Source organism: Cenococcum geophilum (genome assembly GCF_001692895.1).
Source record: "Cenococcum geophilum 1.58 unplaced genomic scaffold K441scaffold_25, whole genome shotgun sequence".
Lineage (NCBI taxonomy): Eukaryota > Fungi > Ascomycota > Dothideomycetes > Gloniales > Gloniaceae > Cenococcum > Cenococcum geophilum.
Genome location: NW_027137583.1, coordinates 1,472,686 through 1,543,682, shown reverse-complemented (window position 1 = coordinate 1,543,682; position 70,997 = coordinate 1,472,686). Strand labels below are relative to the sequence as shown.

The 70,997-nt window shown below is 41.5% G+C and overlaps 8 protein-coding genes across 8 annotated transcripts; 3 read left to right on the top strand and 5 right to left on the bottom strand.

The window, feature by feature from the left end:
• Positions 1–1,048: 1,048 nt before the first annotated feature.
• On the bottom strand, positions 1,049–4,886 carry K441DRAFT_661217 (uncharacterized protein). The gene is made up of 2 exons (XM_067648845.1): positions 3,177–4,886; positions 1,049–3,121 (listed from the first exon to the last, which is right to left on the bottom strand). Exons 1-2 carry the CDS (start codon positions 4,816–4,818, stop codon positions 1,266–1,268), a joined length of 3,498 nt encoding a protein of 1,165 aa, XP_067503302.1. The 5' UTR covers positions 4,819–4,886; the 3' UTR covers positions 1,049–1,265.
• A 3,441-nt stretch (positions 4,887–8,327) lies between these two features.
• Positions 8,328–9,415, top strand: K441DRAFT_661215 (glycosyltransferase family 2 protein). Its single transcript, XM_067648844.1, has 4 exons — positions 8,328–8,475; positions 8,519–8,670; positions 8,727–8,919; positions 8,983–9,415. The coding sequence occupies exons 1-4, from the start codon at positions 8,375–8,377 to the stop codon at positions 9,254–9,256; spliced, it is 720 nt and encodes a 239-aa protein (XP_067503301.1). The 5' UTR covers positions 8,328–8,374; the 3' UTR covers positions 9,257–9,415.
• A 361-nt stretch (positions 9,416–9,776) lies between these two features.
• On the top strand, positions 9,777–10,848 carry K441DRAFT_136670 (uncharacterized protein). The gene has a single exon (XM_067640103.1). It carries the CDS (start codon positions 10,113–10,115, stop codon positions 10,806–10,808), a length of 696 nt encoding a protein of 231 aa, XP_067503300.1. The 5' UTR covers positions 9,777–10,112; the 3' UTR covers positions 10,809–10,848.
• Positions 10,849–11,676: 828 nt separating this feature from the next.
• On the bottom strand, positions 11,677–15,927 carry K441DRAFT_678069 (heavy metal translocatin; the record flags this gene model as incomplete). The annotated part of the gene is made up of 3 exons (XM_067651132.1): positions 11,677–11,855; positions 11,977–12,040; positions 12,274–15,927. 3 exons carry the CDS (start codon positions 15,925–15,927, stop codon positions 11,677–11,679), a joined length of 3,897 nt encoding a protein of 1,298 aa, XP_067503299.1.
• Positions 15,928–17,205: 1,278 nt separating this feature from the next.
• K441DRAFT_687667 (uncharacterized protein) lies at positions 17,206–18,440 on the bottom strand (the record flags this gene model as incomplete). The annotated part of the gene is made up of 4 exons (XM_067652111.1): positions 17,206–17,362; positions 17,417–18,173; positions 18,223–18,294; positions 18,344–18,440. 4 exons carry the CDS (start codon positions 18,438–18,440, stop codon positions 17,206–17,208), a joined length of 1,083 nt encoding a protein of 360 aa, XP_067503298.1.
• Positions 18,441–19,845: 1,405 nt separating this feature from the next.
• K441DRAFT_661213 (kinase-like protein) lies at positions 19,846–21,510 on the top strand. The gene has a single exon (XM_067648843.1). It carries the CDS (start codon positions 19,853–19,855, stop codon positions 21,209–21,211), a length of 1,359 nt encoding a protein of 452 aa, XP_067503297.1. The 5' UTR covers positions 19,846–19,852; the 3' UTR covers positions 21,212–21,510.
• Positions 21,511–36,089: 14,579 nt separating this feature from the next.
• K441DRAFT_564119 (uncharacterized protein) lies at positions 36,090–36,323 on the bottom strand (the record flags this gene model as incomplete). The annotated part of the gene is given in 2 exon segments (XM_067643635.1): positions 36,090–36,227; positions 36,246–36,323. Coding segments are annotated over 2 exon segments (216 nt in total), but the record flags the coding sequence as incomplete, so codon positions are not given.
• Positions 36,324–48,084: 11,761 nt separating this feature from the next.
• Positions 48,085–48,924, bottom strand: K441DRAFT_661202 (uncharacterized protein). The gene is made up of 2 exons (XM_067648842.1): positions 48,840–48,924; positions 48,085–48,496 (listed from the first exon to the last, which is right to left on the bottom strand). The coding sequence occupies exons 1-2, from the start codon at positions 48,882–48,884 to the stop codon at positions 48,308–48,310; spliced, it is 234 nt and encodes a 77-aa protein (XP_067503295.1). The 5' UTR covers positions 48,885–48,924; the 3' UTR covers positions 48,085–48,307.
• Positions 48,925–70,997: the final 22,073 nt, after the last annotated feature.

Genomic DNA, 70,997 nt, shown 5'->3' with positions numbered 1-70,997 from the left:
TCGCAACTTAAGGGCGCCTATTCTAGATTAAAAGCCTTTCTTTAGGTATCTACCGGTGACTTATTTAACGTAGTTAGGAATATTAAAAACCTTATTAAGAACGAGATAAATAACTATATAATAACCCTAGTAAAGCACTAAGACCGCCCACTATATAACGTTTGCGAGCCAGAGTTTGATAATATCCTATATAAAGTAACGCCTTAGTGCCTCCGCTACCTTAAGGCCCAACTAAAGCTTATAAAGTCTCCTAATTACTAGCTAATCTATAGCGGCGCCTGGACTGCAGTATACGGCCTCCTATACTGCTCTATACTCTACTAGCAGCTACATAAAAGCGCCACCTCTATACTTAAGATTTAGCTTACTAAAATTAATAAATACTAGTAGTTTAATCGCCCTTAATTAGATCCTCCTCCTAGCCTACCTATTAATCCTCTACTCCGTATTTAAGAGCCTATAATTATTAAACGCCGCTATAGCTGCCTAGCTAGCTCTATAAATATAAATCCCGTTAATACCTTAACTCATTATAAGCTATTAGTATTTAAATAAAATACCGGATACACTAGGCGCGGGCGTGGGTAAGGACGCGGGCGTGCCCGCGGAGGCAGTTTGTAGGCGTTAAGCAGAGGTAGTAGTACCCAAATTAGCTTACACGGTGCCTTATAGGCTACTACGCAATTTAATTAATTAACTTAGGAGCAGCTGGGTAGTATTATAGGTCGTAAGAATGGTGGTAAGGATAGTAGTAGAAGTTAAGATACTACTATAAATAATTTATCTTATGTTAGTGGTAGTATCTAATAGGCTTTTAGGGGTCTTAGGGCTTTAGCCTTTTAGGAGAATCTTACTAAGGGGTCCTTTAGTATATTCTAAATTTAACTTAAAGTTTACTAGTTGTATTATAGTTCAAATTAAGACTTAATTGTGGTGTTGCAGTTACAAAAGTTACATTTTAACACTTTAATTTTCGTAATACAGATATAAACAAGTCAAATTCACGTGATGTTCTAACCTAAACAGGCAGGATCTAAGCCTGTTTAGACGGGGGTGTATGTATATTGGTTAGGGGGTGTATACGTATCATTTGGGGGGTGTACGATTATTGTTGACCTTTTCTAAAAGCCTTCCTCTAAGTTCCCTTTATAAATTAACTGGCTTTAAGCACGTACCATAATGCCGGGTAATTATCGATAATTATCGATTATGACCAATGATTGCGATTATCAACCGAAGCCTTATCGATAGCATCAAAAACCACCCTAATCGAGCTCATCCTCGAATCCATTCTCGGAGCCATCCTCGAACCCGTCCTCGAACCCATCCTCGAACCCATCCTCGAATCCATCCTCGAACCCATCCTCAAGCTCATCATCAGTATCATCAACGTCCATCCCGACGTTTCCTGGAAGGGTTCTTGCTATTTCGTCGGCTTCCTGGTTTACTTCCTCCATAACCGAGTAGAAGTCGGTGATTTTGCTCTGTGTCATTTGCGGGAGCTTAGTACGTAGCAGTCTTCGAGTCACATGAAACTTTTTCCTCAGCCTGCGATTATCAAGCTTTGTTTCAACGATTGGTGTAAGTCCCTCAAAGAACTCAGTGAGGTTTCGAAGAAAGCTTCCAGGGTAAATTCTTCGCTCTGCAGATTTTCGGAGCTGAATCAGTACAGAAGCTATGAGACACAACTTAGTGGTGTCTATATATGCTTCGTGATGGTAGGTCGTAAGTGGGTGCTGAGGAAATAAATATCCAAAGACCACCTCTAGGGCCCAAGAACTGAAGTGTACAATCTGCGCAAGGTACTTCTTCGAGATACTAAGCAGGTTAATAAAGTTCTCACCTTGCGGAACAATGGCCATGACCTCAGATGGGGAAAGTCCGCCTTGAAGGAGTGTTGCCTTTAGTCCCCTTTCGTCGCAATTGCTTTTACTCCACTCAACTAAAATGTCAGTAGACCTCAAACCGTCGCATTCTTTCAGAGCCAATGCAAATTGTGCCGGCGAGAGTCGTTTGACAAGACCAACAAACGTATTGTGCTCAATGTGCTGCACTATTCTTTGATGAGATTCGTCACCGTTGTCAATGATTGCGACCAGAATTGGTTCCATATCCGAATCGAGGATTGCGATTTGCCACACACGTTGAGTTCGAGGATTGAATTCTGTATCGATGAAACGTACCCGAGCCACCTCCTCTTGGCTGTTGCACTCAGCGACGTTCTCCATAGCATCGCGCAATTTATCCAATGCTGTAGCAGGTCCATCAATATGGAGGGTCTCGAAGGCAGTTCGGATTTTTGTAACGGATTCTAAGGGCGTTCCTATCATATGGCCTATTCCCCTTCCAAAGCTCCAGAGGCGCCATTGTCTTACGTGCTCAAAACAGAATCTCGCTAACGGATGGAACTTTATGCTTCTACATCGCTCTGTTCGTTCGTGTGGCGCTTCAAACCATTCACACTGGTTGGTCTCCGGCTCTAGAGGTGTGAGGTCCAGTTCTAGATGGGTCGAAAGAAATTCGCAAACATAGCATTGCGGCTTAAGCGAGAGGACCTCGCAGAAACCGTTAATCTTCTGAGATCTCCGAAGACGAATGGCCAGCCGAGCGGTGTCAAAAGCAATCCAATTCGTACAAGGCGGACGCTGAAGTTGAACCTTGTTTCTGGGTCCCCTGCAGAGAACGTTTTCGGGAAATTTGTCATAAAATATATTTGTCTTGCTACTTGCTGTTTTACGTTCATATTCTTTCTGTGTAGATAACTGGTGCAACGTACCGATATGAATCAAATTTGCCCATAGACAGACCCCAACAGAAGTTGGATCAATCTTACCCTCCGAGCCTTGGAGAATAGAAATGCCAGCAATAAACTCTGCAAAGAGGGGTGTGTATTCCGGTTTATCACTATTGTTCAAATCTAACGCGCTTGACACAGATTGAGCGCCGTCACTTTCAGAGTGCGCAGTAAGGGTCGTGGGAGGCGTATCAGATTCATGCTCAGCAAGCCGGATTGGTGCATATCGGTACGGCGGATTGCGACGCTGTTCGGTGTGGCGCTTTCTGATGTGCTCCGTCATTCCTCCGTATCCTGAGTTTACTAGTTGTTCACAATCAGGGCAATCTGTATGTAATTGTCAATCCGTTGTCAAAATTTAAATACGGAAGTGTATGCTTACTTATTCCAATAACCGACCTTAATCTGTTACGGACTGAACTGATCGGGATATGCTGAAGACCGGGTATCAGGGAGAGTACGCCCGGTAAACTTTGATGGGACGTACGTATTCTAGTTTTTTGTTCCTCGGATAGTGCGGTGAGAGTAGATATCTCGCGGAAAGTCCATGTATGTTCGTGACGCCAATAGCTGATTTGTAGCGTATCTATAGACTTTCCCCATACGCCAGCTGCCTTTTCGATCGCTTGGAGCCGGACTTCGACAGCTCGCCTCGTTCTGCGTTCAAGCCCAGGGAATCTTGACCTTTCATTGCGTGCGGCGACTTTATAGCTCAACAAGGTAGTTCGCTGACGTTTTGTAAGTTTTAGGAGAATACCGTCTTCCTCGGGTGTCCATGGCCTAGCCCGATAAACGCTTGATCGGAAGTCTTTCGCCGGAGATGTCTTTTGCTCATCCTGTAATTGATCCTGCTTCCTACAAATCTCTGGTGGCGATTCCTTCGCCGGAATCGTCTCTCGGTCATTTTCCAATCGGCCTTGCTTCAACTCCCTTTGGACGTGATATATAACTGAGCCGAAATTTTGGCGATGAAGGCCGTCAATATCGCACATTTCCATAGCATGAGCGGCGCCATGCTTTTTTTCCATCTCTTCAAGCTTATCGAGCTGTTTCTCAGTGAGATGGCGCACGACATTGACCTCTTCATCCGTCCACTTCTTAACCGAATGTATTTTATACCACTTGTTCAACACACTGTGGACTGTTCGGCTTTGGAGACCGGGGAACGAACAGAGCGTACTTCTCTCGCTATTTCTGAGGGCAATCAATTCTTTGCGCTGTCCCGTCGTAAGCTTATAGACATTTCCCAGCTCTTGGTCGGTAAAATCGTTTTTTGGGCCGGCCGGCGGAAGCAGTTCATAAAACCTGTTGTAAACTGCGCCGACCCTACGATGTTCAAGGCCATCAATGAAACAGAGTTGTTGGGGCTTTTCACCTTTGGTCGAGCGTTTTAGATAACCTAACGCCTTCCGCTCTTCCTCTGTAAGTTTGCGGACAATGTCGTCCTCTTTGTCGGTCCACGAATTGATCGCTTGTCTGGACCGAGAAAGCGTGATTTCTTGGCTGGATGGAGAGAGATTGATTTCTTGGCTGAACGGAGGGATATTGCTTTCCTGGGCGGACGTGTTGAGATTACGAAGCTTAAGATAATTAACATAAACTGCGTTGACCGTACGATGCTGAAGGCCTTTGATATTGCAGAGTTGTGTTGAGGCCGATTTTCCATTGGTTCTCTTATTTAATAGAAATAGGAGTGCCTCTTGCTGCTCCTTCGTGATTCTGCGGATAATATCGTCCTCTGGCTCAGTCCAACGTTTGGTTTTCTGGCTGACTGGGCGTAATTTACAAACTTGTGAGTAGACTGCGCTGAATGTACGACGTTGAAAGCCATCAATAGTGCAGAGTTGTTTGCATGTTGTTCGGTCTCTGGAATTTTTGCTCAACAAACGGTGTTGCTCCATAGTGAGATTACGAAGAATATTGATCTCCGGATTCGTCCAAGCAGAGTTTGGCCCAACTCTATAACTGGCACGGGGTTTCTTCTGCTCGCCTGAGACGTCACTGGTACGATGCTTTCTACCCATGCTACTAGTAGTGCTGAGATGAAGGTTGATATCAGTGATTGTAGTGCACGATCGTCGGTTTTGAGTTCCCAAAAGGCTAGAGGAAGGAACTTTGTAACGTGCCTCGAGCACATGTGATGTGGTAACGTAGATGATAGGGTTATGACGGTCGGCTACTGCCGCTTCCTGATGTAGATGGAACACCAAAATACTGCCAAATATCTTAGAAACAGCCGTTGGGTCGTGCGCCGTTATGTCATCATATCGTGCACGACCCAACTGCTTACCTCAGAAGCTCAGACTAAGAAATCGATTGCGGATATAGGAATATCCGCACCGTCCGCTAAGCTGATTTAGGACGGTAATCGTTTTTCTTAGTCTGAGGGGCTTTGGCGAGATTTGTAGAAAACCTAAACACGGTTTATATGAGAAGACCTCATTAACTTTAACAAAATTGATCTACCCTCCCACAATACCTGTTAACATAAAAATTACACCAAATTATAGAGAAAATCCTACTCTATAAGTTATGAGATATTCAGCTCCTTATACGCCCGCGACGTTAAGAAGAATTCGTTACTGTAGAGGCCCCAATTCTACCTCTTGCACCGCCAAGCCGCGCAGTAAACACCAATGCTGAACATTTACGCCTACGTCGCCAGCCCTCTTTGTAGCCAGTAGGTATTCCATCTAGTATATATCTATTTAATTTATTTACTTTGCAGCCCTTTATAGGTTATAGTGTAGGCCCTAATAGAGTTGCAAGCTCTGCGTCTGCGTAGAGCTGTAGAGCTTTGCGAGAGCTCTGCGGAACGAAGCTCAGGGGGAGACCTGCACAGAGCTCTGCACGGAGCTCTACCAAAGCTCTGCACGAAGCTCTGCACGAAGCTCTGCACGAAGCTCTGCACGAAGCTCTGCATGAAGCTCTGCACGAAGCTCTGCACGAAGCTCTGCATGAAGCTCTGCACGAAGCTCTGCACGAAGCTCTGCATGAAGCTCTGCACGAAGCTCTGCACGAAGCTCTGCACGAAGCTCTGCACGAAGCTCTGCATGAAGCTCTGCACGAAGCTCTGTATGAAGCTCTACACGAAGCTCTGCATGAGGCTTTGCAAGGAGCTCTGCACGAAGCTCTGCGGAGGCTCTGCGGAGGCTCAGCACGAGGCTCTGCACGAAGCTTTGCACGAAGCTCTGCACGAAGCTCTGCCCGAAGCCCTATATAGAGCTCCAAAGCTCTACTAACACGCAGCACTAATATACTAGGAAGGTTCTACAATAGCCTGTACAAACGCCCGTACAAACGTCTGCACATTTACACGTCTACACGCCTGCACGTGGCTCTGCACGAAGCTCTACTAAGGCTCTGCATAAGGCTCTGCCCCCTAGCAGTAGTAGAGGCACTCCGGGCCAAGGGAGGATATTTTCAAGGAAGGACCCAACTATAGCACCTCCTAGGTGTTGTAATAGCCTTAAGTAGTAGATATCTATATATCTGTAGAGTTTTATCTATATTAGCAGACTATTCAATAAGATATAATATGTGGTCATAATTTTAATAACACGTTTTTTAACTTTAACGAAATTAATATTAGGACTAGGCAATAGCCGTATTATAAAATTCATACCATTTAGAAGCCCTAAGTCTTAAAAATATTGTATTAACTTTTAGTAATAATAATGCGTTATATAAATAAATGAATTAGATATCCGCAATCTCCGCTTGGCGGATTTTGGTCATAATTTTAACAAAACGCGCCAAAGGTTCTCAGACGTGATTTTGCAATTCGGAAGACGGCATAGGTTATTCCGATGCTAGCTAAAAAATCGCGTCTGAGCTCGCTGAGGTAACCCAACTGCTACTTCTGTGGTATTTGGCAGTATTTTGGTGTTCCATCTACATTAGGAAGCGGTAGTAGCCTACCGTCATAACCCTATCGCCGTCATAACCCTATCATCTACGTTACTCAGGTTATCTCAGTAAGCGACTCAGGAGGTGCGTCTTTGCCGGCCCTGCCTAGGTTGAGCCTGAAGAGCCCGCATGTAGCCGAAAATTGGGCGCATTCTAAGCCCGTTCTGGGGGACCCTGGGCGCCATTAGGCGGCTTCTAGCCCGTTGCCCTACCAACCTTAAGGCAGCCACCGCCCATAAGACCGCCTAATAAGGGGCGGCGAAGACTTTTGCAACGCACCTCCGTACTAAAGAGCAATATATCTCCACCAGTTGATTAGTTAACCACTATAAAAGGTAATCGATTATATTTCAAAGGCCGCTTTATTTATCTATGTACTTATTATGCATTTTAGCTAATATAAAGTTCTAAAATTACGGGTCGAAATTTCTCGACGCGTCTTTTTGGGTCGACTCTGCGAATCCCCCCCTCCCCCCAAAAGACCTAGTTAACGTATATGATGGGGTTTTGACCGACACCCTAGTTTTGACCGAAAGGAACATCAAAATTTTACCTAAGTTGTATCTATCACGCCTAGGTAAGCGTTAGCACGATACACCGCCTTTTAAATATATGTGTTACTCTAATTTTGGCAGAACAATAAAACTTTACTTAAAATAGCAGGCGGTACGCTAGCTCGGTCAAAACTAGGGTGTCGGTCAAAACCCCATCACATACGTTATATACTGCCCGAATAAAACGCATACCGACCCTAACCACCCCACAGCTCCGGAGCCATATTAGATGGTCCCGAACCCCAAATTGTCAAGCGCTAGACGGTTTAATAGAGCTTCGAGCATAGCTTCGATAGAGCTTCGATAGAGCTTCGATAGAACTCAAGCAGAGCCTCGTGTAGAGCCTTGAGTAGAGCTTTAGGCAGAGCCTCGTGCAGAGCTTTATACAGAGCTTCTATATAGAGCGCCTGTTTTTAAAGGCCTTGTAAACAACTTTGTACAGAGCTTTGTGTAAGCATTTGTGCAGACGTTCGTGCAGACGTTTATAGAGACGATGGTGGAGACATTCGTCAGACGATTATATAGGCGGTTGTAGAGCCGTTCGTAGAGATATTCGTAGAGACGTTTGTAGAGACGATTATAAGACTTCCTAGTACATATTAGTGCTGCGTTAACTAGGGACGCGTCGGTGTCTACCCAAATACTAGAAGCGCGTAACTCGTAAGAAAATGGTATTCCTATCGTAAAAAAGTAATCGATTATAGAGGAGACTAGTCTAACTTAACTCGTTAGCTTATTAGGTTAAATAGGTGTTATTAGGGAGTTAAATATATAGGAGAGATTGTCTTGCATACAAAATTGCGAAAATTGAAGTTGAGCGCCAAAGGCCCTTAGACGGCAGGGCAAACTTAAGGTCGGTAGATAGCTGATTGGTTAAAAAGAGTGGCGTCCCCCAGGACGGAAACCAGTGATACTTTAATATTAGTGAGTGCGCCTTCAGTTTGCCCTTGCCGTCTGAGTCGCTTACTGAGATAATACCGAACTCAAGGCATGCACCGGAGTTAGATTAGATAAGATCCGAGATATAGCAAGCGCAGTTTTAGCGTGCCTCCATCCAAGTTCAACAGACAATTTTACTTCAAGTTCCACCTTTCGCTCTCTTTCCCAACCCTCAATAATGGATGCCAAAAACAAATACTCTGTCATTCTGCCAACCTACAATGAGCGAAGGAACTTGCCAGTCGCCGTCTTCCTCATCAATGACAGTTTCACGAAGAAGTAAGCAAAACGATTCATCCACCTCCTCTCTAACAATTCATAGCAACCTCAATTACGAGATTATCATCGTCGACGATGCGAGCCCAGACGGCACCGCTAATGTCGCCAAACAGCTACAGAAAGCTTTCCCTGGCCGAATCATCCTCAAGGAACGCACTGGTAAACTGGGCTTAGGAACAGCATACACTCACGCACGTACGTCACATCAATCCAGAAAATATAGCAATATGCCTAACATAATGATCCTTTAGTCCGCTTCGCTACTGGCAACTTTGTTATTATTATGGACGCTGACTTCAGCCATCACCCCAAGTTCATACCTGAGATGATCCGCATACAAGCGACCAACAACTACGATATCGTAACGGGTACTCGATATGCTGGTGATGGCGGGGTATACGGCTGGGATTTGAAGAGGAAGCTTATATCAAAAGGCGCTAACATGTGAGCGATTAATCTGGCCTGCTTTATATAATTAAACAAGCAGACTAATTTCATTTTATCTAGTTTCGCCGATATGCTTCTTCGGCCCGGAGTTTCAGATCTTACAGGCAGCTTCCGCCTCTATAAGAAGAATATGCTACAGGATGTTATTACGAAGGTTCAGAGCAAGGGATATGTCTTTCAGATGGAGTTAATTGTTCTAGCTCAGGCAATGGGTTATACGATTGCAGAGGTACCTATCAGCTTCGTCGACCGGCTTTACGGGGATAGTAAGCTGAATGGGGATGAGATCACTCAGTATATTACCGGAGTCCTGAGCCTGTGGACAAGAGTCTGAATTTGGCATGCACCAATGACGAATTTAGAGAGAGAATCAATTCTTTACCATCATTTTACTTGTTGTGGGCTTAGACAACATGGCAGGAGACAGGGAAACCAATTGTACTTCGCATAAAACCGCTTAGACTTTACAACAACAATCAATCAACTTTATCCACATAAATCATTGTCCTCACATTACTGATAAAGAATAAACTATTGAGTTTTCCGGGCTTCTAAAGCAGGAGCAGGGGCCGCGCTAAACCTACAAGAGTAGCGCACCAAGACAGAGATTACCAAGATTTACTATATTAGGTTTAGTAGGTAGACTAGAGCTCTATGGGGCTCCTAGATCCAAACCTGGTTTCTATAAGACTTAATCCTTAAATCCAGTCCAGTCCAGTTCAGTCCAGGAAGATTACTGATAAGACATGATACATATGGAATGTATATAAAACTAGCACATAGATCTGAACATCTCGTAACGAAACAATAGATTTTGTATCCGCACTTCACTAATTGAGTCTGTTAAAAATATAGGACGGCTGTATTCTAGATTGATAGATAGGGGAGCTTAAGCTTGGTTCCCCCCCCCTCGGGGGTGCTCTGTTTATCTAATCCGGCCTTGGACCAATCAAAGAAACTTCTGAAGAACTTCAAGCCTAGCTGAAAAGTTGCTCCACGCTTAGAAGAGACAAAATTCAGAGCTCTTTCTGTAATGACAAGAAATTACAAAGCTGCCGTTAGACGTAACTCATGACTTCCCTTTAAATCCCCTTTCCACAATAAAATTGAAAATCTTACTCCAGTCGGTTCAACAGTAGCCCAACAGCCTTGGAAGCAGTATCAAACAGCCAGACCAACACCCGCGCTGTATGAGAATCCCTATTCAGCCCTTCCTCATGAGCGGACTCGCCATCACCCTCTCCCAATCATGCAAAAAGACCGAATTCTCCGTCGACAGCCTAACCTCCTCGCCGCCCCCTCCTAACTATTTCCTCCTCAAACTGCCTCAACACCTCCCCCCTCATCCTCGGCCCCTCCCCTCCATAGCCTCAATCGCTTCAATCGCCTCAACCAGCCTCCACACATCCGTCACTGAGCGGTTCAGCGCCTGCGCCCGCTGGTACGTCATTGGATGCACCGCATCGCCGGCCATCGTGACCCTTGCGCTCCTACCATCCTACCGGCGCCCGGCGGCGCCCAGATCCCACTCCGCCAGCCCTACGCGCCAGACCGGATGCCCGTCGCGCAACCACGCCACCGCGCTGCGCCACGGCTCCGCAAATGTGCGCGCCATGTCCTTCAGCTGGCGCAAGCCGCCGCGCCTCCGTCTACTCGCCCGCCACATCGTCTGCGCTGTACCGCTGCGAGACGTAGAAGAAGACCCGGATCTCCGGCGCGTGCTGCATCCCGAAGATAGCGAAGCGGCCGGCCGGGTGCACGGCGTCGAGGTAGAGCGGATGGAAGCTGTGGAGGAAGAGCGCCTGGTCGCTGGCCGAGGACGCGTGGACCTAGGTCTGGCCGAAGGGGACGGTGTCGATAGTGCCGAGTTTAGGCCCGGGGAGTAGGCTGCGCGTGGTGGGGCGCGCGCTGTCGGCGCCGACGAGGAGGGTGCCGGTTGCGGTAGAGGTGTCGACGAAGTGCGCGGTTACGGCGGTGCCATCGGTGGGGTAGGTGATGCTGACCAGTTTCTTGCTGTAGCAGGTGTCGAGGTTGGGGAGATGAAGGCCCGCAGGGCGTTGCGGCGGAGTCGGTAGAAGTGGTTGAAGGTGAAGCTGGTGAGCGGCTCGCCTGTCGCGTCGTTGAGCATGCTGAGCGTGCACTGCTCTGCGGGTGGGTCCGTTTGCACGGATTGGATCTTGCCCCAGAGGTCTGAGGGGATTTAGGCTCTTGAGGACTGGTGCGCCCCAGTGTAGGCCCATCTTCTAGTCGCGCTCGCGAGAGAGGCTGGGTGTTTTCTTGAAGACGGCGCATTTGATGCCGGCCTAAGAAGTTGATTTAGAGATTTGTGGCACAGCCGTTCGAGTTTCCATTCACCTTAGCTGCCATGCTTGATTCTCAAGGCCAACATATCATGAACAGGATCTGGAGAAGGTATATTGCGGAGATCAATGATGCAGATAAGGCATCCCCGAGGCCGCGCACCCTTAATACAACTAACTTCCCACAACGGTAAGAAGGCCGCTCAGGGCCACACTACTTAGCCGTACCATCACCATGGCGCGGCCTGTGGCCGTTTTTGGCGCAGATTGGCTCAAATCCTGTAATTCTCGCTCCATATTATCTCAGGCGGTGGGTATAATAGGACCTGCCCGCTGGAGACACATTCGCGGTACGCGGTTGAAGAAGAAAAGTCACCAGCTTATCTCTATTCTTTTCGGGGGGTGGGATCATCAAGCCCTGGATTTTCGACAAGTGTAGCTCCATAATAGATTCCTAGGCTCTTTTGGTTCGGTTCCATTCAGAAAATACCATCTCTTTCGCAAAGTAAGACCTCAGGAAGCGTCCGTCGGCTGTCAACATGCCGTCGGGTCGGCACAGATTTAGGCCGGCACGTTGAGGATATTGGGATTCAGCATTCGACGGCGATCCATTCCTGAGGAACAACACTAATACTTAAAATAATTAAAAAGAGCACATCAATATGCATAGGGAGATGTTTCTTGGTGGTTTGGATTAAGTTACCGAGTTGCTAACAAGTTCAGTCGCAAGCGGTACTATAATCTGACGATCTACCATGGCCTGGCTTTCTCACAACGAATGACATCCAATAACCTGACAAATCATTCTCTACATACTTCTAATAGCATTATGCACAGTCAACATTTTCTAATTCTCAGAATGATCTCCCATAATCGTTGATAGCGCCTATAAACTCCTAAGCCGTGCTGATAAATGCCCGAATACCATGATAGAGGAAACATCAGGGGGTATCTAAAGCCGCAGAAAATGCGTCAAGACACCTTGATACGCCTGCCTAGCTCTACCCCAAACGCAGCTGCCCATTCAGGACCGCAGCTACTTCTTACGCACCTCTCCCACCTCCTGCACCCGAAACCCCACCCCCTTCCACCCCGACCTCAGCAACAAACTACTACACACCACACTAACACTACTCAGTGCCATCGCCAAACTCGCCCAGACTGGATCCAGCCTGACATGCGTGCCTGCCCCCGTCCTAACCGGATACAGCACCCCCGCCGCAATCGGCATCGCGAGCAGATTGTACACGAGGGCCCAGCCGAAATTAAAACAGACGCGGCGAAACACGGCCTTCGAGAGCGCGAGCAGCGTCAGCACGGCGCGCAGATCCGACGCCACGAGCACGAACGACGCCGACGACAGCGCGACGTCGCAGCCGCTGCCGACCGCGATGCTGACATCGGCGGCCGCGAGGGCCGGCGCATCGTTGATACCGTCGCCGACCATCGCAACGTTCGCCCGGCCCGCTGCTCTGCGCTTGCGGATGAGAGGTGAGCGCCGCGAGGAACCGGTGGCGCCGAGCGCGCGCTGCAGGTACTGGATCTTGGCTGCTTTCTGGTCCGGCAGCACGCCGGCGATGATGTTGGAGGGCGGGATGCCGACCATGGCGCCGACGGCGCGCGCGGTGGTCGGGTTGTCGCCCGAGAGCATCCAAACGTCGAGGCCGCGGCTGCGGAGGGCGGCGATCGTGGAGGCGGCTTCGGGGCGGAGAGGGTCGGCGATGGCGAAGAGGGCGGCGAGGGTCCAGGGGGAGGTTTGGGGTGGGTGGGTGGGTGCTGGGTCGGGGCGGCGGTGGCTGGTGCTAATGGCGGCAAGGGCGACGGATTTGCCTTGGGACTTCCACAATTCCAGGGTTGCGGTTGTGGAAGGGGGGATGGGTACTTGGTGATCGACCATGAAGGCTTCGTTGCCGATGATGACTGAAATGTTGCAGTCGGTTGCTGAGATGGCGGTGAAGTAGCCCTTCAGGCCTTTGCCGGGAACTTCGTCTACGTCGTTGACTTCTCTTTGTTGAATCGACTGTGAATTGCAGAATGAGACAATTGCCCTCGCTATGGGGTGGCTGCTGCTCTCTTCCAACTGCTTGACCATGCCCAGGATAGAGCCCTTGGCCTGGCCCTCCAGAACCTCATACTCCGTCACTGCCGGGTCGCCTCCTTGCGTAAGAGTCCCGGTCTTATCGAATACGATGCAGTTGAGGGAGCTGGCTTCTTGGAAAGCCTCGCCTCCGCCTTTGACCAGGATACCATGCTTAGCCGCCAGCCCACCACCGACAAACAGTGCCGTTGGTGCAGCGAGGCCAATTCCACACGGGCAAGCGATGACGAAGACCGCAATGGCAAATCGGAGGGACCAAAGAGGCCAAGCTCCCGAGCTTGCATCCCTCCAATCATTGGGCAGAGTACCGGACATTCCCAGCCCTAACCAAACCAACCATGTGACGATCGCAACAAAAACGACAAACGGCACAAAATGACTCGTGATGATGTCAGCAGCTCGCTCGACAGGTGCTCGCCGCGTTTGACCCTCCCGAACGACGCTGATGATCTGATCAAGCATGGAAGTCCCTGATACGGTGGTAATCCGGACAGTTATTGGACCACCCTTGTTGACTGTTCCCGAATACACGGTGTCGCCAGATGCTTTGCTTACAGGGCGAGATTCGCCAGTAAGACTCGACTCGTCAAACGTAGCTGTTCCTTCGAGGACAACAGCGTCGAATGGTGGAGAGGTGCCGTGGGGGACCCTCACCACGTCCCCAATTTCCAGTAAGTCGGCGGAGACCCTCCGACCTCCCTGCTCGGTTGAGTCAATAAGAGTGGCCTCGTCAGGTCGCAACTTTCCCAAAGAAGTCACGGCATCTCCTGTCTTGGCCTTGCTATACGCCTCGAGGAACCTTCCAATGAGGATAAACATGGTAAGAAACACCACAGAGTCGAAGTATGAATCACTGAGGGCACCTGACGACTGTCTTGTCGCCGCTCTGGCTAACCCCGCAATCGAGGCAAAGTAAGCTATGCTGGTACCCAATGACATGAGCATATTCATGCTTCCGAATCTATAAAACCGTTGCAGGAAAGGTGTGCGACTACCGGGTCTCCACATCGCCCGGATTTCCTTGAGTGCTCGGACGTGGAAAGTGTCAGCTGCGAAGAAGTATACCGGGGTCGCCATGATGAAGAGAATCCACTCAGTCCGGCTAACGCTCCCAACCCACATTGGCTGCATTAGATAGTGGCGGCTCTTGTTGCTTTTGGAGACCAGGTCCATGTACACAATTCCAATGATAAATGTAGGGATTGCGACGATGATGGACAAACAAAGCCGAAACAGAATGCGCTGCCTTTCGCGTGCATGCATGTCTCGGGCACGCTCTTCGATGGTTGGCGGATGATAGATGGATACCTCGAAAGCAGGGTCGATAGCTGCTACTGATTCGGTGATGTGCCTTATTGTGAACGTTGGCGTGTCAGGCACATACTTGATTCTCAAGATGGGAGTCTTTTCAGCCAAGAGCGGATCCTCAAATTCAATCTTGTGACCGTAGAGCTCGCTCAAAGTGTTGATGATCCGAGGAGGACAATGGTGGCAGTATATTCCATCTATGCGTATCGATATCGACCTTTCCTTAACTTCCTGCTCTTCCCATTCAACATTAATGACATTGTCAAGAGTGGCATCGTATCCAGCATCCTCAATGGTTTCCTGAATCTGTGAGAGGCGATCTTTCCCCGAGAAAACAATGGTAGCACTGTTGGAAAGAAGATTTACATCCACGCTCTCGATGTAGCCGTGCCGCCGCAAGGCATTCGAAATGTTTCCGGTACAGGCACTGCAGGTCATACCACCAACGGAGTAGGTTGCTCGCCACCTGTCCGCCGGAAGTACTGGCTTTGCCTTTGATGACGTTGTTTGGATCTCTTCCACGCTCTCAATGCTGGCCTCGAATCCTAAATCCTCAATTGCACTTACGAGTTCTTCAGCGTGGTCTTTACCGTGAAAGATGACCGTGCCACTGCTGGTAAGGAGGTTGACATCGACCGAGCGGACCCACGGTAACCGCTCAACATTGTGTGATATGCCGCTCACACAAGCGCTGCATGTCATTCCAGAGAGGCTCAAAGTAGCTTTGTATACGTTTGGCATCGATGGAGGATTGACGATAATGAAGCTATCCGTGATGGGTGAGCCTGCTTCTGTGCCTGTATCACTAGAAGTGTCGACATTCTTCTCCGAGGCGGTGGCAGCAGAGTCCAGTATGAGTGGGATCTCCTGAGGGTAGCTGGCTCTGCGGTTCTCTTCTTTCGACTCGGCTTTACATTGCTTGCACTGCTCGACATGCTTCCTTCTCTTATCCATATCTGGCTCTTTAGTGTGTACGCGGGATTGCCGCCACCGTGACACGGCTTGCTCTAGGCTATTTTCCCATTCAGGGCTGTAGTTACCTGAAGACGCACCTTCGAGAGGACCAGTGAAGGAATACTGGTCTTGGAAAACGCTATGCACCTCAAAGCCTGCAAGTTCGAGGGCCTCGGAGATATGTTTAACAGGAAGGGAAGCCTTGTGGCGTACAATAATAGAGTGAGATACGATAGAATGGGAAATGGACTGCGGTGGAAGCTCCAAAGCTCTTAAAGACTCTTCTATGCTGTCGACGCATGAAAGACAGTGGAGATTAGAAATGAAAATAGTCGTAGTGGCCATGGCTGTGTCACTGCACTCTGAGGGATGAGGAGCCATGAGTTGCGTACAGGATGCCAGGTTTGGAGGGGTAAATTACTATGTAATATTAAAGAGAGGTGGTAGACGATAGGCCTGATGAGATGAACCGACGGCACGGCAGGGCGACTGCATTTAAGAAGTTGCGGAGATGGCAAAACGTAGCTTTCAACAGCACTAATGCCGCATTCCTCAGCAAGCTGGAAGGTGCTGGCGAAATAAAGACGGACGCTGGTTCGCTTGTTTGAGCGTAGGAAAAGTTTACCTTGAGGAATGGTCCATAATGGTCATGGTGGCGGCCGCAAAAGTCCCGCGGCCAATGACCGCAAATGTCCCGCAGCACAATGGGCAGTTAGTGTCTATAGGCCATCGCACAAAACCCGCAGCAGTCGTGATTGGCTCCATCGTTCCAGGCATCTTCGGTTGGAACAACACGAGGCAATATAGGATCAGGGGTGCCGAGTATGAAGCCCACTCCCGCGGGATTCTCGCAGGGTCTGTCGCGGATTGAAGGTTGCATCGTCATGGTTGTGTTAAAGGGCGGTGTTGACGTTGGCCAGAGACGGTGACCTGGCTTGCAGCTCTTGTCATTCAATCAAGCTTCTCGCTTCTACAGTAGCCGCAGGAAATCTCCGCCACACTCCGACAACGGACGATCCAAATCGTGCACCGAGTACATTTATGCTGAAACCATACCGCTGAAATCATACCGTTTACGCTCCAGATTCATTGATTCATTGATTCATCCATAGCTCGCAATCTACCCACGACGAACGAGATCCCTTGCATAGCTGATCAGCGATGAATGTTAAATTTTCTATTTACTGTCCTCCAGCTCATAGGCTACCAAATTCGAGGCTAAGTCCAAATCCGAATACCTCCTTACGTCAACATTCCGAAAGTCACCTGCGGACCCCGCAAACGCGCATTGCCGTCGCACACGATATATTTCCCAACCCCATTGATCCGGATTCGACCTTTCAAAAGCAGTAACCCAACTCAGACCAGGTTTAATTAAGTGACAACTTCTTGTACGCTGTTAAGGAATTGCGGGGAAGCGGGGCGTTACGTTGGCCTCGGTACCTTTGGATCACCAAAAATAGTTGTAGCGTTTTTTGCCGTTCGGCGTAAAATTCGAAATTTTTTTTACAGGAAACCCTAGCCTTTCTGCGAGGAATGATGTGCGGTTCGTTGTCAACCGGGGTTGATCTTAATAGTTTGCTTGCATGGCACTTGTACCCATCATATTAATTGAACAGCGGGTCACGCGCCGGATCGATGCCCAGTCGTTGCTTCCCATCTCAGGTGCTCCACAATAGCTTTCTCGGCCTCCAGCTCGGCTTCCAGGGTAGCAGCTCGATGCTGGAGCTCCGTGATTTTTGCGTCTTTCGCCTTAATCGCTAGGCGGGATATCTCGCGGCTGTAGGCGTGTTAGTAAAGAAAAGTGGATCCTCTTAGCAGGATTAGCAATTACCCTTTGAGAATACCTTGAGTGCGCAACGAATGTTGGGCGAGCACACTCTTCAGGCTATCTTTCGCGTCTTCGTTCAGATTTACGTTCTCCTCGCGAAGAACGTCGAATATTTCGGTCGCAAGGCTAGCATCATCTGTATCGACAACGTTGGCCTCCCTGAACCGGCTCGGGGTGGGCGTTGAGTTCAGAGCCGGTAATGTGTAGCCATTCAAAATATCTTCTTCATCCTGTCTGCGGGCAGACGAAGATCTCATATGAGAATTACGAGACGAGGCTGATGCGTCCGTAGTGAAAGGATTCCTCGCGGTGTGAGTTGTGTTGGGTGTAGGAAGACCATTCGGGGCATTATTTTCCAACCACGGTAGCCTCCGCCTGGATGGAGTAGTATACGAGTTTGTTCTAGCGGCCTTCCTTGGTGATTCCAGACGCGCGGCTGCACCATCAGCTTCTCTTTGAAGCCGGTTCTCATCCGAAGCAGTTATCGGCCATCCAAACTCGTCGTCATCCTCGGCACTAGGACCACTACGTTTCCTCCTAGGCGTAGTTGCCCTATCATAAGTTGGACTTTTGTATGGCGGAGGCGGCGAAACCGATCTTGTTCGTCTCGGAGGTCTGCTCGGGGTTGTGTCTGGGTCGCGACGAGGCTCGTTCCTGGAACCGCTCATAACTGCACCCGCTTCTCGCGGCTTCGCATCCTCCTCCCAGAGGAAGAACTTGCAACAGCCAGGATCGGATTTCTGTTTCTGACATGTATAGACTCCGCAAAAGTCAGCGACAGCCCCAAAACTAGGTACACATGGACATACACCACCGGCCCTTGTTCGGCGTTTCCGCCTTTACTTGAAAGTGACTCGCCGGTTGACGCGGTTGACAATCGCCTTCACTCAGGTCAGCTACGACAGTGATATTCTAGGCAATAATACTAACAGAGCCACTCGCCGCCCGCAAAGAGCCCCCTCTGTACCCTAGTAGACGGACTTCCATGACCCCCTCTGCCCCGGCCCCTGCCTCCGTACCCAGACATCGCAGATGATGTTCCGTAGATGGTGATTTAATGACAGCGAGCTACGTGGTGAGCTTCACCGTGCGGAATGCGGTTTATATCATACGAAAGAATAAAAGGTTGCAGTTGTGCCTTAAACCAAGCAAAGGCTTGTGGCTGGTAGTGGCGGGGAAACGCGGCCTGGGAACCCTAGGGAGCGAAACACCCCCCGAAGCGAGGCACTCTTTATCTTTAAATAACATCCCCTTAATAAATAATTTAATAAAAAAATCCTATTAATATCTCTTAACCCGGCAACGTCCACAAATCAAGTGGCCAGTGCGGAACGCCAGGATCAGATTGTACTTCCAATGATATAGGCCTTATTCAGCCGACTTAGTATAATGTTTAACTAAGTCGTGTCTCAAAAAAGCCTCCCCTGGGGTCTTGGCTGTTACCCGATTTTAAACCCCTTAACATTAGCTGTATATTCCTAGGCACGGCGATTTTAATGCATTGATTTGATTGGTAAATCCTTATCGATAACGTGTGGACGAAATTTGGCGGGTTAAGGGATAACTATTTAATGTATATAAATTAAATTTATAATAAACCGCTAAGTGGCAAAATGCCTGCTAGACCGTAATTTTCCGGGGAGTTTTTGCTAAAACCTACCTAATCCTGACTTAAACTCCTTTAAGTAACTACAGCTTCGGGCACGACCAGCTTCCCTCAGTTTTTGTTTCTCCTCTACCTTTTCAGTAAGAAACGAGACGAAAAAGCAATCCGGAAGCGAGCTTTGTTCTAGGTTGTTTCAGTACCCTGGAAGGTGTAGATAGATGTCGGTGATATTCAGTGTGGTATATGCAGAGGAGTGTAATGTGCGCGCGACTGAGGAATGAGGGGTGGCTTGATTAGGTAGCCAAGACGTTAGGTCAACGAAGCCTTCAAGACCAGGCAACATCGAGCCTCGCCGACAGATTTCCATTTACTGTCTGAGCTATGCCAGAGTTGACCCGCAATAATTCCTCTTCAACGTGGCCGTCCCACACCTATTCGTTGTTCTAAGGATGACGAGTCTGGAGAATACTGTCCAAGCACCCGACATCACGTCATGGCTGCAGTCGTTACCCATCAGCGAGCAAGACATCATCCCAGGAGATTTGGTGCTGCATTCGGCGGCGCACGGAGTCTATGATGCTTATGGTGACGAATGGATAGAAAATAGCCCGCTCCATGCTCAGACTCGACCAATGGACGATTATCACTTCTTTGGACTGGACTTTGAAGAGCTTGAGGAGGAGGATTTGTCTGAGGGGTTAGAGGAGGGGATCGGCGAGTCTGAAAACTGTGAAGGACCTGCGAATGCTCATGGAGACGCTAGAACATTTAATTGGCACCGTTCCCAATTCTTAGGTCGTTCAATAACAAACACCAAAATAGGACACTCTAGAATGCGCATCTCACTGCCAAGTACCTTGGACCCAGTGAACATCCCAATCTACTTCCGCTATTGGGTCATACTGCCCCCTCACAAACCGCCGCTTTATCGTGATATGCCTGTGCGCGTTTCAATCCCATATTGCGAGCCCTGCTACATATTTCCCTCTATCGAGAGATCTTCCGTCTATATACCCACCTCAGAGGGCTCTTTATGGGAATACGCATCCTCGACTAGATCAACAGCATACTATACCGCTCTATCGGTACGATCCAAGTCCACAACATCAACCTTTTTCACCGCCCTCTCCATCACCTCTAGATCTGGAATAGTATTGACAGAATCTTCCCGACCCGCTGCCTTCGAAGCCTCCGAATACTACAAGCTCCTCCACTCTAAAGGCCTGATCCTTCCTCGCACACAGGAGCTTGACTGGTCCGGGAGAGGCCAGCACGTCGAATACCCACGTAACGAGCATCCGCCCCTCCAATTCCTCAGCCACATTGGTGCCTCGCAATTCTCCGTCGTCGAGCGCGTGCGCTGCCGCCGCGTCGTGCTAGCCTGCAAGAAAATGAAATGCTGGCGGCGCTGGTCGCTAGCCGACTCGATGAACGAAGTATCGCATCTGCACCGACTGCGCCACGCGCATATTGTCCAGCTCGTCGGGACATATTTCCAGAACCGGTTCTTCGCCATTCTAATCTATCCAGCGGCGGAGTGGCATCTGGGCGGGTATATGGAGAATCTGGCTGAGGCAAAGAAATGTGAGTTGACGGCGCAGGATTCTTGCGTCGACGATATCCGAGCTCTGGAAGACAGCCTCGCGGCCTGTGTCCCCTGTTTGGCCTCCGCGCTCGCGTACATCCATTGCAGCACAACTAAGCACATGGACATCAAACCCGCAAATATACTCCTGAAGAGAGTGCCGACAAGCCTGCGCCGTGCAGGTGATCCCAAGTATCGGGTGTATGTGGCGGATTTTGGGCTGTCGCAGTCTTTTGAGCCGCAGGATGATAGCCAGATGAGCAGGTGTGTGGGCCACACGCCCAAGTACTGTGCGCCAGAGATTTATGAGGGCGAGGCGCATGGCCGAGCGGCGGATGTGTTTTCGCTGGGCTGTGTGTATGTCGAGATTTTTACGGTACTAGCTGGGTCTAGTTTCGACGAGTTTGCTGAGTTTCGGGGAGGTGTGCAGGGCGGTGGCCAGGCGTATCATTCTCAGTTGCCGAAGGTGAAGGAGTGGATGATGGCTTTGTTTAGCGCGGGAGCGGTGCCTCTGGGTTTGGGTGATGAGGCGGTGGGGTTAGTGCCCTCACTTCACAAAATGCTCGATCGAGTCCCTGCACAGCGCCCACAATTGATCGCTTGGTGAAACTTTTCCAAGGGGGTATGGATCCCATTCCGGCACAATTTCGATGTCGAGGTTGTTGCTCGCGCTCGCCGGAGCCATACGTGATAGAATAGCGATGTCGTCTCATTAACCGTAAGTCTCTTTCACTTAAGAATTCTAACCCTGAACGGAGTAATCATCGTAATTGTGGGAGCTAATCTTGAAGCGGGCACACGATCTAGATATAGTCATCCACAAAAGATCGTTTACTCGCTTAAGCCCACGAAGAGCCGGCATCGCACCCCACTAAAATTTGTATGAGGTGCAATCTAACGCATTTAATCCACTACTTGTTGCCTAAAATAGGCAGAAGGCTCGCGTAGATTCCTAGTAAATAGGATAGGGATAGGCGTTAGGATTACTTGATTTCTTAATGTTATGGGGCGCGGAACAGTGGCTGCTGAACGTATGTATTCAAGGAGTCTATAAGACGTTGCGCGATCGATCGTAAGGATCGAGGGCGTAGGAAGGTGATATACTACGCGTGGCTGACGTAAGCTGTACGCGAAGCGTATGTAAGGGCACGGGGTTCCGCTAGGGAGTCTTCTATAGGGGCTCCTGCGGCGGCGTTCCGTAATACTACCCCCCCCTCTTATAGAGGCGGAGCTCTGGCGACGCTGTAGTTACTATATATAAATAGAAGGAACGCTTAAGGCATAGAGAAGGAAAAGAAATAACGCTAAAGGGGTTAGTAGTGTGGAGTTCTGCCGGCTCTAATTATTAAATAGACTAATCAGGATTTTCCATCCCCGGAATAGAAAATCGCTATTAGCTTAGTAGAAGGCGGTAAGCTAAACTAACATCTTTATAGTCCGTAGCGATATTATATAATAAAGCTTAGCACCTAAGAATTTAACTAATTAGATAACTTTAACCGGCGGTTAAAGTTCCTAAATATCTTAACGATTTTTTAGTTATAAAATAGCAATCTGCGGTAATCTAACGGCAATTTGCCCTTACGTGGTAGTGTATAACGGTTAAACTCTATAAGGGCTCCTATAAAGGATTAGGCACGAAATCTCTGCTTAGGCCCAGTTTCTATAGGTTTGCGTAGTAAAAGTCGTTAATTAGGTCCTTTGCATTTTTAAAGTCTTCCTATAGTTACTATTCTGGCTAATCTATATTAAATCCTATATAGATAGCTCTATAGTAAAGCCGCTGTCCTCTACCTTTACTAAAGTATTTAAAGTTAATAATTCGTTTAACGGTCCACTCCTTATAGTTCTTATCTTTGTTCTTATCTCAGATTAGTACTAATAGGGGTTTAGGCTATATTTATCCCGGTAAGGGGTTAGGCTAGTAAAGGTATAGTAGCCATAAGTAAAATATAGGCTATATCCCGCAGGTGGCTAAGGTAGGTAGGAGCTCTAGCTTATATACGGCTTCCTTATTAATAACTTATTTAATCTAATAGGGGCCGAGATTCTTATAATTAAGTAACTTTATAGGCCTCTATATAGAGATATTATGTGCATCTAGCTATACCTAGTCGCTAACACGCATCTCCGGTAGTGGCGTTCTATAACAGTTAGCAAAGTAGGCCTACTTTACTTAAGCCTAGGCCATTTCTCCCCTATAGTAGTTGAGTAGATTTTTTATATAGTCTGTATGCTAGTTAGCAAGTAGTATCTTAAGGCGTTTTCTATATAGTAGTTTCTTATTAATAGGTTCTGGTGGCTCTATGCCGGATTAGGGGTAATAGCCCTTATTTACGAAGAACGGAGTAAGTCTTATAGTGGCTAAGACGTAGTTATTGGCTGCAAACTTACCTAATAGGAGGTGATCTACCTAGTCGTCCTAGCCGTAGGTAACGACCTGTCGTAAGTACGCCTTTATACTGGCGTTGGCGTTTTCTAGCTGTCCTATAGTCTTATAGTAAAAGAATATAGATATCTTAACGGAGATACTAAGACGTTAATAAATCCGTCTCTATAGGTTAGAGTTAAATTATATGCCCCGGTCGGACGTAATGGAGTTAGGTATCCTATATAGTTAGCATCAGGAAATTTTTTTTTGGGCACGTTGTTGCAAACGAAAATCGGGGTCTGCAAAACCTGCGTAAGTCGCAAATTTGGCAATTTGCAGCGATTTGTAGCAATTTGCTACAAATACATAGGCCACCTATGCACGCGCCTGCCTTATCTATGTGTTTGTAGCAAATTGCTGCAAATTGCCATAAATTACCAAAATTGCGACTTACGCAGGTTTTGCAGACCCCAATTTTCGCTTGCAACAATATACCTAAAAAAAAAAAATCCTAATGCAGAGGCTCTGCATGAGGCTCTATACAAAGCTCTGCATGAGGCTTTACATAAAGCTCTGCACGAAGCTCTGCACGAAGCTCTACACGAAGCTCTACACGAAGCTCTACACGAAGCTCTACACGAAGCTCTACACGAAGCTCTACACGAAGCTCTACACGAAGCTCTACACGAAGCTCTACACGAAGCTCTACACGAAGCTTTGCACGAGGCTTTACACGAGGCTCTACACAAAGCTCTGCGTACAGAGGCTCTGCACGAGGCTCTACACAAAGTTCTACCAACGAGAATTCCGGGGTCACGAAGCTCCTGCACGAAGCTCTACACGAAGGCTCAGCTCTACACGAAGCTCTACACGAAGCTTTGCACGAGGCTCTATACGAAAGCTCTACACGAAGCTCTACTAACGAAGGCTTTGCACGGATGCTCTACACGAAGCTCTACACGAAGCTCTACACGAAGCTTTGCACGAGGCTTTACACGAGGCTCTACACAAAGGCTCTGGCGTACAGAGGCTCTGCACGAGGCTCTACACAAAGTCTACACGAATTCGTGCACGAAGCTCTGCACGAAGCTCTACACGAAGCTCTACACGAAGCTCTACACGAAGCTTTGCACGAGGCTCTATACGAAGCTCTACACGAAGCTCTACACGAAGCTTTGCACGATGCTCTACACGAAGCTCTGCGTACAGAGGCTCTACACGAAGCTCCTACACGAAGCTCTACACGAATCTCTGCACGAAGCTCTGCACGAAAGCTTTACACGAAGCTTTGCACGACGGCTCTACACGAGGCTCTACACAAAGCTCTGGGTACAGAGGCTCTGCACGAGGCTTCTATACGAAGCTCTGTACGAAGCTCTGCACGAAGCTCTACACGATGCTCTACACGAAGCTTTGCACGATGCTCTACACGAAGCTCTGCGTTACAGAGGCTCTACACAAAAGCTCTACACGAAGCTCTGCACGAAGCTTTACACGAAGCTTTACACGGAGGCTCTACACGAGGCTCTACACAAAGCCTCTGGGTACAGAGGCTCTGTACGAGGCTCTACACGAAGCCTCTATACGAAGCTCTGCACGAAGCTCTACACAAAGCTCCTACACGAAAGCTCTACACGAAGCTCTACACGAAGCTCTACACGAAGCTCTACACGAAAGCTCTACGTACAGAGGCTCTGCACGAAGCTCTAACACGAAGGCTCTGCACAAAGCTCTATATAATAAAGGCTCTACACGAAGCTCTGCATTAAAGCCTCTAACGAAGCTCTACACGAAGCTCTACATATAGAGGCTCTGCACGAGGCTCTGCCGCGAAGCTCTACACGAAGGCTCTGCGCGAAGCTCTACACGAGGCTCTGCGCGAAGCTCTACACGAAGGCTCTGGCGCGAAGCTCTTACACGAGGCCTCTGCGCGGAAGCTCTTACACGAGGCTCTGCGCGAAGCTCCTACACGAGGCTCTGCGCGAAGGCTCTAACACGAGGCTCTGCGCGAAAGCTCTACACGAGGCTCTGCGCGAAGCTCTACACGAGGCTCTGCGCGAAGCTCCTACACGAGGCTCTGCGCGAAGCTCTACACAAGGCTCTGCGCGAAGCTTCATACACGAGGCTCTGCGCGAAGCCTCTGCATAATGGAGGCTCTACACGAAGCTCTATACAAAGCCTTTGTGTGTGTGTGTGGCGCGACACACTACTATTGGGGTCCCCGCTATAATTCCCGATAGCCTCTACACGTGCCTCTGCTAAAGTATACCCCCTATATTACACCTAGGTAGCTACCTCATTTTTTACCCTTCCTTATATCCTCCCTACTACCTATGAGGGGAAAGACACCCACGTCAAACGACAGCTAGTAGACGACCGTTGCGCCGGAGCCAGACGACTGGTCGGCCAGAGCTAGAACGACCGTCAGAGCTAGATGACCGTCGTTAGAGCCAGACGACTGTCGCCGGAGCCAGATAAAACCGTTGCTAGAGCTGGACAACCGTCCGCTGGGGAGCCAGATGACCGTCGCTAAGAGCCTAAGACGACCGTTAGAGCCAAGACGACCCGTCGTTAGAGCTAGACGACCGTCGCTGGAGCCAGATGACCGTCGTCAGAGCTAGACGACCGTCGTCAGAGTTAGACGGCCGTCGCCGGAGCTAGATAACCGTCGCCAGAGCTAGACGACCGTCGCCGGAGCCAGATGACCGTCGCTAGAGCTAGACGACCGTTAGAGCTAGACGACCGTCGCCGGAGCCAGATAACCGTCGCCAGAGCTGGACGACCGTCGTCAGAGCTGGACGACCGTCGCTAGAGCTAGACGACCGTCAGAGCTAGACGACCGTCGTTAGAGCTAGACGACCGTCAGAGCCAGACGACCGTCGTCAGAGCTAGACGACCGTCGCCGGAGCCAGATGACCGTCGCTAGAGCTAGACGACCGTCAGAGCCAGACGACTGTTGTTATCGCCACACGACCGTCGCCAGAGCCATATGACAACCGTTCGAATGACCAGCCAGCGAACACGATAAACGATTCGATCGATCGATCGAATTAAGGTGATATAGACAGGTAGGCACAGACAGGTAGGCATAGATAGGTAGGCATAGACGGGTAGGTATAGACAGACAGACAGGTAGGTAGGTAGGTAGGTAGGCAGGTAGGTAGGTAGGCAGGTAGGCAGGCAGGCAGGTAGGCAGGCAGGCAGGTAGGCAGGTAGGTAGGCAGATGATTTAGAGCCTCCGCGAGAGGCTTCCCCTTAACGCCTAAAGTAGATAGCTCTATATTTTATATAGTTATAATATAAATATATTTAAAAGTATACTATAGAAATCTATGGAAATATGTGATAATTTGGTTATTATATAATATAATTATAATTTATATAGTTACAATTTGTACAGTTTTTATAATTCGTACAATTCGTACAATTCGTATAATTTGTATAATTCGTACAGTTTTTATAATTCGTATAATTTGTATAGTTTACGCACTATTTATTTATAGGGTAGCATTTTGCCGTAATTTGCTATTAGGTGCTGTAAATTTGTTGCAAAACGCGCAAATTACTATTAGGGTGCTGTAAACTTGTTACAAAACGTGCGTTTTGCGCAAATTGCTATCAACCATATCCACCTGCCGCAACCGTACGGTTTGTGGCAATTTGCCGCAAACCGCAACAACGAGCCCTAAAAAAAATTTCCTGATGAGTAAACTTCGCAAAGAAAAGCATCTGCGATATTATTAACGGCTATGCCTTTAGTTAGGACGTAGTGACATTCCTTTATAAGTCGGTATATTATTATTAGGATATTCTTATAGGTATAGCCATGCTGTTTATAGGGTGGTAGGTTAGTAATAAAGTCTATAGCTATATCTACCCATCGCCGTATAGGGATTAGTAGTGGGTATAGTAGTCCTTAGTACTTAGTGCGAAAGGCCTTAGCGCGCTTACAGCTATAGTAGGCGCTTATAAAGCGTTTAACTAAGTCTATTATTTTAGGCTAGAAGTAGTATTGGCTAAGGAGTTTATACGTTCCTTCTTTACCTAGGTAACCGCTTAACTAGAGGTCGTAGGCTATCTAAATTAGTTGCCGTTATAGGTCTTCTAAATTAGGGATAAATAGATAGCCTCTATAGTAGAGTCTGTTCTCCTTTACTTTTATAGCTACTATATTAATTTAGCCTAAGTTTTAGAGGCTAGTAGGTGGCTTACGGACGCTAGCAGTTTTCGTGGTAATAAGTTAGTATAATAATAGGTTAATAGAGATATTATATATAGTAGTAATAAGCTTATTAATTTTAGGGGGCGGCTCTAAGTCTATAGCGTAAAGCTAAGGTACGGATGGTTCTGTTATAGGTAATATACTAAGGGTGTCACGGGACACCCCCGTGACACCTTACACACGTCCACCTATTTCCACCGACTTAGCAATTAGAGACTAACCGCGAAATAGCAATTTGATGGTAATCTGATGGCAATCTAACGGCAATCTACGGCATTTTGCTATATTCTGCTAAGTTTTACTAAATTTTACTAAGTTCTGCTAGGACCATAACCTAAACCCTATTCTGCTTATATATGTATTAACTAAGTAACTAAGTTAATAATATATGCCCTTTCTTCCTGTTTTCCTACCTTCTTTCCTTATATAACGTTTTAACTTTATTACGCAGTTTATATATATAGCTTAATAATACCTACTTCGCTATATATTATCACCGCTTATGCTTACTCTATAACACTATATTGCGTTAAAAACTTATACTACCCTCTAAAAATATAGAACAACCCTAAAGCCCCCATAACAGCCAACGCTATTATAGCCGTACTTTAAGAATAATTAGTAGGTATATAGAAGTCCTTTATAGATACCCTTATATAACACTAAGCCACTTTAACTTAATAGTAAGCCGAATAAAAAGTATAATAATAACAATTAATTAAAGCACTTTAAGAAGAAGTCCGCATCCTTAAGATGCCTATATCAGGAATTTTTTTTTCGGGCTCGTTGTTGCAGTTTGCGGCAATTTGCGGCAAACTGTACGGTCGCGGCAGTCGTATATGGTCTTGTGGCCGGTTTGCGCATTTTGCGGCAAACTGCACAGAGCCTGGCGTATTTTGGCAGCAACTTGCAGCAAACTGCACCAGAGCCTCTGCGCATTTTACAGCAACTCGCAAGCAAATGCGCAGAGCCTGTGTATTTTAACACGTTTTGTATATTTTTTATATATTTTAATATATTTTGCACATTTTTGCATATTTTATACATTTTATATTTTGCATATTTTATATCCTATATTAAACTATATAAAAATGTAAGAGCTATTTATTAAAGCAATTAAGATAAGAGGGGGATACTCTCTTTACAAAGGCTCCAAAATTATCAATTGGCGGTATTCCTGACGATCTGCTGGCTGTATACGGATTTCCCTAACTAGGCCTAGACCTGCCTGCCTGCCCTGCCTGCCTGCCTGCCTGCCTGCCCTACCTGTCTGTCGTCTGTCTGTCAGGCTGTCTGCCTACCTGCCTGTCTGTCTGTCTGTCTCTGTCTATCTATCTGTCTGTACCCTGCCTATGCCTACCTGCCTATGCCTACTGTCTGTTGCCTACCTGTCTGTGCCTAACTGTCTGCTGCCTACCTGTCTGTCCTACCGCTACCTGTCTCTGTGCTACACCTTACTACTGCCACCTGTCTGTGTCCTACCCGTCTGTACCTACCGTCTGCCTCCTGTCTGTGCTACCGTCTATGGCCTACCTGTCTGTAATTTGGGGAAAGGCGGCCCGATCGAAGGCTCCCCCGGTCGATTGATCGATTGATCGTATTATTCGAATCGTTCTCTACGGCCGTTCGCTGCTCGAACGGGTGGTCGTCTGGGTGCTACCTAGAAGCGCTTGATTTCGATTCGGCGACGGGCCGATATTAAAGCTCTTCAATCGCGATCGTGATTGACTCGTCGTTCTGAGGCTCGTTCACACCTTCTGGGCACTCTCGTCTGTCGTCCCTATACGCCTCGTAGGGAGGATATAAAGGAAGGGTAGAAAATAAGGTGGCTACCTAGGTGTATATTTAAGGGGTATCTGGCAGGCCCGTGTAGAGGCTATCGAAATAGCGGGGAACCCGATGCAGAGCTTCGTGTAGAGCCTCCGTACGCAGAGCTTCGCGCAAAGCCTCGTGCAGAGCCTCTGTACGTAGAGCTTCGTGTAGAGCCCTATGCAGAGCTTCGTGTAGAGCCTGTGTAGAGCCTCGTGCAAAGCTTCGTGTAGAGCTTCGTGCAGAGCTTCGTACAGAGCCTCGCATAGAGCCTCTGTACGCAGAGCTTTATGTAGAGCCTTGTGTAAAGCCTCGCGCAAAGCTTTGTGTAGAGCTTCGTGCAGGCTTTGTGTAAGAGCTTCGTGCAGAGCTTCGTGCAGAGCTTCGTACAGAGCTTCGTGTAGAGCCTCGTGCAGAGGCCTCTGTAACGCAGACCTTCGTGTAGAGCCTCGTGTAGAGCCTCGTGCAAAGCTTCGTGTAGAGCTTTGTGTAGAGCTTCGTGTAGAGCTTCGTGTAGAGCTTCGTGTAGAGCTTCGTGTAGAGCTTCGTGTAGAGCTTCGTGTAGAGCTTCGTTGTAGAGCTTTCGTGTAGAGCTTCGTGTAGAGCTTCGTGTAGAGCTTCGTGTAGAGCTTCGTGTAGAGCTTCGTGTAGAGCTTCGTGTAGAGCTTTGTGTAGAGCTTCGTGTAGAGCTTCGTGTAGAGCTTTGTGTAGAGCTTTGTGTAGAGCTTCGTGCAGAGCTTCGTGCAGAGCTTTGTGCGGAGCTTTGTGGTATTTTTATTGCAGCCAAAAATTAGGGTCTGCTTAAGTCGCGATTTTAGCAATTTTAGCAATTTGCAGCAACTTGCACAGGCTACTTGCGTATTTGCAGCAATTTGCACAGGCTACTTGCGTATTTGCAGCAATTTGCACAGGCTACTTGCGTATTTATAGTAAATTGCTGCAAATTGCCGCAAATTGCCAAAATTGCGACTTACGCAGGTTTTGCAGACCCCGATTTTCGCTTGCGACAACGTGCCCAAAAAAAATTTTCCTGATGTATATTAAGGCCCTAAGACTAAATGCTATCTCCGGAGATAAACACGCGGAACGCAAGCCCTAAATTAGTAGTAGTTACTTACCCTATAGAGCCGACTACCGCACTAAAACAATCCGAGAAACTACTAGACCCCCTAGTATTTACCAGTAAACGATAAGAGCTTTAGTTATTTTTAAGCCGGCTTAAGAATAAGCTAACTAGTAATATTAACCGCTACCTAACTAAAGCTAACTAACTCTATTACGCCCTAAGTTAACTAGGAGGAGATACAGCTAACCTTATTAAACCTCTTTAACTAAACTTAGTATAAAGCCTAGTTATACTTCTTAAAGCTATATATAGTAATCTAAACCGCTAAGCTACTGCTTAAAGAAAGATAAACTAAATAACTTAAGAAAAGAAAAGTTTCCTAGTATACTTTTTTAAATTTAACCGCTACGTAAAGGAAATAGGCTAGAATAACTCTGCACTAATTAATAGCCTTATTAAATCCCTAAGCCCTAAACTAAAAACCTCCCTAATAGGCGTAGACCTCCCAGAAACTCTTAACGCCTATATAAACGTTATTAATAAACGGTATAACGATATACTACGCCTTCTACTAAAGCCTATTTATTGGTATAATATAACAACCCTATAAACGCCTACTAAGTTATTATCTTAACCTAAGCACCCTAACGCCATAGATATTAACACTAGGACCCTAGGATACGCTCTATTAGGGTCCTTTAAATAAAAATAACGTATTAAGCTAGGCCTCTACTTTAAATATAGAAGCGGCTCCTACCTCTTAAACTACTACTTTATCCCTATACCCCGAAACGATTTATAAACAGCTAGCACTAGCAGTTATTTACTATATTAATATTCCGGTTACTGTCCCCAATCTTTATCTAGTTCTAGCCCTACGTTTAGTAAGTACCACTTACGAGGACAAAGCTCTAACTAATGTCCTATAAGAACCCCGCCCTAATTACCTCTAAAAAGAAGATCCTAGAGCTAAGTCGCTCTCTAGGATAGCTCTGCTATAGGATCTTATTAAATATATTTAATATTATAAACTCCGACTCTTAGGACCGTAGCATAACTATTAACTGCCGCCTTTAGTAGAATAGTTAAAAGGCTAACGCTTAAATCCTAATTAATATAGGAGCTAGCGGCATAGGATTTATTAACAGGATCTTTATATAAGATAATGGTTTTACCTTAACCCCCCTTAACCGGCATATTAATATATTTAGATTTAATAGTAAACACACTATCTTAGGCCGTATTACCTATGTAGTAGCCCTAAGACTCTAATACCTAAACCATAAAGAACTAATTAAGCTTTTTGTTACTACCCTAGGTTACCTAGTAATCCTTAAACAACCCTAGATAAAGCTATATAAGGTAACTATTAATTAGAACAACCTTAAGCTTTTATTTACCACCTCCTGTTATAAGTAGAAGTATTATATAACATACCGCCTTAACCCTAAACTAAAATCTAGGAAATCCGCTAAGATCCACTAGCCTAAAATTTCTACTAATATCTACCCTACGCCTAAGGAATCTACTAGATTCTACTAACCTAGGAATTCCACTAAATTCCACTAGCGTAAGATTTCCACTAACATCTATTAAGGATCTGGGAATTTTACTAAACTCTACAAATTGGCCCTAAGCACTATACCGCCCCGAGCTAAGTAAAAGCTTAAGCTTTATATACGAAAATACTAGAAGGACTAGTATTCCACTATAAATTTTTTTTTTAAAGAACCCGAACCTAAATCTAATACTAACTCTATACCTAATACCGAACCTAAACCTAAATAAGAAACTATAAACAATCTAAGCAAGCTTGGCACCCTAGATATCTGCATAATTAGAGCTACCCCGCTAGCGTAACTTGCTAAGAAACCTAAATATACAATCTTTACTGTTATAATAGCCGATATTAAGAAGGCCTTAACACTAAAGAAGCACACTAACTCTACCATAAAGGTACTAATAAAGTATTATTATCGCCTAGATGCATTCTTACGAAAGAAAGCTAATAAGCTACTAGAATACCGACCATATAACTATAAGATTATACTTAAAGAAGGAAAGCAGCCTAGATTTAGACCCTTATACGGGATGTCCTAAAATAAACTCTAAGTGCTATAAAAGTATTTAGACGAAAACCTAAGTAAAGGATTTATTAGAGCAAGCTCGTCGCCTATAGCCGTACTAGTAATCTTCGTTAAGAAACCTAGCGGCGGTTTACGCTTCTATATAGACTACCAAGCTCTTAACGCCGTTACTATTAAAAACCGATATCCGATCCCGTTAATATAAGAGACGCTAAACTAACTAAGTAAGGCTTATTACTACACGAAGCTTAATATCATCTCTGCATTTAACCGTCTCTATATTGCAAAAGGGGATAAATAGCTTATTATATTTCGTACCCGATATAGACTATTTAAGTACTTAGTAATACCCTTCGGCCTCGCAAACGCTCTAAGCTTGTTTTAACATTATATAAACAACACCCTACGCCCCTACTTAGACATCTTCTGTACTGCTTATATTAACGACATCCTAATATATAGTAATAACCTAACCAAATATCGGAAACACGTTAACCTTGTCCTATAAGCCCTATACGGAGCTAGTCTATAATTAGATGTAGATAAATGCGAGTTCTATAAAACGGAAGTCCTATACCTTAAACTCCTTATTTCTATAAACGGTATACAAATAGACCTAAAGAAAGTTAAAGTAATTGTAAACTGGTAAGAACCTAAGAACGTTAAGGATATAAGAGCCTTTATAGGATTTNCTAATTTCTACTANCGGTTTATTAATAACNTCTNCGCCCTNGTTTTACCCCTTATAGCTCTAACCTAAAAGGATAAAGTCTTTATCTTTAATAAGGAATATAAGAAGGCCTTTGCCTATCTAAAGGTTATATTTACTACTACGCCCGTACTCTAATACTTTAACCTAAACCGAATAAGTGTTATAGAAGCCAACTTATCTAACTACGTTACTAAAGGCATCCTGTCTCAATATAACAAGGATAGAGTATTATACCCTATAGTATACTTCTTAAAACGACTAAGCCCAGCCAAATATAACTATAAGATCTACGATAAGGAATTATTAGCTATTATTAAGTATTTTAAATAATGGCGACCCGAACTAGAAGGCGCTGGATTTCTAATTAAGGTCCTTAGCAACTATAAGAACCTATAGTACTTTACGACCATAAAATAGCTAAGTTATTATTAGGCCCACTAGTTAGAATATCTGTCTCGTTTCTAATTCTTAATTATATACCGCCTAGGCGTCCAAGGTCAAAAGCCTAATACCTTAACCCGACGCTCGCAAGACGCGCCAGCCCTAGAAGAAGCGCGCTCTTACCGAAATTAAACCCTCCTACTAAAGATCTTATGGTATACGTCCTTAAAATAACTGATTAATTAATTAAACAGATTATAGTCGACAAATACCCAAATAATAAGTTTATTTAAGAAACGCTTAAGCTAATATAAGATAGCATTAGACGCTCTAAAAAGATTTCTCTAAATAAATATAAAGCCTATAGAAACCGCTTATATTACCAAAACCGTCTAGTTATCCCTAATCACAATAAGCTTAAGCTTAAACTCCTTAAACACGTATATAATCTACCTATCGCCGGCCACCCGGGCTAAGGAAAGACCCTAGAACTACTCCAACGGGAGTATTATTAGCCGAATATATATAATATAACACGAAGGTACGTCTCTAGCTACCACACCTGCCGATAAGCTAAAGCCTCACATAAGACATATAACGGTCTTTTAAAGCCGCTGCCTATTCCGGACCAAAGATAGAAGGATATCTTAATTAACTTTATTATTAACCTTCCTAATAGTAGAGGCTGCATAAATATTATGGTAGTTATAAACCAACTATCTAAAATAAGACACTTAATCACCTACCCTAATATATTAACGCCTGCCGTCGCCTAACTATTCCTAGATTATATATAGAAACTCTACGGACTCCCTAAAACGATTATCTCCAATAAAGGCAGCTAGTTTGTCTTAGTATTCTAGAAAGAACTAACTACTTAACTCCGCATTAAAGTACTATTATCTACCGTGTATTACCTAGAAACGGATGGCTAAACGGAACGCGTAAATACTATAATAAAACAGTATATTTGGATATACACGTCGTATTTGCAGGATAACTGGATTAACTGGCTTGTATTCGCCGAGTTTACTACAAATAATTCCGTCTTAGAAACCACGAAAGTCTCCCTGTTTTTGGCTAATTACAGCTAGCACCTATAAATAGGTTTTAAACCCTTTAGTAATGTTCCTTACCCTACTTATTATGCCTTATAAGTTGCAGAAGCAAATAAATTCGTAGAGAAGATGGAGGAACTATAACAGTTTCTTACTAATAAGATAATATAGGCTTAATCTGTCTATAAAGCCGCAGCAAATAAGAAACAAACCCTAGCACTGGCCTACTAAATTAGCGATTTTGTCTGGCTAGATATAAGAAATCTGAATACAAAACGACCTACTAAGAAACTTAATTAGAAGAACGCTGGCCCTTATAAGGTTAAAAAGGTTATCTCTCCTTATGCCTACTAACTAAAGCTCCCTAATACGGTTAAAACCCACCCTATATTCTATACGTTAGTCCTCCGCCCTACTACCCCTATATTAAACGCCCTGCCTAGATAGATATAAGACCCTCCCCTACCAGTCGAAGTAGATGGTAAGAATAAGTACTTTATTAAAAGAATTAACAATATTAAGTATAATAAACGGAAACGCTAATATATATATCTTACGAAATAGAGAGGCTTTACTAAGTCCTTATAGGAACCCGTTAACTCTATAGGACTTATATAAGCCGTAGAAGACTTTTACGAACTCCACCTAGAACTACTATAGCCCTATCTCGCAGAAGCTCAAGTTTAAAGGGGGGGTACTGTTACGGGACACCCCCGTAACACCTTATATACGTCTACCTGTTTTTACTAACTTAGCAATTAGAGACTAACCGCGAAATAGTAATCTAATGGCAATCTAATAGCAATCTAACGGTAATCTATGGCATTCTGCTATATTCTGCCAAGTTCCACCAAATTCTGCTAAGTTCTGCTAGGACTATAACCTAAACCCTATTCTGCCTATGTACGTGTTAACTAAGCAACTAAGTCAACGATATATGCCCTTTCTTCCCGTTTTCCTACCTTCTTTCCTTACGCAACGTCTTGACTTTATTACGCAGTTTATATATATAGCTTAATAATACCTACTTCGCTATATATTATCACCGCTTGTGCTTACTCCGTGACAAAGGGCTAGGTTCCTTACTTTTAGGATTATCTGCTATTAAAACTAATTATAGGGGTTATCCTTTAACTAAGGAAGATCTTATAAGCGGCGTATTAGGCTATTAGGTTTTATGCCTTATACTCCTAGCCTATATATAATTTTAAAGTTAAAACTAGAGAGGAACTTATTCTAACGTACTTAACGTCTGTTTAGCTACTTCGTAGTTATAAAGTACTTAAGGTTATAATAATCTGTAAGGACTTTAGTTGGCTAGTTAAGTTTTGCTAAGGAGAGTTCTAGTTAGAATTCTTTAAACGCTTATATAATTATAAGGAGTTCTTTATTATAGATCTTATAGTTATACTCTTATAGTATAAGCTTAGACAAGTAGAATACGACTAGGTAGAGGAAACCATCGTTACCTATTTAGGAGAGGACGCTTACGTTAACGTGGTCTAAGGAGTTGGTTTTAAGATAGAGTTATTGTCCTAGTATAAAGTGAGCTAGGATAGGTGCTTTAGTAAAGGCATTTTTAAGGTCTTAGAACGCCTTCTTGTAGTTAGGCGTCTAGGTAAAGCATAGGTACATTTTTCTTCCTTTTATAGAAAGGCCTTTTATTCGCATTATTACTATAAGTGGTGCTACTACGCCTAAGAAGTTGTATATAAATTTCTAATAGAAGTTAGCGAAACTAAGGAAGGCTTATACGTCCTTAATGCAGTTAGGGGCTTACTATTTAGTAATTATATGTACTTTTTTAGGGTCTATACGGACACCCTTAGTAGTAATAATTAGTTTAAGGTATTTTACTTTTATAACTAAGAATTCGTACTTCTTTAAATTAATATAGAGTCCTGCTTCCCTAAGGCGCTATAGGACCTTTTAAACGTGCTTAGTATACTTAAAAGGGTTATTGCTGTAAATAAGTATATTATCTAGGTACGCCGAGTAGAAGTCATTAAGGTAGTTCTATAAGGCGTTATTAATATAGCTTTAAAAGGTGCCTGGGCCGTTATATACGCTAAAGGGTATAACGGTATATTTAAATTAGCTAAAGCGCGATATAAATGTGGTTTTCTATTTATTACCTTCCTATATTTAGAGATAGTTAAAGGCGGCAATAATATTAAGCTTAGTATAGATTTTAGCTTAATTAAGCCGCTTAAGAGTCTTATATATAAGCGGTACTAGGTATTAGTTCTTAATTATAATAGCGTTAAGTCCTCTATAGTTAACGCAGAATTAAATACCTCCTTCTAGCTTAGTAAGAAAAATAGGGGCAGCTATTAGTAATATACTGGGACGAATAAACCCTTTATTAAGGTGCTCGTTAATATACTTTTTTATAACTAGAAGTTCGTCTTTTAATATTAGGTAAGGTCTTTTATAAGGTAGTATTTTTCCTTATTTAATGTTAATGGCATAATTATTAGGTTAATGTAGGGGGAGTATATCTACGCCCTTTTATAAGCATATGTCGATAAAGTTATAATACCTCTTAGGGAGGAGCTTACGGAGTTCCTCATTAATAAGTCCCTTTTTAAGCTTTATAAACTTCTTAAAGTCTAAGGTTAAGAGTTTATTAAGTTCTATAGGCGTGTTGTCCTCTAGAAGGTCTACTAGATCTATCCTATTACTATAAAGGACGTAATCCTATTCTTTATTAAGTTTATATAGCTGTAAGCGGGAGGCTGCTATAATAACCTAGCTTTTCCTTCGTGCTATATAATAGAAGGCTGCAGCACTAACGTGGTAATAGTTAGTCGTGGGTGGTGCGTCGGGAAAATATTCGCAGGCTAGGTTTCAAGTCGACTTTGTTAAGCGCGTTTCGCGTAATTGATATACAGTTAACCAACTTAACATATTTAAAAGTTAAATAACACGCAGTTAACCAACTTAATATATTTAAAAGTTAAATAACACGTAATTAACCTGTAATTAACCTGCAATTAACCAACTTAATATATTTAAAAGTTAAATAATACGCAGTTAACTAACTTATATATTCCTTAATATATAATTAAGGTAATATAATATATTATTTTTAAGTTATATACTTAAGAGGCTCTACACAAAGCTCTATATTGGGTCCCCGCACGTACCTCTGCTAAGTTACCCCCTTTGCAGCCACCTTATTTTTTACCCTTCCTTACATCCTCCCTACCTTAGGAGGTACTGGAACGGCAGCCAGTAGAGGACCGTCGCTAGAACCAGACAACCGTCGCCAGAACTAGACGACCGTCGCCAGAACTAAATAACCGTCGCCAGAACTAGACGACCGTTGCTAGGACTAAATAAACGTCACTAAAACCAGACGACGACCGTTCGAATAACCAGCCAGCAAATACTACGAACGATTTAATTAATTAATCAATTGAATTAAACCAGAGCTTTAATATCGGCCCGTTACCAAATCAAATTAAGACTTCCTAGGGAGGCACCCTAGACGACTACCGTTTAAATATATAGCCAGCGAACGGCTATAGAGAACGATTCAAATTAATAAAAGCCTTTAATTAGGCCGACTCCTCCCCCGAATTAAACTAGACACTGACGCAGGCAGGCAGGCAGGTAGGCAGGTAGGTAGGTAGGTAGATAAATAAGTAGGTAGGCAGATAAGTAGGTAGGCAGGCAGGTAGGCAGGTAGGAGAGGACCGTTGCNAGAACTAGACGACCGTCGCCAGAACTAGACGACCGTCGCCAGAACTAGATGACCGTCGCCAGAACCACGACCGTCGCCAGAACTAGACGACCGTCGCCAGAACCAGACGACCGTCGCNAGAACTAGACGACCGTCGCCAGAACCACGACCGTCGCCAGAACTAGACGAACGTCGCTAGAACCAGATGACCGTCGCCAGAACCAGATGACCGTCGCTAGAACCAGACGACCGTCGCCAGAACTAGCAGACGACCGTTACCAGAACCAGACGACGACCGTTCGAACAACCAGCCAGCGAACACCACGAACGATTTAATCGATTAATTGAATTAATCCAGAGCCTATTACCGAATCGAATCGAATCAAGGCCTCCTAGGGAGGTACCCTAGATGACCACTGTTCGAATGTACAGCCAGCGAACGGCCATGGAGAACGATTCGAATTAATTAGAGCCTTTGATCGGGCCAACCTCTCCCCCAAATTAAATTAGACACTATAGGCAGATGCAGACAGGTAGGCGATGTAGATAGGTAGATAATGCAGACAGGTAGATGATATAGATAGGTAGGTAATATAGATAGGTAGGTGATGCAAATAGGTAGGTAATGCAGACAGGTAGGTGATATAAATAGGTAGACGATGTAGACCGGTAGACGATGTAGATAGGTAGGCGATGTAGACAGGTAGACGATATAGATAGGTAGACAATGCAGATAGGTAGGCGATATAGATAGGTAGGTAATGCAGACAGGTAGGTAATATAGATAGGTAGATAATGCAGATAGGTAGATAATGTAGATAGGTAAGCAATGCAGATAAGTAGGTAATACAGACAGGTAGGTGATATAGATAGGTAGGTAATGTAGATAGGTAGATAATGTAGATAGGTAGCAGATATAGATATAATAGATTATATAAAGAAGTGTATATAATTTATCTTAATAGCTTTATAAACGGCTTTAAAGTAACCTTTATTATCTAAAATTATAAGTTATATAGGTTGCGTAGGTTACGTAGGCTATACGTAGGCTGCGCGTAGGCTGCGTGTTAAATGAACTTAATATAGGCTGGTTTGTTAAGTTGGTTAATGCCCTTAATGGCCCGCCAACGACGCCAACTTTTAGTAGCTGAGGTCATTTACAAGGGACAATATTTTGCCGATATGTAATTAGAAGTTCTTTGGGTTAATATCCTAGGGAGTAGGTAGAGGCGGCTAGGCTATACCCTAGGTAGGTCTTTCTACAGTAGTTAGAGTTAAAGGTTTCTTTTCTTTTCTTTTAGTTAATAATAGGGTTATACTACTTAAGCTAGTTTATTCTAAGGATAATAGGGTAATTGGTAAGTGGTGTAATATAGGCCTAAAGCTCTTCTTAGTGTCTATTTATATCTAGGTAGAGTTATGCTATATAAGTAATCTTTTATATAGTATAACTACCGTTAGCGAGTTATAGGGCACGGGCTTTAGTAAGGGGTAAGGTTAGTAAGTTATATTTACGCATAAATTAGGTATCTATAAATTTATTAATAGCTCTATAGTTAATTATAAAACGGTCTTTATATTATTTTTTAGTAGTTGTTCCTATTATAGGTAAAACTATCTATTTCCGTCCGTCTATTCTTACTAAGTTATCTATTAAGTAGGCCGATATATAAATCCCTTTATTATTAAGGTATTCTAGCTCGCGACTTAGGGCTAGGACTAAGTATTTCCCGCTACTTTTACTACTACTACTTTTTTATTTTATACGGTAATGGTACATAGCAAGGTATTCGGTGTTTAAGGTATAAAGTTAAGTATTAGGCGGCGATTACCAAACCTAGCTATTAGGTAGTTTAGGTTTTCGCAATAATGGCCTTCTTAATGGCATCTATAGTAGCGCCCTAGCTTTTAAAGTAGCTTACGCTCTCCGTCTAGGAGTTTACGTAGAAAGGTTGGTATAGAGAGGTTAATATTAGCTTTGGTAATGGTATTAGTAGTAGGTATTAGTAACCTAGTATATATAGGTATAGTTAGCCCGGAGGGCTTTTATATAGGAGCCTTTAAGTAAGGGTTAGCAGTAGAGATCTAATTTAGCCGTTGTTTAATCTTCTATAGGGCTGCTACTATGCTATAAACGTTATTATAATTATAACTAGCGGCAGCGTAATTAAGACGATAGGTAACCTTTTTAAGGAGGTCTTCCTAGTCTTTAGCGTCGTCTTAGGAAAAGACTTTAGTATATTTCTAGAACTTAATATAGAACTCGTTAAATGACTTAGTGAGACTTATCTTTAGGGCGTATAGTTTAGCTTAACTAGTGGCCACTAGGTTGTAGTCGCGATATATTAGGTTAAGGTTATTAAGGACTTTATAGTAGGACTACCACTTCTAGGGGCTATTAGTCTCCTATTAGGCGAAGAGTCTGTTAAATAGGGTACCCTTTATACGCCCGATAATGTAACTAATCTTAATATCCTCCCTAGGAAAAAGGTAGGCGCTTTAGGTTAGTTTCTTACGGATTTATATCTTCTAGTAGCTGTATTCCTTATAGTCTCCCTAGAAGACTAGAAGATCAGGGTATTATATATTAGACCCCGCAATTATAGCTTAAGTTTAGTTGCTATTATAGGGGTCGTCTCTATTAGGTAAAGCTGCTTAACGCTAACTTTTAGCTAAGTATTAGGTGGGTAAAGTTGCCAGAGGCGTAGAGATTTAGGTAGTGTAGTGCGTAGTAGGGAGGTACTTAGCATTGTTACGGATGTGCTTATTAAGCTAAGACTATAGGTATTTAATTATACCCTCCTTCTTAGTAACTTAGGCAATGAGTATAATCTTAGCTTTCTTTAATTATTAAACGTCGCGCTTAAATATACGGAGGTTATCTTTAATCTCTTAGCGTGTATTATTAGTAAGTGCCTTACTAGCTTATAAGTCTTGGATGATATTATAATCTTAGGTAGTACGCAGTTTAGCTTATATAAGCTTTAGGTAGTAGTTCTATAGAAGGCGGTAGTATTTATCGGGTTTTTGTGCTACTATTTATGCAAATATCTTAGCGTCTTATATTTTAATTTTAATAGGTAGCTGCCTTTCTAGTTACTTTTCCGTGGCTATATAATTAATAAAGGATAAGACGTCGCCGGTGTTTATCTCGTTAAGGTTGTTATTATAGCCACCTATACTAATAGGGGTGTACCTATCCTGCTAGGCTAGTTAACTCTTATCGTATTTAAGGTGATATTAGGTGCTTAGGGGTACTTGTAGTTATAACTCTTTTAAGCCACTAGGCTTACCCTTAGGGGTTAAGGCTAGGGTTAATAAATTAAATTTTCCTAGGATTAATTGGCGTTGTAGGTTAAGTTAGGGTATTAAGTTGCTCTTTAGGCTTAATATAGTAGCTAGTAAGGAATATCGTTTTACTATTATAGTGCGAAGGTTACTTATAGACACGCTACTTCTAGCAGCGCCTGTAGTATTATAGAGACGTAGAATTGGTCGTAGGCTAGGTATTAGTAGTAAAAAAGGCGTAACGTAATATTATAAGGCGTGGAATAGTGGCTGCTAAACGTATGTATTTAAGGAGTCTATAAGACGTTACGCAATCAATTATAAGGATTAAGGGCGTAGGAAGGTAATATACTACGCGTAGCTGACGTAAGCTATACGCGAAGCGTATACGAGGGCACGGGGTTCCGCTAGGGAGTCTCCTATAGGGGCTTCTATGGCAGCGTTCCGTGACACTTAATTTCTCTACTATTTTCCTACTGTTTTCTTATTACCTAATAGTTATTAATAACCTAGTATTTTACTAGGAAGCTATAAACCCCTAGTTTAGGGATTTATAAACTACTAGAATATAAATACTAGTATATATTAAGCTGCCTAGAAAGAATTTATATATATAGAACTATAGCGCTATAGCCTAGAGGCTATATACGTAATATTATACGTAGTATAATATAATAGATATAAAAAAATCTAAAGTGTTAAAAAAAATCTAAAGTTTATATTATATATACACTCTAACTATTGGTTATATAAGGTAATATTACGTAGCTATAGTTCGTAGATAGTATAATAATTGTTGTTTTTTTATCTTAAGGGAGGGCGAGGAGCTTAAGGCTCCTTGCCACGCTAGTGCCGCGGCGACATATAATGGCAACTTGCCGCATATAACGGCAACTTGCTATACGTGACGGTAATATACCTTATATAGTAACCACTTGCCTTTATTCCCAACACTAGCAACTCTTCTTTTATAGTTGCTATCTATATATATATACCGCTTAACTAGCGGGATAAATATTAGTCCTCCTTACTTACTATTACCATTATAATATAAGTCTCGCTGTCTTAAAATTTGCCTCTTAGCATATAGTGCTTTCTTACTTATAAGTTATAGGTAGGTATCTTGTTAGTAAGGCCGCTAAGGCGCTAGCAGTAAGCGAGCTAATAGCGATTTTCCATCCTAGGGATAGAAAATCCTAATTAGCTAGTTTAAGTTAGGGTCTGCAGAATATTATACTCCCCCCTTTAAAAAAAGTCTTGGCAAGAGAATCTAACTATTTAGATAACTTTAACCGCTAGTTAAAGTTTCTGGATATCTTAAGACCTTACGTAACTAAGAAATTTCTAGGGACTCTATTACGGACGCTCTAAGTACAATATTACGACTACTTAGAGAAGAGTTAGAAGAAGCTAGTTAGTTAATATAAGCACGGACTAGGATGGAACCCGTAGAGCTATATAACGAGGAATGGTAACCGAGGTTACATAATAAGCTCTATAAGCTCTACGAGGTCTATAAGGGACGTCTTACGTACCTTATGTAGCTCACGTACTTTACGTACAAGAAGGATTTTATAGGAGTATAGTTGTGTATTTAAGGACCCGCAGTCCCTACCTAGATAGTTCCTTCCTTATAGTAATTTTCAGAATATAATTAGAGTTAATCTGTTGGGCAACTACTCTACTAGTTGTTATTACGTTATTAACTTTATTTAATACCTACATACCTAGCCCATTAACGAGTTTACCGTAGTTCCTACTATAAGGCTCTATTACACAATCACTACCACGGTTACGGTTTCAATAAGTTAAATAACATACCACCAAAAGCAGCCACCACAACGCCATTGACGGCGGCAACTACTTTAAGGTTAGGGAGCGACACCAGTATAGTAAACACTGACTCGCAATAACCTATAACGGTAAGACAATTATAAGAGGTAGTTGACTAGTTAATAGAAAATAATATAGCACTTAAAAATAGACTTAATGGGATCGGAGCAGCAAAGGTTAAGTTACCTTTAATTAAACAATTCTTAGGAAAGAGATTAAAGCTTAAAGGATTTCTAACGTAAATATATTTTAAAGTTATACAAGAAGGGGCTAAGTTAGCTATAATAATAGATTAGATAGCCTACGCGGGACTATTCCTAATGGGTTAAGCACTTAAATAGTTTAAACCCTATTTAACGAAAATATAGACTAACGGAATAACTACTACCAATTAAGAGGTACGATTTGTGTTTTTTAGCTAGGTAGGATTCGCGGAATAATTAATATAGATATTTAGGGACCCGGAAGCAACAACTATAATAGAGAGAAAGCTTTAGGACCTAACACAGCGAACTTTAGCAATTAAGTATACGATATAGTTTTAAACACTTGCTATATAGGTCGAATAGAATAATAAGGCGCTTATAGTACAGTATAAATAGGGACTTAAGGCTAAAGTCTAGGACGTAATTTTTTTTTTAATTCATTGTATTATACTACGTATAATACTACGCATGCAGCCTCTAGGCTATGGCGCTATAGTCCTATATATATAAATCCCTTAGGGCAGCTTAATATGTACTAGTAACTAAGTGGACACTCTGGCCCGTTTTAGATACTAGGGGAGTTTTATCCTGGTATTTTGCTCTTTAATATTTAGTTTACACCAAGGAAATAAAGAAATCCTGGCTTTTTTATCTATTTCTACCGTATTCTACCGTTTCTAGAGTAGAAAAAGCGCTCTAAAAGATAGATTTAATAACATTTTTGCATATAAAAACAAAGGGCTTTATATAGTTTGCCAGCTTGGAGACAACTACCAGTTATTCTTATACGACTTTTTTTGGTAATATAACCTATTTCTTCTCCTTGCTTAAGAATAGGTAGGGAATTAGTAATTAATAGCTACTCTCCCCAAAAGTAGGCTATTAATCCTAGATTTACGTTCTAGAAAACGGGTATTTTATAAGGGTAAACCTTGCTATATAAACCCACCCTAGAAGGAAAAATTTTCATAAGGTTATCTTATATAGGTTATAAACACCAATTCGCCTATACACCTTATATTTTACNTNCTAAAGTAANANGGGCCGGCCCCCTTNCCCCCCTGCTGTAGCTACCCTATCTGCGCATCTGCGGTACGCCTATAGTGCGGTGTTGTATGGTATATTGTAGCGGTAGTAGTGGTGGTTGTAGTAGAGGTTGTCCGTAGCGCGATGGCCGTAGACAGGTTACGGAGGTTGTCTGCAGCGCGACGGCTGTAGATAGGTTGTGGTAGAGGTTATCTGTAGCTCGATGGCCGTAAACAGGTTGTGGTAGAGGTCGTCTGTAGCTCGATGGCCGTAGACAGGTTGCGGTAGAGGTCGTCCGCATTTACAGCGCGATGGCCGTAGACAGGTTGCGGTGGAGGTCGTCTGCAGCTCGATGGCTGTAGACAGGTGATGGTGGAGGTCGTCTGCAGCTCGATGGCTGTAGATAGGTGCAGGTAGTTATATAGTAGAGTTCGACATGCCTGCTTATTTAGGCCTCTACCTCAGTTTTTGAGTAGCTTTCCCTTACTAGGCCTAAGGGCCCGGGGCTTTTCACAAGCAGTTAGCTGCGCCACCACCAATAGCACGGGGAATTTCACCAGTTCTCTCGAGTATCTTATAATAGGCTATTAGCCTAAGTACTAGTCTGCCCCCCAGCAGTCTATATAAGAGTTCCCTCTTAGAGTTGGTACGCTTTCGCACGGCTTGGGAGCCTTCCATAGCCTCTAGTTTTACGCCTCTCTTTATCGTTTCCGCCGGCACGGGCATAAGCTGCCATTTGCAGGGGTCGTAACTCCCATCTTACGCGCCTACTGGCGTAGTCCTATAAGGGCGTCGTGGCTACATCCTGTAGTGTGGAAGCCTTAGGTACCTTCTGCGGTCGAGGCCTAGCTAAAAGCCTCTCCCGCCTGAGTAACTCCTATTTGCTCCTTAAGCATACCTCACTAGCGTACTGCCCTAGCGAGCAGTTCTGTCTATTGGTACACCGATACGCGCATTCGTTCTCTCGAGCCACGTAGTAGTCTCTCTAGCTAGGACGTGATCCTACCTGCCTACTAGGTGTACTAGGGGTCAGAGCCTAGCTAAGGGGTAAGGTCCCTAGAGCTAGCAGTAGCTACTACGCACTACGCCCTATAGGAGGTTTTAATTCCCGTTTCGCGTTGCCTGTAAGAGTCTCCTCATAATAGGCCGACCGTATCTTGTAGAAGGGGTCGTAGATACTCAGTCCCGCGCTAGGCGACCTGCTCTGCCCTCTCCTACTAACTAAGCTTATGTCCCCCCCTTTTATAAGCTGGCCTGTGTCTTTATCTATTAAGACCTCGTCCGACTGGCCTGTGTTTCCCCTATAGCCTCCCCTATATATATATGCATATATGTGTGCGTATGCGTATGCGTTAGGTTGCGTGCACCACGCCTATTAAGACCCTTTTGTGAGTCACCTGGTCGACCTGGTCGAACGCCATGGGGCCGTCAAAGCTGGCCTGTGTTTCCGCTGCCTAGAGCTTTGCCCGTGTTTCCACCTCGTTNAGCCGTCTGGTCGCCGTCGCGTNGCTGTCGCGTCGCTGTCGCGTCTGTCGTCCAGGTCGCGCGCACCACGCCTATTAAGACCCTCTTCTGAGTCACCTGGGTACCAGATAGGCCCTCGTAGAGGGGCCTTAACGAGTTCTCTAGGCAGGGCCTTAATAAGTTCTTTGTGGTGGCCTTGGGGCCTTAACAAGTTTCGTATGAGGTATCTGCGACGCGTTAACCTTAACAAGTTCTTATAAAAAAGGGTTTCCCTACGCCCTTGTCTTGCGATCTCAGAGCTGGTGCAAGCCTAAGGGTGTCCTATTGTACGACTAGGACGCGTCTACGTTGACTAGCTGATGATAAGGCTAGTTTCGGGCCTGGCTACGAGCCAGGTAGTCGTATATCGGGTGGTTTTCGTATCCTAGTATCCCTTGATAGGCCTCCCTAGGTGGTAGAGCAGGAGCCTTAAACGGAGGCAGTAAGGCTCCTGGTGTTGTTGAGGGCGATGCGTACGCGTCGCGAGCTTAACACTACAGAACCGCGACGACAGCGCGCTGCATGCGCTGCAGCGGCTCTCTACTATCGCCTCTGCACTTAGCTATCGTAAGGAATTGATTCCTGATGATGTTTCCACCTGTGGCGGCGTGGACGCGTGCAGTAGGGCTTCGCGGGCTGACGTAATTATTCTAATAGAAGATGCGGACACCCTAAGGGAATTAATAGATTAAGCGATTAAGATCAATAATAGGATCTTCTAAAGGGAACAGACTAAGAGAGGCTAGGATAGAGTTCTATAGTTATATAAGATATAGAGCACGCAACAACTAAAGCTAAATTAGAAACTATGGTATAGCGCAGAGCTAATGGACCTAAGTGGTACTAGAGAAACCTATAAGAGATAGGGAAAGCGACTATAGAAACCCAGAAGTTAAAGATTAAGTAATTATAGGACTAAGGAGTATAGGCCAAACTAAGGATCTTAGCAGTAGAAGACATTTAAGCGGACTCTATAGTAAAAGCAATAGTTCAAAGATAGAGCTTATATAAATTGCGGAAAACAGAGTTATTTCGCCAGAGATTATAGAAGTGGTTAGAGTTATTATACAGTAAAGGAAACTAGACTAGTAGTATATAACACACACGTATAAAGGGACGATAGTATGCTATAAGGAACTAAAGAGCTAGACAAAGAATAAGATCGACTCTACGAGCTAGATTAAGATGTCACAGCAATATACGGACAACGATTAGCAACAATAACAATAGAGTCGAAGTACTTATTAATTAATAGCGATAAGGATAGTAAAGGAACTAACTAGGGGTATCTAAACCTTAATAACGCAATAGAAGTAAAGACTGAGACCGCTATAGAGCAAGGTTTAGTAACGGGTATTATAATACTATTAGATACGGTATCCATTGCTTTATAAAATAAAAGGAGCAATATCTAAAGACGATTAAGTAAGTAGACAACTGCTAGTGCTAGCTTACCACTTAATAAAGGCAAAAGGCTAAAGGCTTAAGATTCTTAAGAAGAGATAAAAGACGACTAAGATTCTTAAGACAAGATAAGGCATGCTTAAGGACCTACAATAGACGCAAACCGATAGAGTAGGGTAGTAGCTTAGTTTAAGAATATATAAATAAGCTTGGGCAAGTATTTCCTAATAGCATAAGATTCTTAAGATAAGATAAGTAAGATTTAAGACTCTTAAGATAAGATAAAAACACTAGTAAAGCCTAGTTAGACTAAGGCTAAAGCTAAGCTTAAGTTAAAGCAAGCTTAGGGATAAAGAATTTAAGGGATTAAGAATTTGGAGTATAAATTAGGACACCTATTGTGAGGCAGTATTGCTAGGGTGTACGGTAGGGAGCAGGTAAGCCGAGCATGAGTTACATAGGGAGTCGATGGAAGAGGACGATATGGTAATGAGGTAGGCAATAGCCTGAGTACAGAGACGAACTGATGGGGGAGGAAGGAGGCTGTAAGCCCGAGGAGCTTATAAGGGGTGGCCAAGGCCTAGCCGAGGCTAGCCTTAGTAGCCCCTAAGAGCTCCCGGGATGTAGCCGAGTAAGGGACAAAAGTACCCTTACATTGCCCCCCCCTTGGTTAGGCTGCCCCCAGCCTGTATCCTAATAGATTGATTCTATGTACAGAAAGGTAAGCAGTGTAGAAGCCTTGCTGTATAGGGGAGTAAAGAAATGGGGGAAAAGGACCAGCCAAGCAGCCTTGATAAAAACCTTAACCTATGGCCAAAACCCAGTGGAAAAAGGGCCTATTTTAGGTAGGAAAAGAGCGTCTGCTGGTGGGTAAGACTTGATCGTATACGATCAGTCTTGGAGACAATCGCCTGCGATTAAGTCTTGACAGCTCTATGGCTGACAGCCAGATAGTCTCCACTTGGAGCCGGCTTGATCGCAAGAATTATCCTTACATCCCCCCCCCTTCTTGCGGTCAACCCCCTCCATTACCTTGCGGTAGCGGGAGATTATAGAGGGCTCGTCCCGGAAGGGTTTGGAGAGATGTCAATAGGGTCTTGTGAGCTTTTGAAGTAAGCTGGAGCTCTTGGAGCAACCAAAGCTTTGCTAAGAGATCGCGTAGGATCTTTGAGCTGCTGCCATATCTTTTGGGCAAGCTGTAGCTCTTGATGTAAGCTGGAGCTCTTGGAGCAACCAAAGCTTTGCAGGGATGATCGCGTAGGATCTTTGAGCTGCTGCCATTCTCTTGGGCAAGCTGTAGCTCTTGATGCAGGCTGGAGCTTCTTGGAGCGACCAAAGCCTTGCAGAGAGATCGCGTACGATCTTTGAGCCGTAGCTCTTGAAGCTGTAGCTATAGCTTAAGGATGGCATTTAACCGCAATAGGATCTTATAAGCTGAGCTTGTAACTTCAGAAGAGACAATCGCGTACGATTAAGTCTCGGCAGCCCTTAGGCTGACAACCGGAGAGTCTCCGGGTCGGGCCGTAGCCCTAAGACGAGCCGTAGCTCTTGATGCAAGCTGGAGCTCTTGGAGCGACCAAAGCCTTGCAGAAAGATGATCGCGTACGATCTTTGAGCTGCTGCCATTCTCTTGGGCAAGCTATAGCTCTTGAAGCAAGCAGTAGCTTGTGAGATCACATAGGATCTCTGGGCCGAAGCTCTTGAGGTAAGCCGTAGCTTAATGAGACAACCGCCTACGGTTTAGTCTCGGCAGCCCTTTGGCTGATAACCGGAGAGTCTTTGGGTCGATCACGTAGGATCGATGAGCCGTAGCTCGATTGCATTTGATCTGGAAGCGCATGGTAGTAGCTGTAGCTTTGAAAACTAGCCGTCAGTTCTTCGGATGGCTATTGAATAGCAATCGGATAGCCTCTAGGGTAGCTGCATCTCTTTAAGGACGTTCAACCTTCTAATCTCTGTTGGTGGGACCTCTGTAGCGAGTGAACCGCGGTTGGCCTATAGAGTGTTTGCAAGCTTGATCGCGTAGGATCCCCCTTGACTCCTGCTAGAAAGCTTTCGGATAGCAATCGAATCGCCTTCGGGTCGCCGTCGGGGCAGAGCTGCACCGCTGCACTGTCGATTGTATGCGTATACCAATCGCGTCGAGAGATGATCGCGTATGATCCGGATAGCACCGACCCTTGGCTAGGTAGCTACCGTCTCCCTTGTCTCCTGATCCGTATCTACCACCGTAATATGCGGATGCGATCTGCCAGACGTCTGCTGGTGTAGCTGCTCTGCAGTATACGCGATCGTCCTAGGTAAGGTAGAGGACCTGATCCGTATTCTAACACCGTTATGCGGATGCGATCTGCCAGGCGTCTGCTGGTGTACCTGCTGTGTCGCAGTGAACGCGATCGTCCTAGGTAAAAATGGAGGATCGTGAAATTGCTCGAGGGCGCAGCCCTCGGCTTGCTGCAGGCTACCACCCGCGAGGGTGTAGGATCGGTTCAAATGTGAGGCAGTATTGCTAGGGTGTATGGTAGGGAGCAGGTAAGCCGAGCATGAGTCACATAGGGAGTCGATGGAAGAGGACGATATGGTAATGAGGTAGGCAATAGCCTGAGTACAGAGACGAACCGATGGGGGAGGAAGGAGGCTGCAAGCCCGAGGAGCTTATAAGGGGTGGCCAAGGCCTAGCTGAAGGCTAGCCTTGGTAGCCCCTAAGAGCTCCCGGGATGTAGCCGAGTAAGGGACCAAAAGTACCCTTACACCTATAAGGAAGAAGTAAGCGGCTTTACTATAAATTAGAGAATCTATAATATAAATAGCAGTTAGATTAGGAGATAAATATATAGACCTAAAGGACTTACTAGTTGAACAAGATGTTTAGACTAAAGATTAAGAGTTTAATACTGAGATTAAAAAGTAAGAAGACTTTAAGGATCCACTCGCAAGACGTGAAAAGAAAGAAACTATAGAGGAATTTAGAGTAAGAATTACCTTATAGTAAGAATAGAAACTAGATAAGAGACCTAGCATATTAGGACGTATAAAGGATAGAGTACTAGTACAAAGAATTACTAATAGACCTAAGATAGGCATACTAAGAGCTAAGTAGCTTACTAAACTAGAATAAGAAGAGGATCTAGGGATTTCTATTAGGTTTAAAGAACGATATATAAAAGGCTATTATAATATAGTAATAAGAAGATACTTCCTTATAGATAAACCGTATATACTCTAGCAGCTATACTAAAAGTGGTATAGGCAATGACATAATAATAAGTGGGAAGATTTCTATATATGGTTAGACGAAAAAGTTATCTAAGACCACCTAATTATAGAAAAAGTAATGAATTATATTAAGGGAGCCTTAATTATAATATTAAAGGATCTAGAGAAATAATTAAAGGACTAGAGAAGTAAGAGACGTATCTTAGTACCTATAAATAAAGTCGCAACGTTTAGATTAGCATAATAGAGGTTTAAACTTAAGGACGAAGATAAGCTAAGAGTTAACCTAAAGCACCTAGCATACTATACGCTATTATAGATTGTATACGTAGACGATATATATAAAATGCATAAGAATCCAAAAAAAGAACCGGAAATACCCTATAAGGATGTACTAGATAATAGATAAACAATAGTATAGAAATACTAAGTATATATATAGATGGCATCTAGCAGAAGTTTAAGAGGAAGGAAATTTAATACTTTAACTAAGAAGATTCCTTATAGAAGAATACTTAGATAAACGATAATAGTAGAAATATCTAGAGAATACCTGTCTATAGTATATTAAAGATAAAAAGCGAACTAGATATTAGCTAAAGAATAAGTTAAGTATAATAGGATTAAGTAGCTAATAGTTAGAAAAAGTAGAGGCCTATAAAACTAGAGGGAGCTAGTAGTAAAGCCTTAGACCCTTAAAGGAATTTAAGGATAACACCTAAACCTAAGAGTTAATTAGCAAGATTAACAGTTTAAAGCATTAATAAATAGTAGAGCAATACGAAACCACATCTTATTAGCAGCAGATAAAAGGATAGGGCTACCACATAGGCAAAAAGAGTACCTTTATCCATTAGTAACGATTTTAGGATATCTAATAGCCTATAAAGAAGGCATTATTAATCTTAAAATAGGACCAGTTTAGATAACTATTAAAGGGAAATAAGTTAAAATGTCTTTTAATATATTACTATTAGGGAATAATAAAGCAGTATTAGGAATGCCTTAGTTATAGAAATATAATCCAAAGATTAATTAGGTTATAGGTTAGGTCGATATTAGAGATATATAATAATGCAAAATATAATAATAAACTAAGTTGGTATAGTACTAAGTTAAAGCAATATATAAGGAGACCAATTAAGGATTAAGTTATATACTAAAGAGATACTATAAGTATAGCAAAAAGCTATAGTCACTAAAAAGTAAAAAGCTGTTAGAATATATAGTATAGGACTATAAGATAAAGCTAGAACTAGGAATAAGTTTAAGGTTTTACCTAACCTATAAGTTAACAGAAAAAGAGTTATAGGCACTTAAGAAGTTTATCTAGGAAAATCTTTAAAAAGGATATATTAGACTATTACAGTCATCAGCAGGATATCCAGTACTATTTATACTAAAGAAGAATAGAAAACTTAGGCTATGCATTAACTATAGACAGTTAAACAGCATTACTAGGAAGGATAGATATCCTTTACCCTTAATTAGCAAAATCTAGAACAGGATTAATAATACGCAAATCTTTACGAAGATAGATCTAAGATAGGCGTACCATTAAATTAGGATTAAGGAAGGCGACAAATAAAAGGCAGCCTTTAGGTTAAAGAAAGGACTATACAAACCACTAGTTATATAATTTAGGCTTATAAACGCACTAGCAACGTTTCAAAAGCGTATTAATAATATATTAAGAGAATACTTAAATGAATTTATTATGGTATACCTTAACAATATTATCATCTACTTAATAAGTAAGGAAGAACATAGAGAATACGTTAAATAGGTCTTAAAGAGACTACAGGAAGAGTAGATGCTAGTAGCAATTAAAAAAATACAAGTTCTTTACCAGAAAGACGGATTTTATTAGATTTATCATTAAACTAGGCCAACTTAGTATAGATCCAAAGAAAATCGAAGCTATAGTAAATTAGCAAGAACTAGAAAATGTAATACAGTTAAGGTCATTTTTAGGGTTCTGCAACTACTATAGAAGGTTTATAGCTTAATAGTTAAAGGACATTAAGCCACTTATAAGATTAACAAAGAAAGAAGAACTATAGGCATAGGAAAAGGAATAAAAGGAACTGTTTAAGAAAATCAAATAGTTATTCACCTAGGAGCCAGTTCTTAAAATCTATTAACTATAGTTAGAGACAGTAGTCAAAACAAATACATTAGACTATACACTAGGAGCGTGCTTTCTATAAAAATATAAAGATGGATAGCACCTAGTGGCATACTATAGTTAAAAGATAACACTACTAGAACTAAACTATAACATCTATAATAAGGAGTTGTTAGGTATAGTTATAGTACTAAAAAAATAGAGATTATTCTTACAAGGTATAGAAAAACTATTTGTAGTTAAAACGGATTATAAAAACCTAACGGGGTTCCTAATAACAAAAGAACTTAATTATAGGTAGGTTAGATAGGCGGAGATGCTTATAGAATACTATTTTAAGATTTAGTATACCAAGGGTACAGAAAATGCACGAGCAGATACTCTAAGTAGAAAGACTAAACTATAAATAATAAAAAGCCATTAGGGGCTTTATTACGAAGGGATATAGACAGATTAATTAGATATAATTATCCAAAAATTGTAGCAACATAAGAAGAACAGATCTATAATTTACTAGAAAGTAATTAGATATAGAAGATCTAAGATATATAGGTAGAGGATCTAGACTTAGAGCAGTATAAAAATTAAAAAGTAACGTATATACCAAAATCTATTATAAAGGAGTTTATTAAGTCATTTTATAAAGGACTAACTTAAGGACATAACGGAGCTATAGGCTTAGTGTTAAGACTTTAAGAGGAGTATATTATTAATAGAATCTAGGGTTTAGCACGGAAAATTACTAAGGAATATCTAGATTACTAAAAAAATAAACTAATAAGGCATAAGCTATATAGAGAGCTATAACCTGTTAAAATACTAGAGAGACTATAGGAAGTCATATCATAGGACTTTATTATTAAGTTACTAAAGTTAAGAGATCCTATTACCGGATAAGATTATAACGCGATCTTAGTAATAGTAGACAAGCTTATAAAGTAGGGATACTTTATAGCATACACAGAAGAAATATCAGCAGAAGATGTCGCTAGAATCTATATTAAAGAAGTATTTATAAGATATAGAGTACTAAATAAGATTATATCGGACAGAGATCTAAGATTTGTAGCAGCATTCTAGGAAGTGTTCTTAGTAGAGTAAGAAGTTTAAGCAGCAACTTCTACTATATATTATCTATAGACAGACAGTTAAATGGAAAGATTAAATTAAATACTAAAATAGTATCTAAGGTATTATATTAATTATACACAGAATAATTAGGTATCGCTATTACTAGTTATATAGTTTATATATAATATAACACTATAAGAAGGAATAGGCATATTACTATTTAAGGTAAATTATAGATATAAGTTAAGGACCTTATTATCGCCACGTTAAGTAAAGAAAATAAATAGTATAGCTAAGTAAAGAATAAAGAGCTTAATAAATCTTTATATAAACCTTATAGAAACAGCTAAGGTGGTACAATAAAGAATAAAAAAGTACTACGATGCTAAGAGATCTGAGGGACTAGATCTTAAGGAGGGAGATAAAGTATAGCTACTATACAAAATTTTTAAGAGTTAACAACTAAGCAAGAAGTTAGACCACGTCAGACTAGGACCTTTTAAAATTATATAGAAAATTTCAGCGGTTACATTTAAGTTAAACCTACTAGCTAGGATAAAGATCTACCCTATATAGCACATTACAATGCTAGAGCCAGCACACAGAAATGTTAAGCCACCGGTCTATAAAGCAGACATATATAGAGGACAAGAGGAAGATAAATAGTAAGTTTTAAAAATCGTTAGTTATAAGAATATAGACGATAAAACATAGTATAAAGTAAAGTAGATAGGCTATAACGAGACTATCTAGGAACTACTAAAGAACCTAAAGAACGCTATAAGAAAGGTATAGGAGTATTAGAAGAAAAAAGGTTAGGCAATATTGATAAAAAAGAATTACTAAAGAACGAGTTACCTAAGGGGGACCTAGAAAAAGCGATTGCCAAACTACTTAGAGTTGTTTCCTTCGCTATTAAAAGAGAATCTATTCTTTTATTGCTAAGTTCCTATAGACCTTATTAAATAAGTTTCTACTCCTTTAAACGAACCTTTTTACGGACACGTTCTAAATAAAGAAGATAAGCATAAGCGTTTCGACGGGCCTTAAGGGCACAACACTTCTTATTACGGATGCGAGCCAGATAAAGCTTATTATTATGCTAAAGTTAATAAATCTCGGCTAGCGCCTCTAATAGTTCACCATTAAGCTTTGTAGCAGTAAATTAAATATAAGACCCTATAACAAATTACTTAGGGAACTTAGAGACTATTAAGAGTTATAGGACGCGTATACTTAGCATTAAAAACGGAACGAACATTATAGAAAGACCGTATATTTGTTTACGTACACTCGGAACAAAAGGACGGTTATTAGTTAATAGGTAATACAATTATAATATAGACTAACCCCTCTTTCGCATAATAAGAGTAAGAAGGTATAATCTCACCCAGCGATAATATAACAGCTACGGTGCAAGATCGGCGCTTAGCTAAAGAAGAAGAAGGTGCTTTAGGCATTATAAGTAACAATATTAACCAAATTAATTAGACGGATATTATACCTCTAGTAAACGACCTAGAGATACTAGGTATCTTCAAGGACAAAGATAAAGAGGAGGGAGATAGTATTACGGACGCTCTAAATATAATGTTACGACTACTTAGAGAAGAGTCGAAAGAAGCTAGTTGGTTAATATAAGCACGGACTAGAATAGAACCCGTAGAGCTATATAACGAGGAATGGTAACCAAGGTCACATAATGAGCTCTATAAGCTCTGCGAGGTCTATAAGGGACGTCTTACGTACCTTACGTAGCTCACGTACTTTACGTACAAAAAGGATTTTATAGGAGTATGGTTGTGTATTTAAGAACCTACAGTCCCTACCTAGATAGTTCCTTCCTTATAGTAATTTTTAGAATACAATTGGAGTTAATCTGTTAGGCAACCACTCCACCAGTTATTATTACGTTGTTGACTTTATTCGATACCTATATACCTAGCCTATTAACAAGTCCACTGTAGTTCCTACTATAAGGCTCCGTTATAAACTCCCTTTTAACCTAACCTTTAACTTATATACGTAGAGTATTTATGTTAACAAACATCTCTAGTACCTTATTTAGGTTCGCCTTTATTATTATATCTATTAGGTTATCTTAGCTATTAATTTATTAAATCTTAAAGAGTTTTTAACGCTTATAGGATTGCTAAAGTGCTATAATATCGATTATAAGGCGCTTCTCCTTTATAGTACTAAGCTTAATTAAACACTTATAGAGGGAATATAAGTTAGTGTATACGATTATAGGGATAATAGGAAGTTTAAGTTAATCTATAATTATCTTTAGGGTAGTTCCAATTGCAATTACTATATTAACTCCGCTAACCATTCTATATATCTCTAACACTAGAACGCTTTAAGTAATACGCTTACTCTTAGTTAAGCTCTAATAGATAAGGTTACCGTAGATTATAAAGTTATTCTCTTTAGTAGATTTATTTATAATAATAATCTTATATCCTAACTAGAAGCTAAAATCTTTATTATTTATAAACGATCTATTAATAAATACAAAGAGCTTAGCGGTTAGGAGATTAATAGGCACATAGAGTAGTCCCCAATTAAGATAGTTTATTTACTAGGAAAGACGCTTATTTAAGGTAAGGATATTATTCTTAGTTGGTTCCTAGTATTAAGCCGCAACAGAGAGATTAAATAAAGCCTTAGGTTAATAGATAGAAGCAATATAAGCTCCGTAAGCACGTTACTCCACATATCCTTACTTTAGAGAATTAATATTAATAACGTTAATTTTCTTGCCTTAACCCTTCTGGCGTAAAGTAATGGAATCCTCGTTTAGGGAGAGGATGCATTTATTAAAGAGTAATAGTATTATTAAATTAAGCTTTTCTTTTAGCTTTGCTATAAGATTTGCCTTTACTAGCTTATCTTTTTTAAGAGCTAAGAATTCGTCATCTCCTAAGATAATTATATTATTAGTCTATATACCGACAATTCTAAATAGAGTTCCTATAGTTATAATAAGGAAGCAGGGATTAAATATAGATATAGTTATTAAAAGCTTCTCTTTATAGTGCTTACTATAAGTAGCCCACCAATAAGTTCCTACCTCTGCAATTCTATATAATGGCTTAAGCACAACCATAATTATATCTTTGAGATATTAGTAGCGAATTTACTCTAGAAGGTGTGCTAATATTAAGCGCTAAAGGTGCGTCTCTAATTAGGTATAGGCCTGGGTAATATCTTATAAATAAACCACTATTCTATTCTTTATTAAGGAGGGAGCTAATGCAATAATAACTCGTTAACTAGCTCGTTAAATTATAGGAGATTATATAAAAATTATCTCCTTACCATTATTATTGTAACCTTAGATAATAAGCCTTACCCTTAATCTTATTAACTATCCTTAACTTAAAGATACGAACTTTATTAAACTTAGTAGGGTCATACTTCTTAAATTTAAAGACTTCTTTTATAATAAGACCGTTGATCTCCTGCTTATCGGATGCTTAAAAATGAGCTCCTGGGGTTATAATATAACCTTCCTTTTAGAGCTATTTTGCGAGCTTAAAGTTAGCCTTCTCTTTAGCTGTTATAAAGGCCATTAATAACTTAACTCTATTCTTAATAGCGGTAACAAATTATTCTTTAAAATTAATAAGATGTTAGCGATTTTATAATCCCTTTAGGTAACCTCTACCGCGTCGTGGTTATAGCGCATCTACTATAATTATATTAGGATTATAGTCGCCTTCTAAAGCACGTTAATCGTAGTTATTCTTTAAGATATCTTCTAGGGCATCCTATAAGGGCTTAGAATTATTATCTTTATAGTAAGGCTTAATAACAGTTAAACGGAATTAAGTAGGTCCGTAAGGTATCTAAATAGTATAAGTTTAGATATTAATTATAATAAGTTAGTGTAAGCCTAACTATTCTCCCTTTTTACGCTATACGTGTACTTTAGACTAAAGTGGCAGATTAAGCGTAGTTAAGGTATTTAGGCCATTTCTTATTTCTAGTACGTTATTAACCTAGCGTATAGCGTAGAGACGTCGTACCTCCTTTATTGCCTTATAAATAGCCTTAGCTTATTATATAACAGAGGGAGATAGTAGAGAATTATTAGTTATTTAAGGGTAGGCGCTAAAGACTAGTAATATAGGTATAAGTCTATCTAGGCCAGCGAAATTGTTAATAGCTTTAACAGCCATTTATAAGGTAAGTTCTTCGCTAGCATCCTTTAGTTTTAAAGAGATAATCTTATATACGCGGCGTAATAGCGTGTAATATTGCTCTACTTTTTTAATACTATTATATGCCTCAATAGGGACTTCCTTAACCTTAATTGCCATTACCTTTATCTATTGTCGGAACTCTATAGATAAGAAATTCTTTTCTATATTATAGACGATTTAATTAGGGGATCTTAAGTAGATATTAATCTAGTATAATTATAGGGTATCCTATATATTCCTAGCTGATATATCCTTTAAGAAGCGTACGGCTTAGAAGAAGATTAAGAAGTTAATAACTTAGAGTACTAGCTTGCCGCTAAAATATATAACGTTAACGATAATACAGAAGTTAAAGTTATAGTTATCTTTAAGGGTAAACTTAAATCGGCTAGGGGACTTTTAGTTTATTTAGTAGTAATAGCAGTACTTTATAAGATGCTTAATCGCCTTAACCTTAACTTTATAGCCTACTTACTAAAAAACCCTAAGCAATTAGTAAACGGATAGGTAGCTAAAACAATAGCGTAGTTGGCGTAACTCTAACTTAGTTAAGTAGCTCTAAGTAACACTCTTTTCTAGTTAGTAAAGGAGCAACTAGGGGTAATCTTACTTGCGTATAATAGGTACCTAATTATCTCCTTAAATAAGTACATTTTTAAGGTTATTAAGCTTAACGCCTAATTTATTTATATCTTTAATGCAAAATAGAAATGGGGTGTTTATAGGAATAACGTAAAAAGTAATATACCCTAAGGGGGTTTAAACCCTAATTATGCTAAGAGAGATTATAGTACCCTTGCTAAAACAAATCGTGTGTTGGCCTACTATTAAATAGTCAATCTAAACAAAGCTATTAAGCTACTAAAGGGCTTAAACTTAAGGTTTTCCTACTATAAATACTCCTACGGCTCTAGTGTCTGGCATAATACTATAGAAGACGTTCGCCAAGTATCTGTTATTAAAGGAAAATATAAAACTCTCCCTTAGCTTATTAAAGATATCTAACTTCGTAATAAAGTGGAGTATAAATTAATTATTAAGAACAGTAACGGTTTATATGCCATTTACCTCACCATACTTAGTAAAGTATTAGTTAGGTAAGTAGTCCTTAATTTCCATATCTATAAGGAGCTGTTCGGCCTTATTAACCTTACCCTTAAGATCTTCTACGCCTTTATATTAAACTAGGAAGCTTTAGAAGTAGGCTGTAGTAACCTTATAATTTTTAATATTTCTTATACTCTAGCGAAACTTATTATACGCCTCCTTTTGTTTATTAAGAGAATGTCTAGTTAACTAGTAATTTAGTTTCTTACAAATATAGTATTTTTTTTGGCAATTACTTCGGAATAAACCTCCATAAGGACCTCCACAATTGCCTTATAATTAACATTAATTGTACCCTTTACTATATTCCCTACTATGGCCACTATATATTTAGTTAGTCCAGTTATAATTATATTAGTTAGGAATACTTAGTTAGGTAGGGTTTTTAGTATAGAACTGTTAAGATTCTTATATTTATATCGCAGTACCTATAGCGGAGCGTAGCTCGGTATATACTCCTTTAAATATATCTATAGGGTTATATAGCGCTAAATTACACTTAGGAACACTACGGCAGGCTAAGATAACCTAGTCCCTTAGGCTGTTCTTATTTTGGTAAGTTTTAATAAGGCTACGTTAGATTTTCTAAAGTTTATTAAAGAGTAGTTAAAGGCACTTTAAATAAGTCTTTATTAAGTTAAAAGTAACAACTCTTTAAAATATAGTCTTCTGTTATTCGGATATATAAAGCTAGTAATTCTTATTAGTTTTAAAGTGGGCTTTAGTAAGCTAAAGTATTATATTAAAGCTATAGTTTCTACCCGTAATATAGTTATAATAAAATGTTACTGCCCGTCCCTTTAATATAATAGAGAAAGCGTAATAGCACTAGTAGCCTTAAATTCTAACTTTATTGCAACAGTTATAAAAGACCTATAGTTTTATTCCGAGTATATTATACAATTCTCCTCTAAACTTCTTCTCTTCATCTAAATATATCTTTATTAGATTCGTAACTTCTTATAGTAAAGGCTTGCCGGTTAGCTAGGATGGAGGAGTTAAAGGCAGTAGGGGAGGTAGAGGAAGAGCACCTCTAGGTAAGAGGGCACCTCCTAGTAGGAGAGCACCTCTAGGTGGGGGATTAGCGTTCTAGGGGTTTTAATATAAATTAAAGTTGCCTTTTAAAGAATATAGGTTGGTTCTAGGTTTCTATAGTTAACGTATAATCTTAGCTTCCGTCTATACTAGTTCTTCTATACTAATAATAACGGCCTAAATATTGCTAGCAATTGGGTTACCGTTCTTAGTAATATATACCCTATTCCTACAGAGAAAGTCTTAAAAATCCTAAACAATATTAACATTTCCAAGTACCTAAGTGTCGGCGGTCTATCTTACAAAATCCTCCCTAAAATACTCCTATAGTTATAAATCGGCGTAATATCTATTTTAGTAGAATATAATATAGTATAAGAGAAAGCTGTTAACTTGTTTTGCGGTATAAGTTATTATATTAAAGGCAAATTCATCCTAATTTTCATTGATAAGTTTCGCGTGCTTAGCTACCCCTAGTAGTAAGGAGTCTTTTCAGTTATTTAAAGTGACTGTGGCTATGTTTTCGGCTTATAGTTATATTATTAGGTGTCGTAATAGAGATTATAGAGTTATAGGAATAGAGGTATTATTAGTATAGAGATTATCGTTTAGTACGCGTTCGTGACAAAAATCTACAATTATAGGGCTCAGGACCAGTTCTGGCCTTAAATCGCGAAGACTTATAAAGTATATTGTTCTACGTAATAAACGCAAGAATCTATAATCTTAGAAAGGCTTAGGACCAGTTCTAGCCTTTTAGATCCTTAGATTCGTAGAAGAGTTCTATTTAAGGTTTAGGACCGGTTCTAACCTTAAAAGACAGCTTCCTCTAGTATAAGTAGCACTAGTATAGTAGCTTATCTCTTCTTAGTGGAATACCTAGCTGTTCTATAGTATAACAGTAAAGTTAACTACTAATTAGTATTGGTTACATAAGGTGATATTACGTAGCTACGGTTCGTAGATAGTATAATAATTGTTATTTTCTTATCTTAAGGGAGGGCGAGGAGCTTAAGGCTCCTTGCCACGCTAGTGCCGCGGCGACATATAACGGCAACTTGCCGCACATAACGGCAACTTGCTATACGTGACGGCAATATGCCTTATATGGTGACCACTTACCTTTATTCCTAACACTAACTATTATTTTTTATATATAAATTTAGACTTTATAAAGTTTAAAATAAATTTCTATATTTTTTTTTAAATAAAAATCTTAATAGAGAAAGTTTTATTAAAAATAAATCTCTATAAGATATTGGATTTTTAAGAAATATTTTTAATATCTAGTAGTAGAAAATATGTGCTAAATATAATGTTTATAAAGGCTTTGTCAATCTAAACTAAATTAATTAGTAGCCTATATATAAGGATTCCAAACTAAAGGGAAAGAAAAAAAAAAGGTAAAAAGGAGTTATAAACTTATACTTCCTACTAAGGATTAGAATACAGTAGAATACGGTAAAATTTAGTAGAATTAGTAAAGATAGGCAAAATTCGGTAGAATTATAGACAAGTATTATAGCGTCGTAATATTACCCCCCCTCCCCCCCCCCTAAATAAACGCTTATCCTTAAGTGGGTAGCTTGACATTTATATAGTCCTCTACATCTATATTATCCTCTTAATGTTTTATCTAGCATCCTAATTAGTATAGTAGTCTTAGTCGTTTAGGGTACTTATTATAGAAGTCTTAAAGTAGATATAGGCTATTAATAAAGTCTCTAGCTAGTGTGACGGCTTATATAAATGCCTTTGAACTAAAGCTTGTAGAATACTATCTTACAAAGATACTAAGCTAAGGAGAAGGAAAGGGGGTCGTTAGGGCTGGTGTAAATAAATAAGTAGCGCGAGCTGCTAAGGCGCTAGTAGTAGGCGAGCTAATAGTAGAAAACAGTACCAGATAGTACACGATAGTACGCAATAGTATGTAACAATATAAGATAGTAATAGGTAGCAGAATATGGCAGAACTTAGGCAGAATTTAGCAGGTAACGCGCTCTAGCGCCGTTATATTACCCCCCCCTCCTAAAAAAGCCTACCCTTAGGCGTTGTCTAAGCTCCCTATTATTATCTAAATTGTTATAGTTATCTAACCCCTCTTCCTAGCATTTAATCTAGTTGTTTAATTTACGTAATAGTTTAGGGAGGTTAAGATAGGCTATATAAAAGTCCCATAGCTTATAGGGAGAGTACTTAAAATTAAATATAGGGCACTATTTTAGGTCTTTATTATAGCCTACCTAGCTTATATAGTATTTTAAGACATTATAGTCCTTTTTTACTGCTAGGATTCCTTTAACTTCCTATTCCCTATTCTCTATAATCTAGATTAGCGGTAGGGGGTTGTTATACTACCTAGGCAGTAGATTATCTATAGCCTTTTATAGTTAGTCTAAGGAGAAAACGGGGTGGATCCTTATTAACTCTGGTAGCTTAACCTTAAAAGAGTATCCTACCCTTTAAAGAATCTTATATAGGCTAGCTATTTAGTAATCTAGCTTATAGCTCAGCCTCTAGGTTTTTTAGTTCTTTATTAATACCTATACCTTATTTCTTACTTAAAAGTCTACCTTATAATAATGTCGGTTTATATTAAACTCCTTCTTCTCTTACACCTTTTTTATAATTATTTAAGCAGTCTCTTAGGCTCTGTATATTCTCTTAGTAAATGCCTAAGCCTCTTTATAACTAAGGCGTTCGCGGGCCGTAGCGGGTTTAGTAGGCCTATCCCAATTAAAGGACATTTATGGTGTATACCCGTAAAGCAGTTTAAATAGTAATATCCTTATACTATTATAGGGGAGGGTAAGCTATACGTAGTTTATTATAGGTAGTAGTTTTAACTAGTTATTCTAATAGTAGTTTATAAAGGGATGTAGTTGCTAGTTAAGGTACTGGTTTATAATCTTAGTTTAGCCGTTAGTTTAAGGATAGAATATAGTAGAGAGCTTAATCTTAATCCTAAGGATACAGTAGAATTTATTCTAAAAATCTAATATAAATTAGGGACTATAGTTAGAGATAATTAATTTAGGGGCGCCGTAGAATTAATAGATATTATTAATATAGAGGTGGGCTATATCCTTCGTCGTTATAGTTTTAAAATAAGGGAGGGAGACGGATTGCTTATATAGTCGGTTAATTATAATAAAGGCCGCATTATAGCCATGGGCGTCCTTTAAAAATAACTTAAAGTCTATTATAATATATTACTGAGGGCGTTCTAGAACTAGCAGCAGTTATAGCTACCTAGGAGTTTAATCCTTAGGGGTATCTTATTAGGTAAAACCTAAGTAGATAGTTATATAGCCGCAAGGTACGGGCGACCCTAGGGCAACCTAGGGGTGACTCGCCCGTAAGGCACGTACGCTATACGTGCCTAGGGAAACCCCTTCCTACCTCGCATACAGACTCCTCCTTTTTCCCTTAAGGATTCGTCTCTGTCTATACAATATACCTATTATTCTATCATTGGACTCCCTATCCACATCCTTACCTTATATTCGAATCCTTACCAATCCCCTTAGGAGGATAGCCGGTTTAATTTTCCTATAATGCCTCCGAAAAGAAAACCGACGCCTATACCCGACGGTAATACGCTAGCGATACAACCGCAGAACGCCTTAGGATCTAGTATAGACAAAACCGCTAGAAGCATACTAGTAGAATCTAAGCTACCTTCTAAACCTTAAAACGATTAAATATCTATAAACGCTAGAGACTAGTTTAACTTATATACCTAGGCTTAATAGGAGCTTAGTAAGGTTACTAGCGTCCTACCTAATACCACTAATATAAAGGAGCTAGATAAGCTGGCTAAGAAAATAGCCAACTTACGAAGTATTATCGATTTAACAAAGCCCTCCCGTTACCTCTTTAGTAAAGAGTATAAGTTATATAGCAAACATATACGCCGAACAAATCTCAACGCCCTAGTTAAGAAGTTACCACCTAATATTAGCGGTATTACTTAACAGCATTTTAACCGGTAGATTGCCGCAGTTAAGAACCGATTTAAGGTTAATAATGCTAACTACGACTATAAGCGACGCACGCGCTAGGCCATTAAAGGTTTTATAAAAGAGAAGACAATCGCCTAACTAGTTTATTGCCGGTTAGGCACTAAGGATAAGGGTTCTTTACTATAGGATGAATTTAAGACTATAGTCTAAGACCAGATTAGGAACCCTATAGTAAGACGCTTTAATAACGCTATAATGTACTATACGGCTATTATAAAGGAGAACTAAAGGTTTAACGTCTTCCTAGCCCGTATGCGTAGCTTAAAGGACCTCTTCTTATATACCCCTTTTATTAATCCTAAACAATAGGTAGACTTTTAGTTCTTATATCTTCCAGCCTACCTATAAGCAGAGCTCTTCCGCCAGAACTTTGCCTAACGGGTAAGAACCGCTAAAGACCTCTTTAATAAAATCCGCTATATAAAGTAATTGCTTAATACTATAAAGCTCGCAGAAGATCGCGTAAGTAGCAGCGGCAAATTATCGCGTATAAAGCGCGGTCGCAGCATAGGCTCTATAAAGTTAGGCTTAGGGAACAGAACCTAAAAAGGGCGACGCTTTTCTAAGTAAACTCCTAGGGAGATTACCTAAAAGCTAGATGGCTTAGGGGACCTCCTGGACGCTAGTACTATATAGGCGAGTTAAAGAACTATAGGCGGCCACTATAAGGAATACTAGAAGTAGGCTAATAAAGAGAAGTTAGCTTGGGCTTCGGAAAACCTAAAGCCCTAGTAGCGTATCTCTTTTAACTATAACTAGGGCCTAATATAGAGGGAGAGAAGAAACGTATTATGGTATATATTGTAATAAATACGCCCTAGGGCGAAGTCTGCCTACGTACTTTATATAATAATGGGTGCTAAATTAATCTCATTGATTAAGATATTATTTGTAGGTTTAACCTACCTATACGCTACGCGCTATGTTTACGTAAACCTATTATATGTTTCCTTAATAGCAACTAAATGATAATCTAGGATACTTATAATCTAACGGTCACCACTAGCGACTCCTAGGGTACCTCTTACACTATTAGCCCGCAGACCTTTTAGGGCGGCTTATTTAATAGTTATAATATAGTCCTTAAATAGGATTAGCTCGCGGAAGCAGATCTATTAATTAGCTTCTATTCTAGACAGTTTATCTAGGGTACTTCGGACCCTAGACGCCTCTAAATAGTCACCCTTAATACTCTCCTAGTAGATATTAAGGCTAGTAAAACAGTCTATTCGCTATAGCTAGAAGACTCCTTCTCTACGCTACGTCAGGAAAACGGGGGGTGGCGCACGAAATTTAGTTTCGCTAAAAGTGTTTTTAGGGCCCGGGGCTAGCTCTCCGCCATATTAGCTGACCCCCTAGAGCTCTACGCTAGCTTTCCGCTATATTAGCTGACCCCCTAGAGCTCTACGCCAGCTTTCTGCTATATTAGCTAGGCCCTAGAGCTATACGCTAGCATTATGCTAGCTTATGGCTATAAAATAAATATTATTACTATTATTGCGTTTATTGCTATTAGGGTATTAAAATCCAAAAGGCCTCCTAGTAGGCTCCTAGCAGGCTTCCTAGTAGGCTCCTAGTAGGACTTTAATTTTCCTGGTTATCTTAATCGTCCTGACAGCGGCCCACAGTGCTATCGGGTCCCTACTATATTCCCGGCAGCCTCTACGTGTCTTTGCATACCCCTTGTACACCTAAATACCACTTATTTTTTTTACCCTTCCTTCCATCCTCTCTACCTAGGGAGGCACTACAATGGCAGCTAGTAGATGACTGGCCAGAACTAGACGATCGTTCGAACAACCAGTCAGCAACACCACGAACGACTTAATCGATCGATCGAATCGAACCAGAGCCTCGATATCAGCCCGCTACCGAATCAAATTGAATTAGATACCATAGACAGATATAGACGGTAGGCACAGACAGGTAGGCATATACAGGTAGGCACAGATAGGTATAGGCAGGCAGGTAGGCAGGCAGGTAGGCAGGTAGGTAGGTAGGCAGGTAGGCAGGCAAGTAGGCAAGCAGGTAGGTAGGCAGGCAGACAGGTAGGCGGGTGCTAGGCCTAGTTAGGAAATCAGTACACGGCCGGTGGATCGTCAGGAATATCGCCAATTGACAATTTGGAGCCTCTGCAAGAGGCTTCCCACTTATTTTAATTAATTGCTTAATAACCAAATTTTATAAATTTAAAAACCTATTATTATTCCCATATAAATATTGCAGTTATAGAAAATATTATACACTATTATAGTAAAAAGATATATTATAATTTTTAAAAATTAATATTATTATTAATTATACTAATATTGCTAATATTGGCTAATATCTGCTAATGTTGCTAATGTTGCTAATGTTGCTAATGGGGGCCCGGGGCTAGCGTAAAGAAGTGTACATGAGCAGATCAGCGGATCCAGCTAAAATGACCCTGGCCAGCCCCGGGCCAGCCCCTGGCTAGCCCCTACTACTCTCCCGTTTTCCTAACGTAGTCGTGAATATAATAGAGGACCTATTATTACTGGTAGTGAGTACCTATACAGACCCTTTAGACGTAGAGACACCGGTTATAAATATAGTAGAGGACCTGCCGTNACTGGCAGCGAGTACCCGTAGAGACCCTCTGGTGCTAGCGCAGATTACCTATACATAAGGGGGAGGTAATTAAAACCCTAAAACTATTAAGTATACTACAGCAGAGCTATATACACTCTTAGTGCGAGCACACCTACGAAACGTATGCTGGCTGTACCCTTCTCTTTACTAGCTTCTAAAAGCATACTACCACATAATAGTCGCTTTAACCTCCGTGGCCCCCGGCCTGCTAGAGGTATATAAGGAGGAAATTAATATCTTCTTTAATAAGCTAGTAAGTATACTACCGCAGAACTCTAAGTACGACTATATAATCGACTTAGAAGAAGGCAAGACACTACTGTAAATGCCCCTCTACAACCTCTTATAGAAAGAGTTATAGATCTTATAAGAGTACCTAGATAGTGCTCTTAAAAAGGGCTAAATTAGGCCTAGCAAGTTGCCTGCTAGAGCGCCCATCCTCTTTATGCCAAAAGTAGACGGTATAATGCGGCTATATGTTAACTATAGACGCCTAAACAAGATTACAATAAAAAATCAGTACCCCCTATTACTAGTTAGCGAGCTCTTTAATAGGCTTAGCTATGCGAAGATATTTATAAAGCTAGATCTTTGTAATACGTACTATAGAATTTATATTAAAAAGGGAGACGAATAAAAGACTATATTTAAGACACGCTATGGTCACTTTAAGTACCTAGTAATGCCCTTTAGTCTTACTAACATCCCTATAACTTTCTAGAGCTATATTTATAAAGCTCTAGGAACCCTAGTGGATACTATCTATATAGTTTACCTAGATAATATTCTTATCTACTTAAATAACGAGGATAAGTACGTCGAGCACGTTAAGCAGGTACTGCGACAGCTCTGCGCTTAGGGCCTATACGCCAAACTATTAAAATATATCTTTTATACTAAGAACGTTAAGTTCCTAAGCTTTATTATTACCTCTAGGGGTATTATAATAAACCCTAACCGCGTAAAAGCTATTAAGGAATAGCCTAAGCCTAAGTCCTATGGGGATATTTAGGTCTTCCTTAGCTTTACCAACTTTTATAGGCGATTTATCTGGAACTACTCGGATACCGTATACCCCCTGCACGCATATCTTATATAGGCATATTATAACCCAACGTTAGATAGGGAGAAGAAGAAGGAGCGTAAGTTAAAAGGGCCTACTAAATAGTATTAACCTTAGTCCTGGCCTAATAACGCGTAGTAGGCGTTCCGTAAGCTACGCGCTGCATTTATATAGGCTTCTCTACTTCGCTACTTTAACCCTAATCTACCCCTAATAGTAATTACTAACGCTTTTAACTATACCTATAGCGGTATACTTCTACAGCCTTTAGGATAGGGAGATTAACTCCACTAGCACCTAATCGCTTATTATAGTTAGAAGCTTATTAGCCTAAAAGTACGGTATAATATGTATAATAAAGAACTACTCGCTATAGTATAATACTTTAAGACGTAGCGCTATTACCTTAAATACGCCGCGTATATAACGCGCGTGCTTTGCGATTATAATAATCTTAGGTACTTTATGACCACTAAAAGCTTATCTACTCGCTAGGCCCAGTATACTAAGAAACTAGCTAAATTCGATTTTAAGATTAAATATAAGCTAGGTAAGATAAATCCTATTAATATATTATCCTAGCGCCCAGATTATACTAAAGGCTTTAAAGATAGTAGTAAGAGGATAATCCTTAATACTATGCTGCCTATATTATAGTAAAAGTTGCGGGTTATAGGCCTTGTGGGCGGCCCTAGTGCTACTATACTAAACTAGCGAGTAGTATGCGTATAGTATACAAGCGACCCTCGCAAACTTAGCGCCGGCGGACTAGAGCGTCTTGCTATTCTCTTTAAGACTATTTTAACTAACCTAATAGCGCTTAACCCTAGGGAAGACCCCTTAGCCTAGGCTATAGTCCCCTATAATAACCCGGCGAGTTACCTACACATTATACGTTACTTCGCTAGCACTAACTTTATGCAGAGTCTCGTGCTATGGCAAGAGGTAGTAATAGCTACTTTAGCCAAAACGGCGTTTATGGAACAACCCCCTAAGTCACTAGTTAATTTTATTTGTAGAGTATAAAAAAGGGACGCCTTTACACGCTTTATATATAATTAGTTAACCTAAAAATAAGTTCCTACCGGTAATAAGGACTACACCCTTAATAATTAAGGACTTTTAAGGTAAAATAATAAGGTCTAGGTGCCGAATTGTATACTACTATAATAGGAGATCCTTAAGCGGAATTATAATAATCCTATAGGCGGCCACTATAGTTTTAACTATACCTTTAAAGTAATCGCGTAAAAGTATACTTAGAACGGCCTTACCTAGGACCTCCATAAATACCTAGATAATTATAATACCTACTAATACTCTAAATCGCGCCGCTATAAACCCTATAGTAAGCTGCAGCCTCTTTAGGTCCCCACCTAAGCCTAGCGGTATTATTTACTTAACTTTATTATAGATCTCTTAGAGTCTAAGACTCCTAATAGCGTAGAGTATAACTCCGTCCTTATCCTTATAAACCGTTTTATAAAGCTAGTACGCTACTATCTAGTATATAAAACAATTAATGCTACACAACTCGCAGAACTCTTATTTAGAGTCTTTACGTAAATAGGGCCTCTAAATAATATCATCTCTAATAGGGGTAGTATATTTATAAGCGAGTACTAGAGCACTCTATGCTACTATCTCCGCGTTTAATATAAACTTAGCATTACATTTTACCTATAGATAGATAGTTAGACGGAGCGTTAGAACCAGGAGCTTAAGGTATACCTACGTATATTTACAAACTAGGAACAGTCTAATTAGGCCTCCCTACTTAAAGAAGTAGCCTTTGCCTATAACTCTAAGGTCTATACCATAACAAAGCGTTCCCCTATTAAGCTTACCTATAGCTAGCTGCTAAACGTCCCGGACGGAGTCCTAAATGGCGTTTAAGACGCCTAGTAAGGTGGGGAGGGGTTTAAGTTAATAAATGTTAAACTTGTAGAGACGTATCTATAACACCTGCGCCTTATATATAAGGTAGCGGCGGCGTCAATAATGTACGCCTAATAGCTTTAGGTAAAATACTATAATCGTCACTATCTAGCCAAGTATTTCGCCGTCGGTAAACGAGTCCTACTCTCCTCTAAGAATATCCGCACAAAACGTCCTTATAAAAAGCTTAACTACAAGTTTATAGGACCGTTTTAGATCCTAGAGCGCGTAGGGCAGTAAGCATATAAACTAGAGCTCCTACCCGCTATAGTATAGCTCCACCTAGTCTTTTATATCTCCCTACTAGAGCCTTATAGGTTACGCCCTAGGTTTTAACCCCCGGTAGTAAAAGAGCTTAAGAAAGGCAGCTAGGAAGTAAAAGCAATTATCGCCTACTAGGATTGTGTTAAACAACTATAGTATTTTACTAAATAGCTAGGATAGCTAAATAAGTACAATAAATGGAAATACGAGATAGAACTCAAGAATTGTTAATAACTGCTAGATAAGTACCGTAAGTAGGACACCCTAGCCTTATAGCTGAAGCGTAGGCGAAAAGTAAGCACCGCTATTAAAATATAACCTATATTAAAGCGGAGCAGAGGACGTCCTAAGGGATTAAAAAACAAGTAATAATTACTAGAAGAACTACGGCGTATATACGGGGTAAAGTTTTAATTTATTAATATCCTATATAAGCCACACTCTAACGCAACCTAGCGATGCTAGTGACTTGTAGGTAAGGCTACAGCGTATACTAGCAATAAAGCTTAATTTAAAAAGCACCCTTCCTAGACCTAGTCTGTTACTCTATACTAGCTAAGCAGATTACTTATATATTAGAGAATAGGCCTATTTATAACTAGAGTCCATTTAACTAGGGTTTACGACCTACTAGTAACCCGCTAGTAGTAACCTATACTAATAACTTATACTATTCCACGTATATACTATGCAGATAACGCATAAGGCTAAAGCATAGGTTAGCGGCGGATTTAACGGGTATATAGCCTTACCGTCCTAAACCTAGCTGCATGCAAGTAACCTATAACCTACCTACGAAGTATATACGGCGCTATGCCAGTATAGCGTAAGGCTAAAGTAGGGTTAGTGGTGGGTTTAATAGGTATATAGCCTTACCGTTTATAAATCTGGCTGTATATAAATAACCTATAACCGACCCGCGAGGTACTAGCGACCTACCTATATAAGTGAACTTTTGGAATATTTCTAGTCTACTAAATTCAGGTAATAGTATTAAGCTCCACTAGCTCTACCTATTAAATGGACTAATTAGGATTTTCTATACTGGGTATATAAAATTACTATTAG

Bases quoted from the DNA above. Each gene is read 5' to 3' on its own strand.
- K441DRAFT_661202 (XM_067648842.1), bottom strand. From the start codon at position 48,884: ATGGCAGCAGCTCAAAGATCGTACGCGATCATCTTTCTGCAAGGC. The intron at 48,497-48,839 runs TTTGGTCGCTCC...TCCCTGCAAAGC, and splicing joins CGATCATCTTTCTGCAAGGC to TTTGGTTGCTCCAAGAGCTC.
- K441DRAFT_136670 (XM_067640103.1), top strand. From the start codon at position 10,113: ATGAGAATCCCTATTCAGCCCTTCCTCATGAGCGGACTCGCCATCACC.
- K441DRAFT_661213 (XM_067648843.1), top strand. From the start codon at position 19,853: ATGCGCATCTCACTGCCAAGTACCTTGGACCCAGTGAACATCCCAATC.
- K441DRAFT_661217 (XM_067648845.1), bottom strand. From the start codon at position 4,818: ATGGGTAGAAAGCATCGTACCAGTGACGTCTCAGGCGAGCAGAAGAAA. The intron at 3,122-3,176 runs GTAAGCATACAC...AATTACATACAG, and splicing joins AAGGTCGGTTATTGGAATAA to ATTGCCCTGATTGTGAACAA.
- K441DRAFT_661215 (XM_067648844.1), top strand. From the start codon at position 8,375: ATGGATGCCAAAAACAAATACTCTGTCATTCTGCCAACCTACAATGAG. The intron at 8,476-8,518 runs GTAAGCAAAACG...AACAATTCATAG, and splicing joins AATGACAGTTTCACGAAGAA to CAACCTCAATTACGAGATTA. The intron at 8,671-8,726 runs GTACGTCACATC...ATGATCCTTTAG, and splicing joins AACAGCATACACTCACGCAC to TCCGCTTCGCTACTGGCAAC.